Source organism: Trifolium pratense, linkage group LG4 (assembly GCF_020283565.1).
Source record: "Trifolium pratense cultivar HEN17-A07 linkage group LG4, ARS_RC_1.1, whole genome shotgun sequence".
Lineage (NCBI taxonomy): Eukaryota > Viridiplantae > Streptophyta > Magnoliopsida > Fabales > Fabaceae > Trifolium > Trifolium pratense.
Window position 1 is genome coordinate 9,740,051 of NC_060062.1, and position 72,089 is coordinate 9,812,139.

Consider the following 72,089-nt stretch of genomic DNA (forward strand, 5'->3'; position numbering starts at 1 on the left):
TTGTTTTGTTTCTGGTGCAGGGTAGTTTCAGTTTTGGTGTTAAGACAGGGTTCTCATGTATTGGTTTTTGTTGTTACGCGTTGGGGATTGTTGTTTGTTTTTCTTCTGTTCTGGTTTTGCGGTTATCCGTTGGATTTTAGGCTCTATTAGTGCTGGTTTAGGTTGGTTACTACTGTAGTTTTGTTTAGCAGGTGGTGTTGTCTTGTTGAGCCTTTTTAGGCTTTTCTAATTGACTCAAAAGTTACCAAGCCACAATCAATATGAAACAATGAACTATGTATACTATATATTAGATATACCCCTTATTTCAAAGTCAATGGGAGTAAGAATAAAGATAACTTATTTTCTTGTAGTGTCAATTTTAAGTTCTCCTTTTCTTTATTTTAATGACATCAATAGTTATATTTTAACTTTTTTTTTTTTGGTCAAGAGTTATATTTTAACTTTAAATATAGAACACTTGATACTCACTATGCCTCAGATGAAATAACTTAGTTACTTTCACATGTTCAGCTTCTCAATACTAGCATTGTTCTAGTACTCAAGAAGAGTTGAAGCACTTGATTTGCTCATTACTTGTTTGATGGGATGCTCTTTAGTTACTAATTGATTACCACAAAAATGTAAGTTGTAATTGTTATGGATGAAAAATACTTTATAAAATTGACACTATTTTATGATTCTAGACTTTTGTTGAAGTTAGGAGGCTCATGTTGGATACTTGTTGCACTGAATTTTTTTTTCTGGTGGTGTCAATTATAGTTAGAAATTTAGTCTGGTGCAGTGTATTTATATTGTAACATTGTATTCCTGCATACTGTTGTCATTGTTGTGGATGAGAAGTACTTTATTAAATTGACATTACTTTATGATGTTAGGTTTTTGTCAAGGTTAGGATGCTCATATTGGATAGAACTCCCTGTTCAAGTCAATCAAAGCTTTAAAGCTCTATCAATGTCAATATGTTCCAGCTGTAAAACAAGGTAGTCACATCAAGTGAGAAGTTTGATAGGCTGGCTTCTGGGAAAATACATCTGCTGCTTCAAATGATATAAAGGTATTAAATGCCTTATTTATCTCAATATATTTGTTGTTTTTTTGTCTACTCTTAGGTCTTCTGTCCAGCTATTTTTAGAGCAATTTTGTTGCATTTTATGTGTATATCCTGGGTTTAATGCTTAGAGGTGGATCATGTTCTTAGTTGATAATGTTAGGCGATTACAAGTGGTAGTCTGTACACCTTGTGGATGTTATATGGTATTGTGGCACTTGCAGGCTTGTTTTGTTTTGGATATATCCCTGCTAGTGCAGTGTAAATACCCCTCTTAACTATTAAGTTTTTGTGATTTTCTTATAAGCTCTTAGTCATAATACTTTTTATTCTTTTGAACTCCTATATTATGCTCAAGTTATATCATAGTGATACTTGATTCAATGCAGATTTTTGCCACGAGCGCTTTTCCTTGTCCATATCTACACAATCCTTCGGATACCTATTTCAGGATCATAAACAGGGTTGAAATGCTAAGGAAACTTTGAATTTGGCTAATGTTTATTTGGTAGATTATCTTTCTAATTAAGAAACTGCAGTGGAAAACTTGAAAATATTTGAGGATTATCGTCTAGCTTTAGGTGCTTCCTATGTTTGTAGCAATCAGAACATGGCTATCTTTAGTTTCTTCTTTCCCCTTTTAATTCTTTGCTATTTAATATACAGGTTAAACCGAAAGTGATGTAAAAGATACATAAAGGAATTAGAGCTTATAAAGACACTTCACAGAGATCAATCTAGAGATGACATAGACTATGTAAGTCATGAGCTAGAAACTTTATATGTTGGATTAAGCTTCTACTAGCTAGGTAAGTTAAGTCTTGCAATTGGTTTGGATATTATGTTGTAGTTGATACTTTGTATAATGCCATTTGTTTTTGCATTTGTGACCCACATAGGCATGCTTTGTACCTCTAGTTTACAAGTTTGCCAAAATAAGATAACTTATATTTTTATCTTGCAGCACTGAGACTTAACTTGAATATAATTTATGATACATAGTTGTGGTTAGATTAGACTAAAAATAAAATAGCTTGTTTTTAGTTGATGACATCTATTAAGTTGAATTTATAACTTATATATGTTTTTTTCGATAGGTTCAAGACCAAACAAATTATCCAAGTCCACACATTGATGAAGATGGAAGAGATGAAGATTAGAAGCTAATTATATTTCGACGAATTAGCTTTAGTTACTTTTCGTTATGTATTTTTGATATTATGTAGTGCCACAGTGGTGCATTTGATACTTTGTAAGAACGACAAATTTTTATGTTAATGTTACAAATTTGGTGTTGATCAAAATTTGATTTTTTCACATTCTAGAATTATATGAATTATATATAGTAAATAAAAATTAATATTTAAAAAATTGTATAAGCATTTAATTGCTAAATAGACAAAAAAATAATAATTTATTACGGATGGTAATAATAACTAATTAGAGACCGAAAATATTTGTCTCTATGGAGACAGAATTTTTTGAATTTAGAGACGGACAATTCTGTCTCCAATAGAGACGGATTTATTGTGTTTTGAATTCAATGTTTAGAGACGGATATTTATTTGTTAGTGACGGATAGATTCGGTCTCCAATCAGAGACGGAATATAAAATCCGTCTCTGATAGTTTAGAGACGAGGAAATTAATGACAGAAACAAATCTGTCTCTAATTCTGTCTCTAACATGCTTAGTGACGGAATATTTGTATTTTAGAGACAGATTTCTCCCGTCGGTATTTAAGATTTTTCTAGTAGTGTTGGTATGGATTGATCCAAAAATTAGGGGTGAATATGGTAAAATTAGTAAAAGGGTCAAAATTGTTATGGGTTGATCATGATTTAGAAAGCTAGTTATAAGTATTTTATGATGAATGATTATTTCGGATGCATATCCTATTATATCAATTGTAAGTTTATTATAGACATTAAGCCGATTTATGTTATTAACTTTGATGCGGTGAGGAATAATAATATTACAATAGGTAAATAGGTAATTTTTTAAAGTTGGCATGAACTAGGACTCCCTTTGGTTCTTCAATTTTCGATTTTGGTCAAAATAAGCCTAAAAAAGTTTGTCCACATACAACTCTAACTAAAACAATTTTATTTTATTTTTTTGACAAAAACTAAAACAGTTTTATTAATCGTAGTTAGATAGGTTAAGATATAATAAATAAGGACATGTGGATAATAGAAATAAGGACATTCTCCCATTTTAGTCCTTTCGATATATAGATTTTTTTTTTATAAAAACAAACTTAACTCGTTTCATTTATCAATTGATTTTCAATACAAGGAGAAATCGAATAAAAAACATAGCGGCTAGCCCAAGAATTGGCCGCCCTAGCTAACTTATGAGCAACCGAAGTCGCTTGATGCTTTACAAACATCACCTCAAAGTTTGAATTTAAAAGCAACAAATTCGTAATAATATAGATAAGAGTAATAAACATCGATACCCCTACATGCTTTGCGTGAACAACTCCCGCAATTACCACATGTGCATCACTTTAAAAAATAATGTTATCCAAGTTCATGTTATAAGTTGTCAGCATGGCCTCCAAGAGAGCTAAAGCCTCTGCCTCTGGAACTGATAATTCTCCTCTCATCCAGCTTGTTCCCGCACAGATAATTTTTGAAAGCGACAGATCTTAAATGACATGTCATATGATTTGATGATGCAGAATGATCAAGACATATGAAAATTGAACCAAAATCCAACTTCAAAAATTATTAATTTTTATAATATAATTTTTTTTTGACAATTTTATAATTTTATTAATAAAATATAAATAAATAATTCATCTGGATGATTCTATAAGTGAGTAAAAATAGAAAACTAAAAATTGCAATTAAGCTAACAAAAATAATCATTAAACAAACATAAATTCTTTGTAAAAGAGGAAAAAGAAATAAATGTCTTAATTTTTTTTTTTTTTATAAGCAAAATAAATGTCTTAATTGATAAGAAGATCGTCTTTGTCTCTTGTCAAGAATGAAAATGTTAAAGTTGGGAAAAAGGTGTCATGTGGGATGTGGGGGGATAGGATGATACCTCGGAATCTAGTTGGAATCGCCAAAGAAAATGGAAAATGTGTGCATTCATTTAGTTAAGAGTATTAATAAAGCAATAATAATATCTAGACTTTGTCAATTCTGGAAAATACCAAATGGGAATATGTGGATTTTGAGCTACAAGGCATTTGAAAAATAAAACACTTTTTATATTCTTGTAGTAGGTCATGACTCATGACCATGGCGGCATGACCCATGAGAATGAGACAAATATGGTTTCATATTGCATGGGATCAAGAAATCCCTAGCTAGTTTTATTTTTCTTCTTCTTTTTTGACTAAATATCCAACTACTCACATTTTTACTTGATGATATTTTGTTTATGTTATTTTACATAATTAACATCCAAGATATTCGATTTTGGTTTGATAGTGTGGATTTTATTTATGAGGTTAAATTTATCTTCCTATTTCAAAATAAATACATGATTTTATTTGACGGTGTAAAACTTATTAGCATTTACACTTTTGTGAAGTGGAGAAAATCTCGATCAACTCAATGTGTGATAACGTAATTGTGAGTAGTTTAGACTCTCATATTTGATAAGTCGAAATAACTCCACTTACAAGTCAAATTCATAGAATGAGTTAGGTTAAATCCAAATTTCTACAAAAATTGTCTAAAAGAAAAACTAAAAAAAAAAAATCCAGAAGTAGAACATACTGGTATTAATTACTTTTATTGAATATTTTTTATTAGATAAAATTTTAGATTCATTTTAGAAATCGTATTAAATGAAGGGTCTCATTATAGTCTTACGAATTTTTTTTGTTGTTGTTAGAATTTCGCAATTTAAGGTAAATAAGTGGGAGTATCGAGATTCGAACATCAGTCCCTGTATATTACATACAGTATCTCTACCAACTGAGTTATACTCACAGTAACTAGTCTACAAACTTAAGACGAAGTTAGAAATTACTAGTAAAATCTTAAGAATGTGAGTAATTTGAAATAAATTAAGGAAATGAAATTCAGTGCTCATTTTATTTAATTCATAGAATTTGAACAAATACTAGTAAAGAAAAATGGAAAGTAATAAGGATGTAAAGAACAAGACAAACCAAGGTATTTTCATAAAGACTATTTTCAGTGGTAAAGTAGCTTATTCTTAGGAATAATTCCAAGGGATATATCTTGGTATATTCCTTAGTGTAAAATGATACTTACACGACTATTATTGCGTTTCTTTTTCTGGTAAACAATATTACTGTGTAATTATGTTTTCTAATAATGTACTTAGACACACATATGAGTAGCTAGTAGGTGAGAAAATTATCACTACTAAACCAACAAATACAGTGGTTTGGTTTGTGTTTTGGATGATTGATTTGGAATCGAACCGTGATCCTTCCTATTAAATTCAGCGTCAATTATCACTGAATCAACTAACGGTTGATTGAATGATCGATTTTGAATAACATGAAACTAATATTTGAATTAATAAAAAATTTGATTTGCTTGATTCGGTTTGAATCCAAACATGGAAACGAAAAAAACATTTAATTGGTTTGAATTGCTGTAAAAAAATTAATTGGTTTAAATTAAATTCATATATTATTATTAGTTTTGTTCATACTCTCCAAATAAGGAGACACTCTTTCCTCACTGTGACTTTTTTCAACTAATTAGTTTCTTCTTAAATAAAGTTATTGTGCCCGTTTGTATCGAATTATTTTTGAGTTTATGTAAAATAATTTATGTAAATAATAAAAAATTTATGCATTAATATAAATTTTTCAATGTAGTTATGAGCAAACAACTTCTAAGAATATAATTTTTGTTAGTGAAAACTTATAAATTAACATAAAACTTTATTTACTCCAAACGTGCCCTTAATGATTATGTGCCCTTAATGATTAAAGGAGAGTGTTGTTAATATAGAAGATAAATGTTCAGAGTTACATAAAAGAGATACTACAAGACGCTTATCCAATCAATAATGAATTAATTCAAGTGGTAAAGAATTTGAACTCTTAAACAAGGGTCCCAGATTCAATCCATCAGTTTTGCGTAAAGAAAAAAATTCGATTGAGAAACAAAAATTCATCTTATACTAGACCCTTACCCGTGCGATGCACGGGTGTCATGCGATTGTTTTTATTTTACAATTGCATAAAACTGAAACATTAAATATTATCAAAATAATAATAATAAAATAGAGAACCCGAGACTCAAAAGATTTATTTTCTAAGGAGAAGTGATGTGGCATTGTAAGTGACTGATGTGGTTAAATGAAGAAATATTATTGGTTTAAGAATTATGGTTTACTTTACATGAGTAACAGAATAACTATCTAAAATTTATATAGGGGTTTTCTAACTTAGACCCTAGTTAGGTCTAAGTTAGCAAGGTGCACCTTTTGAGTTGGACAAAAATACCCATTTTTTTTTTTTGAAACAATAGAGCAACTGGGGCATGTATGTAATTTGCATCATAAAAATACCCTTTTTTTTTTTGAAACAATAGAACAACTATTACATTTTTTAAATTTCTTCCAAATTTCGACCTCATTTTACGTGCGAATCGAACGCCGATTTCAAAAACTAATACCGGAAACCTTTGTAAAATTGAAAAACGATCAAAATCCATATAAGGAACGTCGAGTTTCGTTGAGTATTGAGGGAGATCGAACCGGGTCAAAAACCGGGTCGCACGACCCGTTTCTGCATAAAACGGGTGGGAGGGACGATGAACAGTACGCGTCGCCCACGCCCACTCTCACCGGCGGCGCGTGGGGGCGCGTGCGGCCTCAGGGAGGCTCTATGTTTTTTTTTATTTTTTCATAATAAAATAGTAGATAATATTCTGGAAATTTTGGTATATTGTATGAAATTTTTGGAGACCCGAAACTATTTTTAGTTAATTAAATGAGTAAAAAGGTAATTAAAAATATTATAATTCCATAAAAAATTTCCAAAATTTTATGTAAAGTACTATGAATTATTTAGAACCCTCTTGTGTACCTCACTCTCCCTAGTTCAAGTCATGAAATTATTTTCACAAATTCCGCTGATTATTTAAAACCATTTAACAAATAATAATAATAATTTCCTAGATTTGTACTCTGAAACCAATTGTTTTTTTATTTGTTTCTAATAAAATATTAGATAATATTCTGGAACTTTTGGTATATTTTATGAAATTTTTTGAGACCTGAAACTATTTTTCGTTAATTAAATGAGATAAAACGGTAATTAAAAACTATTGTTTGCTTCTGAAACCATTTAGCTGGAAGAATGGTTTCAGAGAGTTATACTGTGAAACCATTCTGGCAGTAAAATAGTTTCAGAAGCAAACAATTAAAAATCAACTCCCCTGAAACCATTCTATCAGTGAAATATAGAATGGTTTCAAAGTACAACGCTCTGAAACCATTGTACCAGCTAAATGGTTTCAGAATGGTTTCAGAAGCAAACAATTAAGAAATTACTCACTGAAACCATTCTACCAGTAAAATGGTTTCAGAGAGTTATACTGTGAAATCATTCTACTAGCTAAATGGTTTCACAGTATTATATAAAGATAATTAAAGGTAGTGAAAAATTGAGTTTTTTTTTTTGTGTCCAAATCAAACGAACCAAGTCTCTATTTGTAGACAAAAAAAAATTATGAATTTTGGTATAAAAATAAAAAAATAAAAAATTAATTTACAACGAAATAATTGAGTTTAAAGTATTAAATGAAAAAAAAACACGCCAACCACCCAGCAGTTGACACGTGTCCTGCTTTTTTAAAATGAAATTTTCTCTCTCCAGACGCAGATCTAGTGTGGTGCACGCGCTGGCTTATCATGGAGATGGATGATCTGGACTGTCTGATTGATCCGACAGCCATGATGAGATCATCTCTTGGCCGTCTGATGGAAATCAACGGTCTGTAACGGTGGTCCTGCGGTAGGCGCGCGACACTGGATCAGCGCCAATATGTTTTTTTTTTTTTTTTTTTTAAAAAAGAAAGGGTATTTTTGTCCAACTCAAAAGGTGCACATTGCTAACTTAGACCCAACTGGGTCTAAGTTAGCAGCCCCCATTTATATATATATATATAGGAGTAATATGATATATCTCTGCACAACATATAAATCTATTTCAAAACACACAAATGATTGGATGAAAAGATATGTGTGCAATATCTAAGTCACACAATTGGCATATAAATAGTGACAGAATTAGAAAAACTCAAATAAAACAAATAAAATTAAAGGGTACATACCTTTTAAAAATATTCCAAAGGAACATATGTGAAGAGCATCAACCTCATAGTTCAGTTCTTTTGAGTAAAAGATGATGACCCAAAGCCTAAAATCAAAAATTATAAAAATGAGTATATCAATAAAAAAAATGAACAAATAAAAAAGTAAAGGAAAATAAAACAACTATTACATAATTCAATTAAAAATAAAGTATATATTATTTAATTTGTATCATAATAGAATATGAATACACATATATAGTAGCACTTAACTAAACCTATAAATGATGTGCAACACAAAAGTTGAATGTATGATCTGCAACAAACAAAAAATGTCAAATTCTCTTAATTTTATTTGTTATGCAAAAAGTTAATTTTTGCAAAAAATAAAATAACTACAACAAATCATGGTTTTAGAAAATAACATAAGTATTTATACTTGATGCACAAAAGATGAAGAGGCAAGATAATGGAGAGAGAAATTGCACATATAAGATATGAAAAAATTTATTCTCACATTCAACCGAAAAAACAAATGGTATAATCTTGTTAAGCACATGATTGAGCATCAGGGGATGAAAATATTTGTTTCTAACATTCGTAATGGTTAGTTAGGAAAATATGAATATGATACAAATTAAAACAATTGTAACCTATATATTAAAATATTGGTAGAAGAGTCCAACAGATGAAAATTGAATGGTAACTTAAGAAATGAAAAATATATTACCGGGAGTTACAAAATTAATTAGTGTGTATTTTTGTATTCTCCTTATTATAATATAGTAAGCAAAAGTTATTATATTCGCAAAAAAAAGTAAAGGCTAAGTAAAGACTTGAGTGAGTGTATATTAAAACGTCATAAATATATAAATGTAGAATATGAAAAATATAGAGATGACAATAATAATAATAATAATAATAATAATAATAATAATAATAATAATAATAATAATAATAATAATAATAATAATAATAATAATAATATAAGTAGAAATGATGTGGCATTGTAAAGTGATTTAATTGGATTTAAATGGATGATGTGGCTAAATGAAACAATTTGATTGGTCTAAGTGGATTAGGGTTAGGAGAACTATTTAAGAATTATATATATAGATACTCAACACATTATTTTTCAGAACCAGGATTGTCTGCTGTAATTATAGCACACGGTTTCAATTCATAGCCATTGATCAATGATCCGATGGTCCAAATTGATGCAGCTATAAAATTGTTATAATCAATCTCAGTCACACGTTTTAGATCAGACGGTTCTGATGTAAAACTATGTGTTTTTAATATCATGGTACCCAAAAAAAAAAACACTTATTTGTTTAAAGGTTCAAGTACAATATTACGAGTCTTTATTATGACAGGTGGCATGTATCTTTCTTTTTCTCCATGCAAATTTCAGTCAATTACCCTATATGACGTGAAGTCATTTTGACACGTGTCACATATGCGGTTAACATCCACATCATCACTATTGATGGAGTAAACAAAGGGATGAGGTAATTTCACATTCGGTAACAACAATGAATGAGTCCGAGTGGTATGAGTCTTGATCTCTTTAAGCATGTGGGTTAAATGTTCGATTCATGAGTCATGCCTATCGAAAAAATTTGGTTAGGAGAAGAACTCATCTTGTATGTTCCACAGATCCCCGACAAAAATTAATCATAACGTGAAAACTTCATATCAATATAATTAATGATAACAAAAAATACAATATCTGACTATTCAATAAAAAAAAATACTACTAATTTGCAAGGAAAAAAAAAATACTACTATTGCAAAAAAATAAATTAAAAAAATGATGAAATGTTGTCGTTTCTGACAAAAGCAACACCCGTTGCACATGGTGTCCTTTTTCCGTTCCCTCTCTTCCCCGACCATACACGACAACATAATAATACTCAGAAAAACCAACAAAAAAATCAACCTTTGTTTTCTCAAACTTCATCATCATCATCATGATCCTTCTTGTTCCCTCCTGAAACCTTAAAATCAAACTCCAAAGCAAATTCCAAACCAAATTCCAAACCTATTATCTCTCATGGCTCACCGTCAACTTATGGACTCACTCACTTCTCACATCTCCCTTTACCATTCCCAATCCCCAAACCCTAACCCTAACCCTAACCCTAACCCTAGATCCTCCATTCTCAAATGGTTCTCTTCTCTCTCAATTCACCATCGTCTCTCTCATCTCACAATCCTCGATTCCAATTTCGTCCAAATCCTCCTTCAAATGCTGTCTAAGCTCCAATCCAACAATAACCACGGTTGTTTCATCCTCCTCCCCGATCTTCCCTCTCGCGATCCGCCGTTCTTACCGACTCTCTGCTTCAAGAAATCACATGGTCTCATTGCTCGAATTGCGGATTCGGACACTGCTGGAAAATTTATCTTTGATTCGGTTCGGGTTTTTGCTTCCCGGGAAGGGGAGGATGCCGCGAAATGTTCGTGTGATGCTAGGTGTCTTGACACGGTGACATTTTGTGAAGGGATTGTGGAGGATGTGGATAGATTTGTGGAGGTGATGGATAAGATTTCTGGTGGTGGGTTTCTTAGAGGGGAAGAAAATGAGATTGGTGAGGATTGGGTTGAATTGAATTGGTTGAAATCGAAAGGGTATTATGGGATTGAGGCTTTTATTGCGAATAGGGTTGAGGTTTCGATTAGGTTGGCTTGGTTGAATAGTTGTGGTGGGAAGAAAAGAGGTGTGAAATTGAAGGAGAAGTTGAATGTAGCTGGTGTTGCTGCTAATGTGTATTGGAGGAAGAAGGGTTGTGTTGATTGGTGGGGGAATTTGGATTCGGTTACAAGGAAGAAGGTGTTCAACACGATTATCATGAAATCGGCTAAATCTTTGGTATGCTTTAAATTTTTGGGAATTCTTACAAACTTATGATTTGTTAATGATATATATAAGATTGACATTTTTTCATTTTGGCAAAACGGAAAGAGTTTAGTTTTGATACACCGTCAATAAATCACAACCAATCATATGTTTGACTTTGGAAGTAATTATGATTAAAGTCAAATGTTTTTAATGATCTAATGATTACGATGAAAATCAATAGATGTTAATTTGAGACTGCATTGGTGGGATAGGCAAGAGAAAATTGATTTTAGATATTGATGGGATGTTTCATAGTGTAGAAGTTAGTGTCCAGTACTAGTATCATTATGTTGCAACATAGATTTTGGGGACTAATTATGTCTTTGCTTATAAGTATTAACTTTAGTAGGTTTACGAATCCGTCTCCTTTAAAGTGTGAGTAATTCACTTTAGAGTGTGAAGTGAGTAATATCAACCATTAATTAACAAATCAAAGGTAGATATTGTAGGTACATCATAATAAATCGTTTTGTTAAAATAACAACCCTTGATTTCATCGCTTTACACTTTAGTCACTTTAGATAATCCAAATCCTAGATCGCTATATCCGTATATAAGTATCAGTGTTGTCAAATATCGACCATGGCGGATATTGGTGGTGGATTTTTGGAAATCCGATATGGCCATTTTGTGAAGGATGGCGTCGCCATGATGCGGATGTTAAAATTGTGGTTTATTCGAATTCCACTACGCTGCAGTGTTAACTTATAGCGCCGCTATAGCGGCTATTTAACAGCACATTATACTAAATAGCTTATTGCAGAACAATAGCGATTTGATTACATTTCAGTACGCTATAATGCTACAGCGGCGCTATAGCTGCTATTTCACAACACTGCATGGCGCCATACTCGGATATGCCAGTGCCATATGTTGGCCGGTATTTCTACCATGGTCCGCCATCGATAACTTTGACCAGTATATTGGAATGATAGTGTTTGTGTGAGGGAGTCTAAATTTATCATCTGTGCAGTTTAAGTAAAAGTTAAACTAAAAAGTGAAGCATCATTAGAATTAGTATGCCATTGCATTCTTTGACAGTTGTATAACTTGTAGAAAGCAATTATGATTTAACCAGATTTTCTCAGTGCTTAAAGTGGAATTTTTGCATTGTTATGGTTAAGAAAGAATTAAATATAAAACTGACATTCTGCAGCAAACTTAGATATTTGAACACATGGTTATGGGAAAGTAAGTACATTTCCTTTCCCTTGGTTCTAAGCTTAACCGACGTGTGAACATTTGTGGAAGATACTGATCGTGTGTTAGTGGCAGTGATAACGTCAATTATGAAATATATTGTAAATTTAACTTAATTGTCACTTTTTGCTAAATTGAAGTAGGATTTTGGGGGTGGAGGAAAGCGAAATGAAAATGTAATGGAGTCAAAAAAAGACCTACTTAATGATTATGTATGATTATATATGCCTTTTATATTTGAAATAGGACATGTGTCATACTTTGACTACATATTGTAGTACTTTGATTTGGTTGATAGCCTAATACGATTAAAGATATATCAAAAAGGAGATGATTAAGATATTCCAAGATCAATAAACTAATCTCTAAGTGATGTATTTGATGTTTCAAATCCTCTGCACATTGGGTAAAACTTGGTCCTACCAATTTAGTGAGATCACCATATCAGTTTATATATTCATATACATGTTGAAATTTAGATTATTATATTTTATAGGCCTGCTCTAAGTACTAAACTGACTTTTGATCCATAAGTTTTCAGACGTACGAGGTTTTGAAAGTGGCAAGCAGTGCTTCCGAAGATGAGGTTTGGCTATACAGTAGGGGAGTGGGAGTTGATAAACTACTTGACTATAATTGTACTGGATCTGCTCAAAGGACCACCCGAGCATTTTGCGATGATACAGAGTTTGGCAGAATTATTACACCTGTTGTTTGTAAAAAGCCTGCAGCTTTAGCTAGAGCCTTTAATTCCCTATCCGTGCTTCATGACATTAACATAATGTTGACATCAAGTATTAATAGTGAATATGATATAGGAACTCTTTTCTTTAGTTCGTTGGTTTCTGTCTCTACAATATCTGATTGTATATTAAGAAAATTGAGAGGTTTTCTGATGGTTATTTCACTTGACTGCACAAAACATGAGCTACTAGAGGAGGAACATGACAAATCCTCATCGGGTAAACCTAAGGAAAAACTTGGTCCTTCTAACCGTAAAAAGAAGGGACGGACCCGCAATAATAAAAGGCAAAATCCTGCCCCAAAGACACCTGTGAGCGGTATTTCATGCGAAAATCTTCATAAGGTAATAAATAAATAAATAGTCTATATTTAACAGATGGCTCGGATAGTTTTATTGCATAAATGCTAGCATTTACAATTCCGGTTTGTTCCATATGATATTCCAGGACATTGATTGTGTATTGGAAGATAAAAAGAAGACTGATTTAACAAAACCCAGGGAACTTCCTCAAGTTCCTCTGGGAAAAAACAATATTTCTATGGGGAGCTCCTCACCACCTGTAAAAATTGTAGTAAGTCATTTATTTTTTATTTAATCTGGATCATGTTTCTTGCTAAATATTTAATTTGTTTATAATAAGCCACTTGATGTCAGGATTATACTCGAGAATCGAATGTTGGCAAACCTCGAACCACTCCAAGAAAAAGTAGAAAAGAGAAAAATAAAAATAAAAATAAAAGCATCCTTGTTGACGGTACAGTTGTAGATTCTCACAAGTCAGTTACGCATGCTGCCTCTACCACTGTTATTTCTAATGGTGAGGTGGAAATATGCGATAGGTCTTTTGATAGTTCTACCATTCAGAATGTCAAATGCAAAGATTCTATTGGTAATGACATCCTTGTCTCAAATTCAAGCCCTTGTTCTCTTAATGGACCTGCTAAGGAGAACAACTCTACCGGGAAAGTTGAAGGAAAGAACATTGATGATCTTCCTGATAGTTGCAATAGTTCAGGTCCTCAGTTTTGTTTATTGCCAAATGAAAGGAAAATGTTGCCTTGTGAATTAGATACTCGTGTTGTAGAATGTAAAGCTATAACACAACCTGTTCCTGCATTGAAGCACAATAATTTCTCCAGCAATGAAGATACATGTTCTTTGAACACAACAGGTGCTGCCAAAGCTGATGTGAAGCCAACTATTTATGACAAACCAATTAGAGAGGCTAATGTAAAAGAATTTGGCATGTTGAAGGAGAGAGATAGATGTCTATTTGAAAGTAGAAATTCTGCTTTCTCAAAATGCAGTCCGTATGAATGGCCTGGTATACCTTCTATCTATTTTCCATCTTTTAACTCGCATCTCCCTCCTGCAACAGATAGATTGCATCTGGATGTTGGACGCAATTGGCATAATCACTTCTGCCACCCATTTGTCCCCACATTACCGCAAGCAAGAAATACACCAATTGAAGGTAGATGTAACCAAATTATGTCTCGTCAAATTCCTATGAGTTTTGACTGGCCCCCAGTTTTTCGTGGTGGCGTGACCCCATCACCAAATTGTAAATATGACTCCGGGTTTATGTCTAGGAGACAATGTAAATTTTCAAAAGGGTTGGCTGTTCATAGCATGCATCTTGATGTAACAACTTCTGATGATGAAAGGAAGTACTCTGGGGATACATTGGATTTACCTGACCTGATAAATACACAGTTCACAGATGAATATGACAACCTCTATGTATCAGAGGAAGAGTATGATTTCCATGCTGTTTCTGGTATAGATTATAATCAATATTTTGGTGGCGGTGTAATGTACTGGAACCCTTCCGAACATTCAGGAAAAGGTTTTTCTCGGCCTCCCTCTCTCAGCTCTGATGACAGTTTATGGGCTTTGCGTGAAGCTGACATGAATCAGACAGTGGATGATATGGTTGCTTTCTCTTCTTCGTATAGTACAAATGGTTTAGCATCACCAACTACTGCGACATTTTGCTCTCCCTTTGATCCTGTAGGGACTGGGCCCCCGACTGTTGGTTATGTAATGTCTGGTAATGATGTACCTGGGAAAGTGATGCATTCTTCGTCAGTTACTGATGCTGCAGTGGATGATGATACTTCTGGTTCTTTAGGTAATAACTTACCTGGAGAAATTGAAGGGAAGGCTGGTGATTCGCATCCATATCCCATTCTACGGCCAATAATTATTCCTAACTTGTCAAGGGAAAGGTCTATATGTGTTGATCATAAAAGCCCTTGTGTTCCTCCTACCAGGCGGGAGCAGCCTCGCATAAAGCGGCCACCATCACCTGTGGTGCTTTGTGTACCACGTGCACCACGTCCTCCCCCACCCTCCCCTGTGAGTGACTCTAGGAAACAAAGGGGTTTTCCGACTGTTAGGTCTGGTAGTTCCAGCCCAAGACACTGGGGAATGAGAGGTTGGTATCATGATGGAAGTAATTTAGAGGATACTTGTTTGAGAATGGATGGTGCTGAAGTTGTGTGGCCTTCTTGGAGAAGTAAAAACCTTGCAGTGCAACCTCTGATCCAACCTTTACCTGCTGCCTTGCTGCAGGACCGCCTGATTGCAATGTCACAGATAGCACGCGACCAGGAACATGTAAGAAAGATTGTTGCTTAAGTCCTACTATATACATATATGTTGGTGTTCATTGTGGGTGCTTAATTATACAGCCGGATGTCACCTTACCTCTGCAACCTCCCGAGTTACGAAGCTCTTCTGCAACGAGTGCATCTTTATCTTCAATGCATGGAATGCTCCATGACGAGATTGACTCTTTCTGTAAACAGGTATAGAGTATATTTTATGTGTGATGCTAGTAACACACACTTGCACGCCTCGCATAATCTTTTGCAAAGCCAGTGTAAAACACCATGTTCCATTGTTACTTATTCCCTAATGATCCCAACTTTGGACATTCTTTCATATATTTATCCTTATTTAGTCATCATTGTTTCCTTATTTAAAATCTTCCCTTCCCTATCAGAATTATTATTGAATATGTAGAGGCTTTGTCTTTCTTAATATTGTCACTGGAAAACAAAAATTCTAATGTTACCTGTAATTATGATGGAATCCAAGGTTGCGGCCGAAAACATGGCAAGGAGGCCTTACATTAATTGGGCTTTCAAGAGAGTTACCCGATCTCTGCAGGTTTTATGGCCCAGATCCAGGACAAATATATTTGGTTCCAATGCCACTGGTATGGCTCTTCCAACAAGTGATGTTGACCTTGTGGTTTCTCTCCCTCCAGTGAGGAATCTGGTAAAGTTTTTGTTTAGTCTCTTGTGTTTCTCAGTGTCGGTAGACTGTTACCTTACCTTGTTGTACTAAAATTTTGTTAAAATGTTCAGGAACCCATTAAAGAAGCTGGAATATTGGAAGGTCGTAATGGTATTAAAGAAACATGTCTTCAGGTATATTGACAATAAATCAGTACCTACACTTTGTACTCTCCATGTACTTGTATCAGGTGTGCACATCTAGGCTATGCAGGATTTTTATAGAACTTGTGACACCTACCATGATCATATATGAAGTGCACTACTTAAAACAATCTGAGGTTTGGTGACTGAGGGGAGACGGTCTCGTTCTCCTACAAGGTTAACGAACTGATCGTTGTTTTTTGAAACAATAGGAAAATATCATATGGTGAGACAATTGACAATAAAAGATATTGATATGGTGTTAATTGTTCGTGGATCTATATGCTTCAGTTAGAGTTGTCCTAAACACAACTTTCCTGAAAAGGGAGACATTAGGATTTGTTTTTCTTTACCACTTAATCACCCTACAAGGTGTATGTGTTATGGATCTTATTAATTGATCGTATCAATTCTGTTTGAATGAGGTTTGATTTGATTGACATTTAAAAGTGATTTATCGTTTTGGTCTAATTTATTCATTTTTTGCAAGATTATATTTAATATGTGTGTTGATATTTAATATTATTAATATTATTGTAAATATATTCTAGAGTATTCTTAGCATAGCATATTCCATAGTAAATATTCCTTTGTAATTAATGCTTTTAATATTATATAATGGAATGTCCGTGATGCTCTAACACACACGGTTTTCACCACATGCCTCTTGTTGTGTTCTCTATTAATTAATGCTCTACTTTATAAATATTTTTACAATTACAATAATAATCACAATAACAACAAAATTTTCAGTATGTCAGACAATTGACACAACTGTGTTTACGTGCCAGCATGCAGCTAGGTATCTTGCCAATCAGGAATGGGTAAAAAATGATTCTCTGAAGACAGTGGAAAATACTGCTGTAATACCTCTAATCTTGATTGTTAATTGTTTTTATCAAGTGGAAAATTGTTTTTAGCATGTAGTATACACCACTCATTTCTAATAAAAATATCTGTATCTTTCTATTAGATACCTATTATTATGCTCGTGGTGGAAGTACCCGAGGATGTTATCACTTCATCAGCTCCTACGTTACATTCATTAAAAGAAAAGTCACATTGTACAACTGGTGAACATGGTAATGACAATCATTCTGATATGATCCAGCTAGAAGATTCAGCTTTGCTGAAAAGCTCTCAAACTAATATTTATGCTTTGAAAGATTCCAAATCAGTTCGGGTTGACATCAGCTTTAAGTCCCCATCACATACAGGACTCCAAACTACAGGAATGGTAATTTCTCATGACAAGAGGTCCAGGGCTTTCAATTTTCCATTGCAACAATTTTCCATCTTTTAGTCAAAAGGACATATGTACATACATACAAAGCTTCTAGTATAATGCCTGGTATTTATATGTTGGTTATAGATGTTTTTTGAACAAATATGTTGGTTATAGATTAAAAATAATTTTATCTTATCTTTGTTCGGACCTTATTGAATTGTGTTATTTCTTAGATTTATGTTTTCATCCCAAGAGGAAACTAGGGGTTGGTCACCTGTGAAGCGGTGCACTTGTTTTTTCTTCTTTAATGAAAGAACTATTAAACAAGACAGCCCAATGTTATATTTATACATTACATGATTTTAAGTTGGATAATGCATGTTATGATTCTGTCACACACCCTTGATACATTTCCCAATAATTCAACCACAGGCTTCCCTAGTTTATAGTAAATATAACCTGAGAAATTGGATTAAACCAGCAGAACACCATTGTTTTATTGTGATTTTACCCCATACAAAATTGAATAAAAAGCAGCAAAATCCTTTGAGTCCATTTTTGTTCTCCAATCTATTTGTTACAATGGTGAATATTGAGTTTGAAAGTATCATTTGCTTCTAAATTTTATTGCTCGACAATGAAAATTATGACGCTGCTTCCTGTAGGTTAAGGAGTTAACAGAACAATTTCCTGCTGCAACTCCTCTTGCTTTGGTGCTAAAACAGTTTTTGGCAGATCGGAGCCTTGACCAGTCCTACTCCGGTGGCTTAAGTTCCTACTGTTTGGTATGTATTTTATTTCTTTTACATACAATTTTCGTTTCTTAATGAATTCTCCGGAACTCCTTTGTGCTGGAGTAGCATATTGCTGCGGCTTCTGAAATTGTCAATAATGTAATGTCATTATTCATTGTTACTTGACCAGTAACTAAATTGTACATCTGTAGTGGTTTTATTTTCTTAATAGGACATGGTTACCAACAGTGACGGAGCCAGAAATTTTTGGTAGTGGGGGCAATATATATAAAAATCTATAGAATTAAATATATAACTAACATTTAAATTTGGGAAATATATTTTTAGTCTCTACATTTTGCCCTACAGTCAAGAATAGTCCCTACATTTTTTTTATGGTGAAATAAAATTCTATAATTTTTTCGGTTATCAAAATTGACTCCTCCCGTCTGTTTTATGCACAGCCAACAAACAGAATGGTGATGTGCATAAAATAAACAGGAGGAACCAATTTTGATAAAGAAAAAAATTGTAGGATTTTTTCACCATAAAAAAAAATGTAGGGACTATACTTGACTATAAAGCAAAATGTAGGGACTAACAACATATATAACCCTTTTAATTTTGAAGCATAAATATACATCATAAATTATTCTCTACTTTTATATTCTCAAAAAGCTTGAATAATTTTCTCATTATCAATATCAATAAAAATATTTCTCTTTAACAATGGCGTTTCCACTATTGTTAACACAAATTCACATTCAACAAAATATATAATAACATGTCTTTACTTTTTTCATTTCTTCTGTAGACGAACTGACAAACACCACAAAAAACTTCACACACAAATAATATCAGTATTACCAGTTGAACTAGAACTAATAATAGATGTGTTCACTCTCACTGCAATAATAAAAACAAGTTTAAATGCATTTATGTATCCTTTAAGTTTTACGTTTGTAACAGTTAGATCTTTGAGTTTTTATGTAACAAATAAGTCCTTTACGTTGCTAACTTATTGCACCGTTACCCTTCCAGTTAACCTCTGTTACCTTGTTGCATTATGGCCGTTAATATTGACTTCCACTATGGTGGATATTTTGATGAAAAAAGCACACATGTTGGAGGATATTAACCGGAAGGGTCACGATGCAACAAGTTTTTATAACGGAAAGATAACTGGAAGAGTAAAAATGCAACAAATTAGAAACTTAAAGGACCTATTTGTTACCTTAAAAAGTTAAAGAATCTAACTGTTACAAACGTGAAACTTAAAAGACCCTTAAATACATTTGGCCTAAAAACAAATACTAAATTTGTAAGATGAAAAAAAATTACAATAAGAGAAACATAGGCTATTTTAGTGTGTAGTTGTGTTTCTTTGAGTAGTCTTGATGACATTTAGTCTAAGGACATGTATAGTACTAAATGTTTCTCCAAACTTTAGTGAAGGCACTTAGGCACATGCCCCCACAAGCTACAAGGTTGCTACGTCCCTGGTTACCAATAATTTATTCATATGATCCAACTGCAAATATAAGGATATCTGTTTCATACTATGAGATACTTGGTCATCTAGTGACGATGGTGTGAAAAAAGGAAATAATTTGTGTTGTCAGTTACTTTTGGCATTTTTGCTTTATATATGGGTTTGTCATCCTTATTATGCTCTTTATCAATTGCAGTTGTCATATCTCATCAGTTGAATAATAAATTTTCTTTTCTGTCTGCCACTATGTTTCTCAAGAGATATTCTTTCAGGATTCTTTGTTATGATTCCTTAAACTCTGGATTTCCTCACTTGAGGAAAGGGTAGTCTGTATCTGCTAAACTTGTCATTGGTTTTTATTTTGTGTGTAGGTATTATTAATTATACGTTTTCTTCAGCATGAGCACCATCTTGGCCGGCCAATCAACCAAGTAAACATCGAGCTTTTCTCTTATTCAAGTCTATATCTGTCGATAGCCACCCTGTACTAATCATATTTTCTATCATTTTTATGTTTTTATGCTCAAATCAAGGTTATAAATTTAATGAACCAAGTAAAAAGGAACAAGAATCGAGATTTTGCTGTTTTTTTAATCAATGACGAGTTGGCTGAAAATGACCTTAGCTGGGTTTTGGAGTGTAGTTCTTACTTTCTCGGTTCATTTTTATTTTTAGATAAACTACTGCCCCTAAATGAATTCTCTTCCATTTTCTTGCAGAATTATGGAAGTCTTCTGGTGGATTTTCTTTACTTTTTTGGGTGAGAGAATTATTTATAATTCTATATTTTCTTGTTGCTATCAGCGTGGAGTAGACATTTCATAATCATGAAAGATTTTGTTAGAAATAATTACAATTATTTTTCTTTTAGGAATGTGTTTGATCCTCGTCAAATGCGGATATCGGTGCAGGGAAGTGGACTTTATATAAAGAGAGAAAGAGGTTGTAGGTAATAGATAAACCAAACATTCTATGAACATGGTGTGACATCCTTTTAATTCCCTTTTTCTCCAACTAATTGTAAATGACCATATTTGCAGCATTGATCCAATTCACATCGATGATCCTCTTTTTCCAACTAATAATGTGGGAAGGAATTGCTTCCGAATACATCAATGTATTAAGGTGATAATGCAGACATTAGTTACAAATTTTCCTTTGCTAAGTCTTACTTCCAAAAAGAAACATGTGATTTAAATTATCATTCTGCAGTTATGCTTAATCTGTCTTGTGGATGTTGCCGAGAATGATAATTTTTAGGTGACCGTGGAATTAAAACTTTCTCGTGTTACCTGATATGAAATTTTTTCTGTTGTCAAGTATTTGTGCATTCTTCTATTTTTTAGTTTATATGTGTATGATATAAAGGGCTTGTATTGTTGTCCATTTTTGCGGGTCCGCCGCTAGTTTTTTGAGGGTCGGACGCTATGCTACGCTATTTGCTGCCGACCACATAGCACTAAAGCAAGATTCTTGCAGTTATTTATGATTGTATTGATTTCCAATTCATCTTCTGCCTGTGCAGTACTTATTGTAAGAGTTATTCCTTGATGAACTTTTCTTTACTGATAGTGTTGCTCATAAGTTATTACATTGGTGCAGGCATTTTCAGAAGCTTATTCTGTTCTTGAAAATGAACTCACATTCCTAAATGGTGATGGTGAGTCGTGCTCAAGGCCATCTTACAGACTACTTCCAAAAATTATCCCAAGTCTTGATGTATCATAAAGATTCTTGGTAGATGAAGAATGAAAAGTTATTTTGTCTGAAGAAAGGTAAAATTCAAGTCACCTATAATTTGGTAACAATTATCAAGATGTTTCAACTTTGATTTTGCTTCATTTCTCATGATAAAAAATGTTCAATTTTGAGTTTGAGTATTGTTTTATGTCAGAATAGATACTAGAGGTGTATGACAGTCTGTCACTTTTTTAATTTGAAATTGAAGATACTAGTCTTTTGCTGAGGATCTAGCCCAATATTAACTGAGCATGAGCCGAATTGATTATCACCGTTCTCACGATTCATGGGGTGCATTGAGATCTCACATCAACTAGAAATATGTCTCGAGTGTGACCAAATTAGTCTTTACTCCCTCCGTAACGGTTTATAAGCAAAAAAATTCAAACTTAGTTGTTACAAAATATAAGCAAATTTGACTTTTTTCCTCATATAAAAGCATAGAATGCCAAAAATACCCTTATTAAATGTGAGTATAGTTTTTCACATTGCTCCAAATTCACAATTAATGAATATGAGGAGTCCCAAGTTCTATTGCATATACCAAGAAAGAAAAGCAGTGCTGCATGCGTATGGTTGTTTGGCTTGGCTATTAAACTTTTTATTTTTTTTTATTTTTTTATTGAAAGCTATTAAACTTTCACGAAAATGAGTTTTATAAATCCAGTTTGCATTGAAAAGACACTGAAGGGTTTTTTGCATTGAAATATTAAAGATAGGTGTAGTCTCATTAATGAAAAGAAACTGATATTTTCGGCTAATTATAATTACTCCTACTAAGGTGTTTTCTTTTTACAGTAAACTAGGTGTAATAATTAATGTAACTAAACACTTTTTATAAGGGTAAAATTGACTAATTACTAATGTAATAAGGGTAAATTGGGTACTGCAGTTGACAATAAATAAAGCTGACCATATTTCTTAAACTGTGTGAATTGCCGGCTTTTGCTTATAAACCGTCATGGAGGGAGTATAAGGCTTGTACAATCCTCACAGTTTGAACTGGAGTTTGGGGTTTAGTTAGGCCTAAAGCCTAAAATTTAAGACAGAACAATGACTGCTAGTCGCTACCCCTGTTTGTATTATCTTTAATGAATTGGGATACGACTCATTGTTATTAAGCAATCGATGCACGCCCACAATTTCATGCTTGTTTTATTCCTTTATTTTGGCCTTCGGTAGCACTTATTGTATGGTTAACAAGCTAGTAATCTATTACTAGCCTGATGTTACAACCTAAATTTGTTAACCTGTTTGAAACGGTTTTTGAAATTTTGGGTGTGCATATAGTAACAAAGCAATATTGGGCCAGTTATGCAATTTATACATTTATCATGGCCGTTGCCGCAATATGGGAACATGCTTAGAAAACTCAATTACAAGGGGAGTCCCTGTTGGATGTCTAGTAATCACTAGCAGGCTAAATCAAGCTGTTTCTGAAATCAGAGTGTATTATTAAATGATTCTATCTTCTTAGTCTCTATAAGGAATGCCCATGATTTATCATAATGTTTCCGCATGTCAACTTACTCTCTGTACTGCAACATGTTAGTAAGATTAGCACACGGTCTACATTGGTATATATGATATGCATTGTAGATTGTCATCACTGTACTTGGTATGTATGTTGGCTCACATTTTAGTCAGCAGTGTACTTTGAAACAGAATTTATTGATTCCCTTCTGAGTCTCTAGCTTTCAAGCTTAATATATTTATTTAAATAAATTCCGTAACTTAGTTTGAATGGTTATATTCAATTTTCTGTTGGGCAGGTTCTTGAGTTTATGCGAAGTTATGAATGTCAAAATGTTGGTCTGTTACTCTAGTGATGCAGAGTACATGGAATGATGGAAACTAAATCACTAGTTGAAGGCTTGCATTCCAAGTGGTTGGTCAGAAATTGAACAATTCAAGTGGTTGGTCTGTTACTCTTGGTGGTTTAAACTAATTACTTTCTGGTATGGTGGATCATCTTGGAGGTTTAAACTAATTACTGCTCGATCACCGGTTCTATTCCCTCTGCCGGTGAGCTCTTTATTACCTAATGAATTGCATCAGTGGAATTTTTCAGAACATAAGATATTATTGCTGATGCCACCCAATTGTATGCACACAGCACACTTCTTATTATGGAAGTTGGAAGCAGTTTCTGTATCATTTACTTTTAACTTTTCTAATCTTGAGTTTTTTTTAAACATTTTCTTCTCAATTGATGAGAAGAGGCAAAGATGGTAATCTTTGGACAAATAAATGCAATGTCTGGGAGGTGTTTCTTTGTCCCTTGAACTACAGGAACTTGTTTATTTTTGTTTGATCACCATTGATTGAATTTAACAATTTTGTTTTCTGATGTAAACATCCAAAATGAAATCTGCTTCCACACTTAAGCTCTTTGTATTTATATAATTTCAGGATTTGAAGAGCGGCAGGTGGAAGGAAATCTTCTGATATGCATCTAAGCACTGCCACTCATGAAATCCTTCCTTAAAAAAGTTGGCCGACAAGGGCAAAGTATCAAGCCACACTTATGTTTGGATGGACGGTGAGTTTAGTAAAATCACAGTGACACCGTGATTTTTTTGAAGCTCCACAGTGTAGCTTTTGTCAAAATTGCAGTGGCTCACCTTGATTCTGCCAATCCAAACATGCGCCAAGTACTCTCCATCGAGCAGCCCAGGTTACTCGATGTGGGACATAGACACCCCCTACTCAAATTTCTATCATGGCACACCTCTGAGAGCCGCCGACATTTTGTGGCTGCATTCTACAACGCTTAACTCGACCTTTTTCAAGTCATCTCCTCTGTAGATAGCCCTTTTTTAAACACCAGTAATCAGCTCTGATACCGTATGTTAAACATCCAAGTGCTTGGGATTCCTACCCTTAAAAGCTAGCTAGCTAATTGTCACTGGAAAGAATCAAACCACTTAAGTAATACTCTATCAAGTGCCCTGTACTACACAATGTTGGACTTACGCACCCCATAATATTCAAGTCCCAACCATCTTTTTCTCTAGATATTTTATCTTCCAATTTGTAATTATTTTCACAATAAGCACTTTTTGGATACATAAGAAACAAAACTGTTGTTATTGCTAATGCTTACAAATTCACTGATATTAAGATTGTCAGCATCTTTCAACTGATTGGAGAAATGATCTTATTGTTGTCTGAAACTTAGTTATGAAAATGGTATCATCATGTTTCTTTCCTGTTGACATTTGAAATTTAGAGGCTGAGCTTTGGTGCAATTGAGATGTCATTGCAAATAAGGGGATTGCAGGTTCTATGTGATCCTCTCGAAACTTCAAATGGGGGTAAGTTTTTTGCTCTGGATCTCCCTTTCTTGTATTTGACACTTGCTGAAAATGCTATGTATGAAATATCCACTTAATAGATAGTGAATTAATAAAAATAAGAGAAAATAAATATATATCTCCTATTGAGGTTGTTATTGATTTGTGTTTCCTTTTTATTTGTAGTTAATATATATTACTAAGGACTACAAAAGAAACCTTCATTTTACATGATTTTGTGAAATAAATGCTGAAAACATAAAATACAATGAAAAATAGTTCTGTGTTTTAATTATTTAATTTTAATGCACTTTTGGTCCCTTATTTTTTTTCATTCACAATTTTGGTTCGGTAATTTTTCAAATTATGTTATTTTGGTCTCTCTTGCAATTTGACATATGGAAAGGCAAATATGGCCGATGAGTGGTGGTTGAGACTGGCATGATGCCATAATAGAGGACTGTTAGTGCAGAAATAGAAAAAACAGGGCAAGAGAATAAGTTGGTGCTGAAACAGGGTAATGGAAGAAATGAAGGGAAACAAGAACGAGCGAAGAAGTGACAAGAGAGAACAAGGAATGAGCGTAGAGAAGAGGGGAAAGGGAGAAATAAAATCAGTCTCAAGTAAAAAAATGAAAATAACCTAAACTGTTAATGAATGAGGGCAATTTCAACATTTTGCATAAAAAATGCATCATCTCTGCAATTGCTACTGCTGCAACGCTAGAATGTGATGCAATGCTGTATGCGCCACCGCGATTGATTAGAGGTAAGAACATATAAACGAAAAATGAAAACAGAAACCAAACAATCCTTAAATTTCAAATTGAATTGATGATGTGGTAGCTTATTTCAGGTTTACCACTGCCTTGCTTCAAGACAAATTCTGGTTGAAACGTGAAAGAAAATTAAGGACAAAGTTGGATGGAGTTGATACCTTGAGGAATTATGGCATGATAAAATGTCTCAATTTGCACCATATATTTGGTTTAATGTTCATAACTAGATGATGTTAAAGGATGAATTTTAATCTCAAAACGTCAAGTACTGTTGTAGATGTGATTCAAAGTGCCATGTTTCCTAGATTAGTAGAAGTATCTTTGTTATCCATTGCACGATTAGTTGCTTATATTTGAGTGAGTAGTTGACAAGAGGATTTAATGTTAAGCACAGTTACTCCTAGAATCAACTCAGGCTAAAAAAATTTAGTGCATTTAATTTTGCTTGGTATCGAAAATGTGGATTTTGAAAACTCATCGATGAATTGAAAAACTGATGTATCGTTCAACTAAAAATGAGCAAAATTGAGGTATATTTCAACATGCAAATATAATCTAATCTCATTAGAGGATAATTGAGGTAGAAATGCAGGGAAAAAAAAAACCTTCAGAAATTCACTTTGTTGATTGGAAGTTACTCAGTTGAACTAATCAAATCAACTAAGATATCTTTACAGTCACAAACAGTCTATTAAAATTGTCAACAAAAGACACAAAAACTTCCCATTAAGACAAGTTCAAAACTTCAAATGTTGATTTTGCAATAACCTACCCTAACAATATCTACCATTTCTACTATTGCATAAAAAAATGTTAACTCACCTTTTGACACATTGTTTTCCATATAATTTTCTCTTTTTATTTTGAGTGTGGTGCCAGCATACATACATCCTATAATTTGAAGTTGTAACGGATATCCAAACATCGTTATGTTGATTACCGATTGTTGGAATATTTCTCCCTTTTCTCGCAACTTACTTGCGCGTACTTGAAATTAGTAAACGTGAATGATGGAATGGTACAAACTCCTTCTTCTGTGATTAATCTTCATCAGGGAAAAAATCATCATCATCAGAGAAAAAATCTTCATCTTTGGGAGGACCCTTTCTAAGTTTTCCTTGTAGTTCAAGATTCTTGGGCACAACAAGTTCAGTTTTCTGACCTGATGTGGAGAAATATCTCTCAAGTAGCATCTAGTTAAAAAAACAAACAAAAATTATAATTATGCCATAATTTCCTTTTCTTATTGGCACATCAAAGCGGAAAAAACACGAAAATAGATATCCCAAAAACGATAACTACCTCGGTGTCTCTTAGCTTATAACTTGTTTTTTGTATAAACAATATCTACTTACCGTGGCAGCATAGGCATCAAGTTTGTTCTGCCTTGCAGACTTACTCAAGCCCCTGTAAGAGTTTTAAGTGTATCAATTCCACAATCAAGTAATATTCCATTCAAAATGGTGCTTCAAATCTTTCAAAAGAAAACTTATGTATAAAATAAAAGAAATCTTCGTTTGACTTTCACAGTAGTTATAATGGTAAATGTAAATATTTCCTTTGAGACTAGTGACCCTTAGCCTGTGAAGCATTGAAACAAACATGGACACTGACAATGACATGTACGCACTGATAATAATTTTAAAAAATAGAAATGTTGAATATAACCACGAGTCGGTGTCTAACACCAACACGTGTAAGACACCAGACACTTGTTTAATATGAAGTATCAGTGTTAGCTCAACATTGTACCATAAGTAGTGATAGGGTCAGTAAAATAAATTTATTAAATATTTCTCTTAAAGACACTTTTAGAAAAGTATCCAATTAGAGGGTAACAATACACTTAACAAATGAGGTTAGAAGCAATTACATGTCGATCATTCGATCCATGGCGGTTGTTGTCGTCCCATATTCATCCTGTAGATATACTCTCCAACCCCTGAAATTAGAGTTGAGATATAAATTAGAAATAAAATTGTGATACACAATAATTACATAAATTCACCAACCTCTATTAGGTTTCGGTTGGAAAAAATATTCAAATTGATTACCAAATATTGCGTAAGCATGAGAATTCATACTTGCTTTCTCCTTTTGGTAACTAAGCATTTCCAACGGTGTTTTTAAGTTGGTACTTATTTTAAGAACCAGTTCTTCCAAGGTACACCATGTGTAAGCTGACGTGTATGCGAGCTGTAAGAGCGTTGATTCTATATGACATGTTCTTATCGGTAGAACATTATTTTAGGATGTGGAGTAATTTGTGGACCTATTTAGAGTTCTTATATGGTTTTCACCGTTAGAGTATAATGATGGTAGAGTTCTTAAATCAAATGCGGTATGTTAGGGACCACAAAGAATGAGATAAGAGCATCTAAGGTGTTTCACTATTGGAGATGCTCTAAGTCAACATTAGAACGAAATATAGACATTAAAGAATGGCACGATGAATTGTTAGTATAGAAATGCATGATTTGTATGAGTTATAGGCAAGATCGATCCGAAATCGTAAAATCAGACAATTTCATGATTAAAATTATGACACCTGCAATTCTACCGAAAAGTGATTTTGCATATGACATGATTCGTCCCGGACATTGTAAAATCGTGCAATTTTATGATTAAAAACATGATTTTGATAACATTGCATATAAGAATAAAGCCATTCTGTATGCTTGCCGATTATTAGACGTATTCCCATAATCATATAACTCAGGGTTCTGGTCATTTAGCAGGATTTAAAATGAATAGCATTGACACAGAAGAATGTACTTGTGAATTGTGATCAGAATATAATGAACATTAACAATTCATTTGTTATTTTGGAATCTGCTGTATATATAAATATAGAAGAATTTAAAATGTCAACACTACTTTAGAATGTATTACCTCTCAGCAGCTCGAACAGCAAGCCTTCCGGCAATACTACGGATTATTTTTGACTGTGTTGTTTCCTTTCCATCAGAAGATTTTGGAAGTCCAATTATAAACTCATCAGCTTCCTATAATTTAGAAACTGTGTTATGGTATCTATAACGATAGAAAATATATCTCTATCGATCAAATTTTATATACTGCACAGGACAAAAGATGAATCAGACCTCTTGTTCGGCAATGTTCATAATCCGGAGTTCAAGTTTTTGTCCTCGAAGTTCCAAAACCTAAAGCAAATACAAGATTATAAGGATGAATGCTGATAATGAAATACAAATAAGAATATCCATAAATGCACTTCAATGTAACAAATACATGTCATCTAGTCATGGCCAGCGCCCAGCGGCAATAATATGCTCGAAACCTAAAATACTAAGCACGCAATTTTATCATACAAAACTTAAAGAAAACCTAACATCAATAGTAAGCAGTTAGGAGCCCAATAATTGAATTGAAAAGAATTAAAGGAAGAACACCTTTGCTGAGAAAGAATAGGAGACAAATCTCTTCTCCAAAGGTTTCTCCCCTTCACAATAGAGTTGCTACACTCTATTCACAATGTTTACAGTACTCACTAATTCAAAGATGCTCCCCTCTATCAATTGAGGGCTATTTAAAGACATGGTAATAGGCTCGTTTTTTTTAAGACTCGGTATCTCTCCGAAGGATCGACAATTCCAAGAGACACCAATCCCGCTGTCCACTAGCAGGGCGGGGGGCATTTTAAGCCAGAGTTTCGCTCTGTATGGACTGACCCAACATAGGAAGTGACACCGAGAGGATTCAAACCTAGGACCTTGAGCAACACTCCAAGGTCCCAAACCTTCACCACCAGCCACCGGGTCAATCCATGTGGGTTAACATGCTGCTAATAGGTCGAACAACCACAAAACAAACCAACCTACTGAACAACCACATGACAAGCTAACTAACTAATTGCTCTAACAATCTTAACTATTATAATTCCCCTTAAATCTATATCCTAATATAAGCACAAAATTTCGTTTGAAAAACAAACACATGGTTTTAAATACGCTCACACTACGAGCAGTTTCCATAAGCTATATTGGAGAACGTATGAAAATAAGCTAAAAAAAAACTTATGAAAATTGTCATAATCTTGTTTTGACAAAGTTCTCCCAAACAATGTCACAAAACTTATGTCGGTAGATAAGTTCAAATAAGCTAATCCAAATAAGCTCATAATCACATGGGTCGAATGTAATCCTATATACAACATTAACATGTGTAGGACATCAAACACACCTTCAATATGATGTGTCTGTGCTAAATTGCTAATCCAAACATTTTACAATTGTATCTACAAAATGGACAAACAAACCAAAACATAGTACTAAGCCACTAGGTTTCGTCTAGTGGTGAGGATCCTGAGTTCGATCCCCAGCTCATCGTAAACAAAAAAAAAAAAAAACATAGTACCAAATTACATGATACATGCTAAATTCATTCATTCAAATTTCCAACAAGAAACTAAAGAGCAACAAAACATACATAATAACAATAGATTCTGTAAAAGCAAAAGAAAGTGGAATTGTTATTACTGTTAAAGGGCGAACAGAGAAGCCTTTGCTGAGAGCAAGACCAGTACGAGCCATTCCCAAGTCGATACCAAGGGAGAACCCACATATCCAGTCTGCTTCTTTCTCCATTTGAAGCGCGTTTGGAGGAAGCTCTTCCAAAGTTATTTTTGTTGAGTTCACAGTTCCATTGTGATTTTTTGTGTTATGGGTCGAATTCAATTTTACAAAAGATGGAAATTTTGTAAGATTTGAAGGTGAATAAGAGTTGAAGAAGAGATTGTGGGGCGGCAGTGGTTGTAGCAGTTGATGAGTCCACATTAGGGAGGGAGAGCGAGAGAATGGATAATGAAAAGTGCTGTTTTTTTCTTTCTTTCTTTCAGGATAAGTGCTTATTTTTCTTTTTTGAAGAAGTCTGCACTTTTCTTTCTGCTTACTTTTTTTTTAACCATAGTATGAAATTTCCAGCGCCGTCAATGATTAATTTTCAGAGAACTTGTGGGATACACGAGGAGGTGGATTTTCTCCTCCAAACCAAATTTTCTTCATACGCATCAGCCATAAATTGAACTTCTAACCACATACTTAAGGGGACCAAAATACTTGCCACTTGGACCAATTCATGTTGGTGCTTACTCTTTTTTTTATAGTTAAGAAATGTGAAAAACAAAATCAAACTTATTTATTTCATTAATAACAAATTAAAGTTTTTTTATGGTTACAACTATTAAAAATAAAAATTACACCAAACATTTTTTTTTTTAATTTTTACAAAACACCATTTTTTTTGGCAAAACACCAAATATTTGTTACATAGTAGTAAAAAGACTAGTTTCTCAGCTTAGACCGCTCAGAGTACTTCATTAATCAACTTTGACTCTTTGGATTAACCAATCCAAATTTATCCAGAATGACTATCCAAACTATTATAAGAAGTCTGACATCTTATACTAAACTTTAAAGCAAAAAAAGACATCAAACTTTTAAGTCTACTTTAGAATCTTATATAAGTAATAGAAAAAACTCTAGAAAATTAAATCACATTCTCAAAATACTTTGATTTTCTTTTAAATGTACTTTTGCATAGAAATATTTCGATTCAAAAAGTTATAATTGATTGTGTAAACTATAATCAATAATGACAAACATCATTATCGTCACCCGAGGGCGTGCGCACACACATTTAATAACTCAATTTTCTTCTGTCTTCTAAAATGGTAAAAAGCATCACAAGCACAAGACATGCAACAATCTAAAGGATTTGTCTAACATCCATGTGAGCAATTGATAGTGTTCATATCTCTTTGGTACGAAAAATCCCCGCCGGAAATATAATAAACAATAATCCGAAAAAAAGTAAAAGAAATTGCGAAAGAGAATGATTGTTCTACTTTGGTCCTACTATGATTAGAGAGCTTCACATTATGAAGGTATTCATTTGAAGCACCTGAATTGTCTCTGCCTGTCATTAGCACCTATTTAGTTTCCGAACTTCCACCTTCATTTTGGGTGCCAACATTTGAACCTTCATGTGCATTTGATTCCAGTGGAACAGATAAAATCTCATTTTTTGATTCTTCAGGAAGATTTCCCACCCCAGCATGCGCTGTGACTTCCGAGACTTGAGTCTGCACCAACTGGGGATCATAACCTGAACCGGCCCCAGCTATGGGTGTTGGTGTCTGAGCAGCCAAGGAGCCATTCACGGGTGCTGCTGTTGATCCTTGTGCTTGAGATAGTGCATTCACCAGGAGCTGAGCCAGAAGTACCTGTGGATCATTATCACCTTGTTGGACTTGAGCATTAATTGCATTGGCTAGAGCATTGATGTCAGGTGGGTAAAGTGTTTGAAGCCCTACAACTCCAGCCAAAGCTTGGGAACCTACTTCAGACGAAGCTTGGGGACCTACTCTGGCCAAAGCTTGGTTACCTACTGCTTGGGGACCATAGGCACGCTTCATGTGCTTTTTCCCACTAATATGAGCCTGGTATACGCGTTGGGTGTCACATTTAACATTGCACAACTCACATGTAATAGCTACAGCTTGTTCAGGATTTGAACCATCAGCAGTCCTCGCCTGTTTACGTCCTTTTCCTCCTCTTAACTTACGCTTCAATCCACGGCCTCTTGCACCAGAGTTTTCTATACTTAACCCATCAGGCTCTTCAGCTTGAACATCAGAAGTCTCTCCTACATTGTTATTATCAGCTGCAATTTCAGAGCTCATGTTTTTGGTGGGGTTCTCAGACTCCTGAGCTATCATAGGTTGCTCTGTTGAGTTCAATTGAGAGGTAGGAATCTGACTACTCTCTGATCCGTTGATAGCACCGTGTCTCTGTTTTGCTTCATGTAATCTTATATTCTTCAGATGCTTTTTTCCTTTCAGATGCACCTGCATGACTTCTGAGGTATTGCACTCAATCTTACAAATTTCACAAAATACCCCATGTGGTGGCGCTTGCACTGGTGCAGTTTGCACTTGAGCTGAGACTGATGATGAACCTGGTACTGCATAAGTGGCTCCAGCAGACGCACCAGGTACATCAGAAATAGCAACACCAGAAGAATGAGACGGAAAGTGTCTCCCACTACCCACTCCACGTCCTCTTCCACGATTGAACTGACCTCGACCACGACCACCCCGCCTGAATGATCTACCACCCCCACCTCTGTATTGAGATGATGACCCGATCTGAAAATAAAAGGTCACGTTCAAAGTCAAGCATATATTTATATGGTCACAAATATTCATGTACAAATAAATTGGAGATTTGAGAGGAAAGGATTAGAATAAAAGATTTGCACAGAATTGACAAAATAGCACAAGAAAAAACTGTCAATGCCGTGCAAGTCAATTTATGAAGGAACTCTATACTCCAAGTATGCAAATATTGGAGAAGAGTTAATAACAAAGAAAAAACTGATTAAGAAAAGGAATATCTGGTTTATCAAGGTGATAACCAAGGAAATATTTATAACAGAGTAGTTTTAAGTCACCACTAACATTAACAAATGGGACAGACTGTGATGGCCTTAAAACTGCTTCCAAGGCATCCTCGATTTCAAAAATCATTCCAATTCTTACATACAGTAAATCTAAGTATCTCAATTTTGTATATGAAACAAAATTCTTAAAATGATCTTAATGATCACTTTAATATAATGTAAATGCTTCACATGCTTGACAATGATCATTTTAACAGAAAAAGAACTCGACCATTTGATTAACCATTATGCCTTGAATCTTGGCAATTTTAATTTGCCTTCCAAAATTCAAATCAGTGGTGTGTAACTCATGCACCAACTATTCATGTCCAATAGATCTCCAAAGTCCAAACAAACATGGATTTTCCTCATTAGGATTGATATAATCTTATGGCATATCAACCAGTGTACCAATCAATTGACCAGGGAGTTGGCCAATTCGTGTACATCAACAACTTTATCAGCCTCAAGATACTGTTGATCAGGCAACCCTTGAGAAGTGGTCAATTTAATTCCTGAAAACATGCTCAATGCTCCCCTAAATGTGAAACTGAAAACGAAACACCCTCTGACAAAAGAAGAAATAAGCATATCAAACAAAGATTATATCCATTGAATAACCAAAAGAACGGAGTTCCTTTTCCCAAACTGTAAGGCACTGCAAAATTATGGCCAGACAGTTAAGAAGAGAAACACGATGATCTTATGCCCACATCAGCTCTAAAGCAACCAGCAAAGACCCACCACCATGCGAGCATTATTGTGGCACTTAAGGTAAGAGTCACAATTGCTTATTAGCTTAGATTATGCAACTACTGTCTTTATCTGGTCACTCTAGGGTGTTGTGGCCAAGGTTGCAGAATTCTCAACATCTTCTGAATGTTTTATATGAAAAGCCGGGGATATAATACCTATTCCAGTATCATCCTTTTGTCCAAAGAATTCTGAAAACAGCCTGAGGAAGCACAGCAAGATATTCTCTCTAAAAGCATAAAAAAAATATTTGAAAAGTCAAAGATCCGCAAAATCTTCAATCAGCCTTTTCTGTTCACTCCTTCAAATTTTGGTAATAAATCAAGAAACTAGCATGTTAGAGTAGAAGCAAATTTGGTGAACTGATTCGAGGAGGAATAAACCATATCAATCAATGGCTTAATTGTGACTCGATTTATCTTAAGTCATCTTCTTTCAGTTTCAGCAACGTCAACGGTAGGTACTTGCCGAAGCTAATTAAAAGCCAATGCTGATTGGCATACAATGAATACACATCGTTTCAATGATCTCACTATAGCAATATTAAGTAAAGAGCCTCTACAAACTACCCTATGAGAGATTCTTTTCTTGGAACAAAGATGGGGTAAATTGATAAGATGATTCTACTAATCCTGTTTAGTGTCAGAGACACAAGTAAAAGAAGCTGCTGGGGCATTTTCTATGCCTCAGCTGTGGCGGTCTTCGAGAAACATTAGTAGAATAAGAACTGTGCAAACTTAACAACAACAACAACAACCAAACCTTAAGGCAAAATTCATAGTAACAATGGTCCTAATTCTATCAACTGATCCATGTAGGCAATCTGCCAATCAGATAAGGGTTGATATGGTTGTTGTTGATGGTCAAATTTTTATAAAGAAAGTAGTTTGATGCAGGCCATAACAAATCACAGAAGTTTTTGCGCTAGTTTGGTAAGTTATCATAGTTAGACAAAGCCATAAAACGAATAGAACTACTATCAGGTTGGTCCTGCTCTATGCTACAAGCAGCAATCAGATGGATAAAGAATAACAACCTCACCCCGCCCAAAACAGACAGAAAATATTACGGTGAAAGACTATAAAAGAGATATAGAGAAAAGTACAATAGTAACATTTGTTGGGAATAACAACATTGAAATAAGGTTTATCTTATCCCATGTAACACAGATACAAATGCACTAGGGTCCAACAACAACATAGTTTGAGCATAAACTTTCAAAGGACCAAAAACAAGAATTCAATAACATCAATATTACTGAAGAGACACAAAGCCACTTCTAGATATACCATGATCACAGTAAAAAATTGATCATCAGTGTTCGCCTTGCAGATACTGAAGCACACAATTAAATCCACTATTTAACTAGGTCAAACTCAAATCCATTTCCTTGCAGACATTAATTAATCAACACACACAAAAGTGAAAAAAAAAAAAAAAAAAAAAACCTTCCTTCATACAACAGAACTGATTGGAGAACCCAATTTCAAGCACATGACAAATTCATCAGAATCCCATAGAATTCTAATTTAATTCAACACTCTATCAAAAAAATCGAACTCAAAAATACAATTGAATCCAAAATTTAACTAGGTAAAACTCAAACCATTTCATTGCACACATTATTAAATCAACAAAACACACAAATCCCCTCTTACAGACAATAAAACCAATTAAAAAACTAAATTTTAAGCACATTAATCACAAATTAATCAGAATCACAGAGAACCCAAATTTAATTGATCCCTCTAACAAAAATCAAACTCAAATCCATTTCCTTGCACACATTGATGAATCAACACACACAAAAAACCCTTCTTCCATACAATAAAACTGATTGAAGATCCCAATTTCAAGCACATTCATGACCAATTAATCAGAATCACAAAAAACCCTAACTCTAACAAAATCAAACTAAAAAACACACAAATCAAATCCACGATTAAACTAGGTCAAAATAAAACAGAAAAATTCTCCTCTAGGTTAAAAAATTCAACAAATAACAAACAATGAGGATTGAATAAATGAAATTACCGGAATATTATTAAGCTGAACCGGTTCAGGGTTAACACCAGGAGGATGAACCGGAGCGGGTTCAGATTGTTGATAATAATTAATCGGTTGTTGTTGTTGTTGAAGCTGTGATGTTGTTGAATCAGTTGGATAATAAGAAGCATATGTTTGATTATAAGCAGCGTAATATGAAGATTGATATGCTGCAGCAGCAGTAGCATAAGATTGATCGTAGGGTTGAAGTTGAATCTGAGATGGATCGTATTCGTAATACGATTGTTGTTGTTGAGGTTGAGGTTGGTTAGGGTTGTAGCCTGAATAATCCATGGCGATGAAGAAGAAGATGAAGATTGAAGATGAAAGAGGGAAAATCTATTGGATAGAGGGTGGTGGTGGTGTTTGTTGCTGCAGTGATTAAAACGCAAATTTGTGTCGTCGTTTTAATGTGAGGGTAATATGGGTAAATACTTATGAGTTTTTTTGTTTTTTTTTATAAAAAAATAGGTAAACACCATGGAGGAATTTGACGAATTTTGAAATTTCGTATATGACATTTCACTCAAATATTTATCCACTCGGTTTGGGAATGTCAACGGGGCGAGGAATGAATGGAGATTACTTTACCCCCTAACTTTCCACCATTTTAAATGATCCTCATTTTTATTCCTCGTTTCGGAGAGTATTTTTCCTCCATCTTCATTCTCATGGAAAAGGCTAAAATTGGCAAGCCAATCAGTACAACGATTTTCCTCCCTCCAAGTGTGACGAATTTGGATATGTCAATTAAAAGTCAACACATTGCGAAGCATCCCATTAAACTTGTTATCCATCATCATATCAATCAGAATCTTTGAGTCACTCTCCATTATGAGATGAGAAATACGCTCTTTCCACGCAAGATCTAAGTCGATGTACATACCCCACATTCTAACATGAAGGGCATCATAAGCTCCAATCTTTTTTATGTAACCTTTAATTCACCTCCCGTTAGAGTTGCGGAATAGGCCACCGCAAGTATCCCCACCTCCTCTGCGGGCTCCATCACTATTGAGCTGTATTCACCCATACATTTCATTTATAATTAAAACAAAGTTCTAATGAATTTAAAATGCTCTTTTATATTTAATAATTAATGATATTATTCAATCTGCATCTGTATCCATTAACTAGCGGGTGGTTAAAATATCCATTTATTTTATCTGCGGATATCCACTAAACAACTCGCTCCATACCTGTGGTGGATTTTATCCGCAGATCATCGCGAATACCAATATTTTTGTCATCTTTAAGTAAATATTACCTTCATGTTACATAAAATGTCTCTGCATCAGAATAATGTTGACCACCGTTAGGGTGAGTCCATCATCATTAAATAAAAATTCATTATAATAAAATTCATGTTATCATTGAAAAGTAAGAAGTAGTCGAAATTCGAATCTCCATCATAAAAAATCCACATCAATATATTAAAGGAAATGAAAAGTTCACATCAATAAAGAATCCACATAAATTAATATATTAAATAATCCACATAAATCAAATGAAAAGTTCACATCATTCTTTTTACCATGATATATGTACGAAGTTTCCACCGCTGTTATAGTGATGACTAGTCTTAGTCGGAGAACTTGTGGGACACACAAGATGAATTCTCTCATTCCAACCGAACTCTTTCTATACGTAGAAGTCATGAATCAATCCCTTGACTATCTGTTTAAGGAGTCCAAAATTTTTACCACTTAGACCAATTTATTGTTGGTCCCAGTGTAAAAACTTTAACTCTTTTGTTCATTACAATGAATCGTATATGAGATTTTAGAAATGGTTAAGATGAAATTCAAATGATCCGATAATTGTGATTAATTGATGATGAATTTTTTTTACCGTGTTGGTGCATACAAATTAAAATTACAAAAACATATTATTTTTTTACATTTTGACTGAATTTGAGGGGAGAATCTTGGAAATCAAAAGATGAGATCCTTGGGAAACACCTTGGGCACTTTAATTCAAGAACTCATCATAAAAATCTTGAGCTTATTGGAGTTCCTCATCATCCATGCTCACCAATAAATCAAGGTCTTCTCTCCATCCACAAACCCCACATCAATATTATCTAATCACTCCACAAACCTAATTGTAAACTTCATCAATTCACTAAACTCAAATAATTACAACACAAGCACAGCTAGTTACACTCACACACAGAAAACAAATAACAATAGAAGCATATTGAAATGATATATAATCCATATAAATTCAATCCAAATACTAAAACAATAAAGCAACTACACAAGTTAGTTTCATGGTAATTCGATATATAGTGTATATGACATTTTCACATTTTAGGGTTTTCAGTTTCCATTTAAAATTGTTCATACTTTTTTTTGTTAAGTAGTCTAGTGGCTAGAAAATCCACCTTAAAGGTGAATAAGTGGAGTGTCCCAGGTTCGAACCCAAACTCCTACACATATAGTACGACGTCCCTACCAACTGATTACGGGGATAAAATTGTTCATATTTAATAAATTCTAAAGATTAAAAATGCACAAAACAAAATCTAAAGACTAAAAATGCCTTATGAGCAGAGAGAGCATGAACAAATTAATAGGCATGGTGTGAAACGGACAATGGAAGGTTGATGGCAAAAAGAAAGACATTCACGGACAACTAGTTTTGTTAGTAGGGTTTGGCCTGTTTAAGCATGATCTGATCTGTTTATTAAAAATGTTAGGCTTAGATTTTGAAAAGAGCCTATTTACATAAATAGGTCAGGCTCAGACTTTTAAAAAAGCCTACAAAGCCTGATAGGGCGGCCTGTTTATATTTAATAATTATTATTTATATAATATTATTATTTATATATTAATTGTATTATGACATACTTAATAGACTTTGTTGTAATTGTATTTGTTATTTTATTAGCTTTTAATTCATGTGCTAATCATTTTATTAGTTTTTTCTTAATGTTTTAGAAATTATAAAAATTTAAATGTGAAATAGGCTTTAAGGCATGTTTAGCCTATTTAAAAAAACTATATAGAGGTCTTTATGTAACACGACTTTTAAATAGACTACAAGGTCAAACCAAACTTTAAAAAGGCTTAGGCCATGCCAAAAAAATAGCATTTGATAGGTCGTAGCCAAGTTTAGGCTTGAAGAAAAACCGTAGGCCAGGCTCAGGCCTGTCAAAGCATGACCTGACCTGGCCTATTCCCAACCTACTTGTTAGGAACAAACATTGGACAATGTGGATATAGTGCCTCATAGAAAACTCTATATCAATAATTGGATGTACTTTATAGGCACGAGAGAGAAGATCGGATGGAAAGAATAAAAGAGAGCGACTGAGTGAGGGACAATGCTTTATAGACGTGAGAGTAATTGAGCAAGTGAGTGTTGTTTGTAATTGTCGAACCTATTCAGTACTATGATGTTTTACTAGATGCTTAAGCATCTTAGTTGTTATCTGTTGCAGTTGTAAGGCAGTTAGGCAGTTAGTGAGTCAGTTAGACAGTTACACATTCAGTTAGTTAGTTACTTAGAGAGTAAGTTACACTGTATAGTCTATAAATACAGTTGTAATCTCACATTTGTTTTTCACCCCTTATCACTTCATTGTAATCACAATTATTCTCTAATTGAATAAAGATTTACTTTCCTCTCTTCTCCTTCATCTCTCTCAAATCACAAAGTGTGTGTGTGTCTGGTTTATGCTTCAACATTTGTTCCAACGGTGAGGGATGACTATACTATATATAAGGGTGGGGGATGGCAACTTAATTAGCCTGTGAACGATTACACTATAGGAGCTCGGACGTAATAAAGAAGAAAGAGAGTGAAGAATTGCCTTTTATAAATAGGAATTTTGATTCTTGAATGGTTGGTTGAATAATTCATTTAAAAAATATTTTTGAAATCGGTTGATTTATACGACAGATATAAAAAAATATTTTTAAAATTTATTATGTCACCAACCTATTAAAATAGTCGTGATAATTTCAAAATTACTACTGCATTATTTTTTTAATTGAACTTTTAATCAATGTAAAAACTTATCAGGTCCTTCGGAGCTTATTTCAATTGGTAGGAATATCGAATTTTATATGTAGAAGTTGGAGTTCAAACTCCAACACTCCACACTTATTCACCTTAAAAAAGTGAAATTTCAGTCACTAAACTCTTTGATAAATTAAACTTATCGGGAAACAAAATATAGTTTGTACTAGAGATTTTGCCTAATATTTGGTGCCTTTGTTAGTAGTGGACAAGGGACGGGACCATATTTGTGTATTTATAAACATTAGTATTAAGCATCTTTTAATGGAAACACTCACATGTGATAGTGTAATAGTATCAAAGTGAGATTTTGACGACTTAGTAGTGCAAAGCTTTTGAGTGTGCATGACTTTAGTAAGAGGGGCATGGAATCATGGTGTTTGTGATGTGAACTTAAGGCAACCCTTTAACATTTTGTGCATAATAAGAGTGACACAAAGTAGTTAAGCAAAGTAAAAGAGTTGAAAAGAAGGAAGAGGGAATGAAGCAATAAAATTTGTGTGGAAGGATTCAATTTCAAGTCCAATTATTAGGACAGCCTTGTCTTGGCATTTTGAAGATACTCTTTATTTTTTATTTTTTTGTAGGTGACTCACAAGTTAAGGATTTTCAAGTTGGCACAAACACACTAATGTTATGTTAGATTTGGTGAGAAAATATAGTAAAAGAAGAGAAACACTTAAAGGTTCTCTTCTATAAATTATTGACAAGTAATTGAGCATCCTATTCTTGCTTTATAGTGAATATTTCACTATTTTCACACATGGGTTGCTACACATAGTTATCATAAATTGTGTGTGGTGGAGTTACTCTTTGTTAGGCAATACTAATATGCCAAGCAATGAGTTTTCATCTTTAATAAATAACTTTTGTTATATATTAAAATTGGTTTTGTTAGGTTGTAATCAACATTGTGAAGAAAATATGGAGGAGTAATAGGGTCATAATTTGTGTTTGACTTTCTAGTATAGCAATTGTCAATGGTTAAAAATGAAGTCAAGCTTACTACATTGGAAAGAAATTGTGGATGCGGTTCATTTGCTAAAAAATAAGGGACTGAACATGACAATTTATTTGATTTTAAAATTGTTATTGGAATTGAACAAACTTGGGGTAAGAGACTGGACAAAAACTAAAATTCTTATCTCTCACTGAATCACGAGACAACTTTTTGTCCTATGCAAAAATGTCTAAAATACCAAAATAATCATTTATGCACCAAATATCGTACAAAACACAATTTGTTCAAAACTTTAAATATTTATCTTGCGTTGTTCTACCATGTAGAGCTGTCAAAGGGGTCGGCCCGGTCCAGCCCGACCCGGCCCGAGGGGGCCCGTTCATATAAAAGGGCTGGCCCGGCCTGGCCCGTTAACTTCGTGGCCCAGCCCGCCTAGCCCGGCCCAATAAGTAAAAAGCCTATATGGCCCGATGGACCGGCCCACTAATTTTCAGTTTTTTTTTTTTGAAAAAAAAAACAGATTCTAGTACTAAATTTATTTTATATCTAAATATCCCTATATTTTCTCACATAATCTCCCAAACAATAATATCATCCTCTTTATCCTCATCAAACAAACAAACAAATCTCTAACAAATAATCTCATCATAATCCAAAAAGTTTTTTGTCATATTATTATTATTATTATTATTATTAGCGGCCAGTGTCAGTTTGTGTGATCCACATTTTCTATTTTGCCTTATGTTTTGGTGAGTTTGTTAATAAAAGATTTTTACAGCTAAAAAAAAAGACGCGTCTTATGTTATGGTGAGTTTGTTAATAAAAATTTTTTGCTGCCCAAAAAAAAAATTAAGGGTATTGTTGTTATTATGAAAAGTTCACACCAAATTTTTTTGTATCCTCTTTATACATAGGTATAGATTTCCACCTCGTATCTCAGTATTTATATCTACTTCTAATATAATCAAATTAATTACTACCAAAGTTACTAATTTATCCTTAGTAGTTTTAACTATATTCCAAGTTTTATATCCTTCATTGTAATTTCACAACAAAAAAATATAGAAAGAATATAAGATAAATACAATAAAAACATGATATGCTTAGAAATATGAATAAAACAGATTATAGATAGGAACAAAACACAAATAATAACAATAAAACGATAATTTGTTTTAAAAAAAATAATAAAACGACAAACTAATAAAAAAGATTATATATAATTTATGCGTAAAAATAGGATCAAAATATAACAATAAAAAAATTATAGAATTTTTTAAAATATTTTTTAATTTTTTTAACGGGCCGGCCCAGAAGCCCGTGGGCCGGCCCATGACGGCCCATGAAAAAGCCTGGCCCGATAAGGTCTGGCCCGATAAGGCCCGGCCCGCTAAAGTCTGGCCCGATAAGGTCTGGCCCTATCGGCCTAATAGGCCGGCCCAATAGCCCGACCCATTTTGACAGCTCTACTACCATGTACACTTATATCAAATACTTACATTTTGCATATCAAGCATACTTTATAGAACAAATCTATAAAACAAATGTAGTACAGTTCGATCGACATGTCCCGACTTAATTTGTGGTGAACAATGGAAGTCAACACAACTTGTATGGTGACTTTGAATGAGTTAAATTATATTTTTACTTTTACCCAAAACCTTAAGACATTAAATTTATGAGTCCTCTCACAAGTGTTCAGCCTCCGCTTTTCTAAGCAATGTGAAACTTAACTCACTTGCCATAACATCAACTCCATCTACAACATACCTAGATGCAGCAACAACAACAACAAAATTTTCCCCGTTGAGAACGCAATTTATGGAAAAAAGGTTATGTTAAACATAAATATAATTTATGTAGGATTTAGAGTGGGTATGTCAATACTCCCTCCGTCCCAAAATATAAGCAAAAGTGGGTCAAAGAAACTTGATGTATTAGGTTAAAAATTTGGACCAAATACATCCACTTTTGTTGACCACCTTTTGCTTATATTTTGGGACAGAGTAGTATGTGCTAAGCAAGAGCTTAGTCACTTCAAATTGGATTCATGTAGCAATTAACACATTAATAGTCCTAAAAGTTTGGCAATTGCCTAACCATATTCACATGGCTAAATTGAGTTAAACCTAGCCCATGCCTCCCGGGTACGTTGCTTGACTTGTAAAACAAGTTTGGCTATCCTTTCTACCTATATAAATGGAAGTTAGTCCTCAATTCAACTTGAGAAGATTTTTAAATGAGGTTCCTATTCCTGAGTAAAAAAGTCATATGATCAATAGAGAAAAAAAATTTACATCATTGCTTAATTTACATTAGCGATCAATTATATATGTGTCTTATTTTTCCTAAAAAGGTTAACGGTAAAACTCACTTGTACTTAATATTGAGAAGTGAAGAATTGCAAATTCGTACCTAAATCATTGCATGTCAATAAATTTTTGAATTATGTACGTACGTGATATTATATATCTTATTTTGGTTTTTTAATTTTATTTTTTTATGGATGTACCGGGCGTGATGCCTGTGTATAATTGGTCTAGGCCCAATACCACCCAAATGGGCCACTCGCCCGCTATAGATAGGCCCATTAGAAACGGTCAAAACGATTCACCCACTAGGCAACCACCTTTCCCTAACCCTGAAGAGGTGAGGCCGGATTAATAGCACACATAAGATAATTACCCTTAAAGTAATGGAGATAGTGGCTTCACGATAAGGGTGAGTGTATTTTATCTATGCGCTTACTCCTACGCGCATATATATAAGCCCCCTCCACTTCAAAGAAGACATTATAATAATCTACATATTTACCTACTAAAACACTTAGGCCTAGAACATCAGTCAAGTGCATACCCCCATAAATCCTTGCAAGAACAATATATATCTTATTTTAGTTGGTAATGCATATATGTAGATATTCATAGACTTCTTTCTCAAAGTTTCATTATAGGATGTTTGATAAATAAATAAATAAGTAAATGTGTACAACACAACTCTAATGGATGTTTTTTGTGTGTCTAATTTTTCATCTTTTTCTTTACTTGCAAGTTTGGACAAAAAGCATGAGAGAATCCAAATTTCTATGAAAGTTGTTGGGGGCACTCCTATAATAAAACGAACTAAAGTTTAAATGTTAACTGAAAGAGGTGTTCACATTTTATTCTTGACGGTGATTCAAATGAAATTAGATCAAGGATTTTATCCATAGAAAAAAGTGGCTAAGGGAACGAAATTTGATGATTTGAAACACTTCTTGGAAAAGAGACTTTGAATTATGGTAATGATGATGATGTAGTATTGGTTAGACCTTTGACAAAGAAAACGAAAGGCAACGGAAAAAGTTCAGCTTGTTGACTATGTTCTTTTTTAAGCCTTTTTAAGTCATATCCCTAAGAATTATAATAGCAAATAACCCCACCACTACTCCGGATAGTAGGAGTATCTCTCCATTATTTTATTTTATTATTAATTTTTTTAAATATTTTGAAGTGTATAAAAAAGATATGGACTCATTTAATGTTATATTTTTATATTTATATTTTTAAAACTATAAAGTAATGGAGAAAATCAAAAGAATAAAAAATTGAGAGAATCCCAACTCACCACTAGCTACTACAACTAAAATAATCTTTTTTTTAATGATAACTAGAAATTATAGAAGATTGTAATTTTAGTTAATTTAAAATTTTCAATTTAAATATTTTTTATTTTAATAAATAATAAAAAAAATTGGACTATAGTTTAATAAAATTTAAAAATTTTGCGATAAAATTATAAATACTATATTATAAAACTTAATTTTAAAAGAGTTTGGTCAAATTTTCAAAAGTTGAAAACAATTTCAAAATAAAAAATATTCTTATAACCACTTACTTAAATCAATGATCCAAAAATTTTACCGTTTAAATTAATTTATTGGTGATCAACACAAATTGTTTTTTTTTCTTCTTGTTAAGTAGTTTAGTTACTAGAAAATTCACCTTAAAGGTAAATAAATTGAATGTTTGGAGTTTGAACCCTAACTCCTATATATATATATATATATAATGTGATGTCACTATCAACTAAGTTAAGCTCACGGAAGAATACAAATTGTCTTTAGTCTTGCTTGTATATATATTTTGCAATATTCTTCATTTTTTCAGTTTTCTCCTAATATTTATGGCTGTTACTGATTATATCAACCGAAAGGCAAAGCAAAGCACCATAAATAGTGAAACAAGATTAATATTGTTATGATTTTGTGTGTTTCCTTGTACAATTTTGTGTTCTTTTAAAGGGGCGGTTTTTGATAAGCCTATCCTTCCCTTTGAAAATATTGGAAAAGAGAAAGATAAGACAAAGATGGGTGGTTTGATGACGGGATTCCTTTTAGTCAGCACAAATTTGAAGTCATATATAGTCAGATATATGTAGGTTTTTTCTATTGATCAAAATTTGGTTTTTTCTATTGTAATTGACCGAAATGCTACAACTCTAGTCCGCAGACACTTCAAACTCAAAAAAACCTAACACTATAATATTTAGTTCAAATTTGGCGAGATCATCAACAACTTGATTAACTTCACGATCAATATAATTCAAAGAGTAGCTCTCAAAATGCTGATGAGTGTCCTTAACTTGATTTACCAAGGAATAACATGGATGAAGAAAACTACACCCATTCAAAATAAGTGATACCACAACCAAAAAATTTGATTCAACAACTCTCTTAAAACCATGCTCCTTCAATAATATATATAATTCCATGCAAAATAGCCCAAAGTTCAACATTGAGTACAAGTTCATTTCTAGAATGTCGAATTCCATTTGGTCTTTCAATTATTTAATTAATATAATAAATAGTTCATAAACTATATAAAATTTGTCAATTTAATCATTTTTTAGAAGTTAGAGATTAAATTGTTGAATTTTCATATACTTTAAAATTAAATTAACGGATTTTATATAATTTAAGAATTATTATTATATTTATACAGTTCAGAGGCGAAATTGAAAAGATAATGTATTTTAGAAACAAGCTTATTTATAAGATAATTGCATAAACTAAAAAAGTGAGATAGTATTTATTACTCAAAGAAATAACATGATAGAGATAGCTAAATAGCTAGTATCCTACTTTGTAATTTGTAAAGGCCATTTACTAAGTGTGCAGTTCAATCTTTTCTAATTTTGGTTTAGTTGTTAACTAGTCAGAGTATTTCAAGTGAAATATCGACATTCTAGTATCTACAATTCAAATTCATAACAATAGGATGCCCACGGGTGCGGGTTTGACACTTACCAAACCCACACCCGAAATCATCACCCAAACCCAAACCCAAAAGCTGTTCGGGTGGCAAAACAACACCCATGCCCACACCCATTGGGTTCGGGTTTTTTCCACCCAAACCCAAACCCGTAGTACATTTGAAAATAATTTGCAAATTTAAGAAATTAAATTCCAACATAGGCTTTGAATTAAATTACAACTAAAATTAAGGTCTTCCAAGGAAATTCAAACATAGACTTTCAAGAAATTACAACATAGATTTTCAAGAAATTAAATTACAACTAAAATTTAAGGTCTTCCAAGGAAATTGAGGGAGACTATGGGGTAATTAAGGTAATTATAAAATATTTCGGGTGAGTGTATGAGTTTCGGGTGTGGGTTTGACTGATACCAAACCCACACCCATATTATCGGGTGTCACCCGAACCCAAACCCAAACTCAGTCAAATCGAGTTTCGCCCGTTGACTTGGGTTTGAGTTCGGGTGGGTCTCTCGGGTTTGGGTTTTTTTTGCCATCCCTACATAACAATGCCATTTGGTCCACATATATATTAAAGAACCAATTTTTTTTGTTTACAATGAGCTGGGGATTGAACCTAGGACTTGTAAACATACTACTCAAATCTCTCACCACTAGACCAAATCTAATAGCTTATATTAATGAACCAATTCCTTGCTTATTAAACAAAAAACAAAATATAGTGAAATGAGAATAAAAAGTTTAATTGTACTTTTTATCTCTTATTTTCACCCGCTCATCATGAAATCGGTGTCCTTTTTATTGAAATCCAGTTTTTGCTCCTCATTCAAGTTTTAGGACCTAAAAGTGGTAACATGTCACTTTTTTTTTTATAAAATAAAATCAAGGTGAGAGGATGATATTTCAGTTTAATTAAGGCGGTAAATACCTTATAGCTGTTAGGGCTAAATAAAAATTTACAAAAATATTTACATGTATCCCTCCAAAGACACCAACGAAGTTTGAATCCGGTGACATGTTTAATTTTTTTATTAATGTGACATAAAACATGGTGATATGACACACTAATAAATAAAGAAATTCCACACCACTTTTAGATTTTAGAAAGTGAACATAAAACAAAATTTAAAAATTAAGGGATCATTTTATGAGCGAGTAAAAATATCGGTGTGTATGGATAAACATTTATTGAAAGAGATTAACCCCTTAAATGGATCTCAGTTACCTCGAGGGGATTAATCTTTGCAGTTGCGCGAATGATACCTTCGATTTACCAAAAAAATAGAAAATAAGTAAAAAACAAGTGAATTCCATGAGATGAATCATATATATATATATATATATATATATATGTCATTTCTTACAAATTTAATAAGCATGATAGAAAGTTTTCCATAAAGAACTAAAAGACCTGCCTCAGTTAGATATCCTTAAGTCACGCCTAACTAAGCCAAATTAATCTATAAGCATTGAGTACAATAAGGGATCTCTTGCTTGCTTTCAATCTTTTTCATAATATCATCATCACTTTTTATAGATTTTCCTATAATGGTAAAGAATTTTTTTTTGAAAATCTGATTCAATCAAGGGGCTGCTGTAGCTATATTAAATTATCATCATGTGTCACATATATAATAATCTCTACTAGTTATGAAATCTGTGTGAAATGATGGAGATAGCCTCAAACAGAAAGAGAGGGAGGAAAGTTAATAGAGACATAGAAATTTTCTTTTTGCCAAAAGGGAATAAAGAGTAAAGGAGAAAATAAGTGAAACAATGGATTCCTTTTTGAGAAAGTTGTAGTATTTAATTTTAAAGACTAAAATTGATTTTGACATATTTAAGAATTCTCGTAACTATTTATGCGGTGATTAAAAATAATTTTAGATAAAAGTGAGTTGAAAGTAAATCAATTTATATTTGAACCAGGGCCGACCTAACATAATATGGGGCCTAAAGCGGACATTAATAGGAGGCCTAATAAAAAATATGTACTTTTTAGTAAAAAACATTGTAAGAAAAAAAAACGTCAACTTTATATTTACAAAAAATTAAATATGATTTTTTTTAAGAAAGCTAAAAATATATCAATTATATTTGTAATAAAATTAAAAAACTTATCACTTATAGGAAATAAAATATACCATTAAAAAATACTTATATATGATTTTTATATTATTGTATAGACCAATAATTTTTGTTTAAAATAAATAATGTTCTCTAAACAATTAGAACATTATAAAAAGTAAGGAAAAAATAGTGAAAGGAAAAATCTGTTGGAACATTATAAAGAGTGAGGAAAAATCCAGTCAAAAGAAAAAAAAAAACTGGAAAAAAAAATGTCCTGAAGGGGAAACGAACCTAGATACTGCCTTTAACAAGCGATGCACGGAACCAATTGGACAAGGAGACCTATGTTGTTTTAAATTGGAGGCCTAAGTATATATAAATATGCATCGATAATTTTTATTTGGGGCTTAAACCCTCCATAAAAAAAACTATTTTTTGGGCTAAAGCTAAGGCTTGAACCGCTTTACCCTTGAGCAGGTCCTGATTTGAACACACTCAATTAAAAGTGAGGGAAATAATAAACTTGAGACTATAAGTCATTTTCAAAGGCAAAGCTTCAACTCTCAATTTTTTGTAGAATTAATTCTAATAGGAAAAATGATTTTATTCAAAAACTCTTGCACATTGGAATTGTGGATGAGTTGTTGATTCTCGCATCATGTGAAAAATCCTACAACAGCAAACTTGTAGCCCTAAATCTCAACTTTCTATTAAAATCAATTCTAGAGGCAAAAATAATTTAATTAAAGATAAACGATTGAAATTGCAGTTTGACAATTGATTTTTATATTCAATAAATAAGTTACAACTATCATCTTTTATTTATTTAGTAGATAGTTAAAATGTTAACACATTGAAAACCCACACACAAAGAGAAGTCAGAAATAAGACGTCCAACCTAACAATTTCAACATTCCTTTCAGTTGAGTTATAATTTATTGACTACAACTAAAATCTCCAAAATTAATTTTATGTTTATAAAATCACTTTTGTATCTCATAAACTGTTAAAAGCAATCAAACGTTGACATCATGATATTAAATGCATTGAATCCAACTACAGTTATATAAAGAAATGAAAGAAGCATGAAACAAACATATTTGTCTTCATGAACTGAACAATGCCGGTGGTCATAAGTGGAAGTTAATAAAATAAGCACTTTTTTTATCAACTTCCCATGAGAATGTGACTTTGTTATTTACTATTTAATTTAATTAATTTAAAATCCACAACACAAACAATGAATGGTAGAAACTGTTACTTGGAAGCTGAAACAGAGCCCACTAAAACAAGCATGCTTACCAATTCTTCTGCATAACTCCAAATCACACAATTTGGATTCCATAAAGTTGAAAAATTCATAGTAAAGCAATATGGTCCATCATATGCTAATATTCCAACTTACCATTTTCCATCTTATATATTAAAAATCAAAATGTGAACCATCAAATCTTAATCTAACTACCAACTTTATGTTGGTCCCGCCGGAGCTAGACTCCGATCTCTTAAATAAGATTTTCAGTTTGAGTCGGAAAAATTAAAAATACGCAATTGAATAAGTTCACTAAAAGAGATTTAGTAAATTTTTTGACAAAAATTAGTCTTCTAAATAGTATGATAGTGACAAATGTGTCATGGCCAATATGAATCTTTCAAATCACATAAAAGAGCAAAAGCAAAAAAAAAAAAAAAACTACCAATTACTAAGAAATTTTGTCCTTTGAGAAAACAAGCTCAAACTATATAAAAAACAGAATAAGCATTAAAAAATTAACTCCCCCACCATCAATGGATACTCTAACTCTAAGGAAGTAACATCTTAACCGAGAGTTGAAGTAATTCCTCCGGCCAACCTCAGTTTAGAGATTTCATCAAGGAATAAACTAATAAAACATAACAATAATCCCAACAAAACTGAACTACCGTTAGAGTCTAAGAATAATTGTTATTATAATATAAAATTATTATTAAAACAAAAAAGTATGAACTATGGAGTAAAGTAAAGTAACAATATAACCCAATTTGCTGAGCAATTAGAAAATCTAAAATTGTTTTGAGAATAAAACAATGACAGGACCAAAATTTTGTACCTTTGGATTCATCAAACTAAATAAAAAAAAATGAATTCTTCATTTCCTTTTCCAACTTTAAGGTTTGACAAATTCAGCATCGGAAACAGCAGAGCCTTCAATTTGGCTAACATCATCACCATCATCATCTTCATCCATATCAGCAGGAAGATTTAGATCTATCAAATTATCTCCGAAATTCGCGGTACTTCTTCGAACAACCTCAACATTTACTGTTGAGGTTGTTGGAACATTTGTTGTTGTAACCGCCGTCGCTGTTGTTGCTACTGCTGGTGGTGCCGGTGCTGGTGCTGGTGCTGGTGCTGATGATCCAATTCCATTTCCAATTCCAATACCATGTGTTCTCTTATGTCCACCAAGTGCTTGACCAGAGGAAAATTCTCTAAAACAAATTGGACACTCATGAATTCTCTTTTCAACATTGTTATGATTAACAATAACATTGTTGTTTTCAATTTTATTTTTGTGGTCATGGTGGTTTGAAATTGAATCACCACCATTTTCTGCAAGTAATTTCATATTCTTCTTGTGACTCGCTCTATGCCCACCAAGTGCTTGATATGAACGAAACACTTTGTTACACGTGTCACATTTGTATCTTCCTCGTACCTTCTTCAACGGTTTCAGTTCTTCTTCTTCTTCCTCAGATTCAGCTTCACTTTCTTCTTCTTCTTCTTCCTCGACATCTTCGTCTTCTTCTTCATCTTCTTCGAGATATTGGTTGAATTGTTGTTCTTCTTCTTCCTCCTCTTCTTGATATTGATGATAATGATGATTTTGTTGTTCTTGATATTGATGATTTTGATGTTGTGTTTTCCAATTGTTGTTGTTGTTGTTATTGTGGCGAGACAACATCATGAGACAAAAAGCTATGTCTTCTTCGGTAGTTATATCCGATGAAGAACTCAGTACAGACTCGTTATTCTGTATTGAGGTCTTCATCGGATCAATTTTCTTAACACGTTTGGATCGTCGACCGGTTGGATTTTTCGACGACTCAATTTCGCTATCTCCATCTTCTTGGAGAATTATCGAGCCACCGTCGATGATTTGATTGGGATCTGTGAATCGGAAGCTTCGCTTCGGATTCTCTCTTAGACCATAAAATGAAGAGGATGATGGTGATGAACCCGAATCGGCTTCGAAACTTAGTTGAATCATCGGCGGCGGTGGTGGTGGTGAATTGTTTTGTTTTGGTGGAATTGGTAGGTTCATCATGTGTGATCTCATGTGTCCACCTAAAGCTTTTCCATTAGAGAAACTTCTGAAACAAAGTTTGCACTTATGTTTCTCCATCACTCATAAAAGAAAAATTGAAAATGTAATTATAATAATAATAATATAAACACACACTCACTCCTACAACAATTTTTGTGATATGTTTGTAATATGTGAAACCATAAAATGAGTAGGAGTAGGTGTAGGTGTGACTTGGGATATATACAAGGTCACGTAAATGAATTCCTATTTATTAATATAAGACATAATAGAAATAATATTAATGAAAAGTCAAATTTTATTTATTTATCTCTTTTTGAAAAAATAAAATAAAATCTCTTTTTGAAAATGGATTTTCTACCTAGCTACATTAAATGGCAGTCAAAATTCTTGACCATTGGATTAAAATTGTATGGTACTAGTTTATGTTTTTCCTAAAAATGAAAAATTGTGTGGTTTGAATTATATATTTAAAAAATTCTTTAGAAAATAAATCTTTTTTTAATACAAATTTAGAAAAAAAGAATCTTATCTCCATAGAATTAACAATTATAATAGACTAAAAAAAAATGTGCAAATGCATTGTACCAACAAAAAAAGAAAAAGAGAAAGGAGTGAAAATGCAAACATTTTAGATTTGACTATAGTTCAAAGGTAACTAGATATCCAATTTGATGAGTGGTGAAAACTTTGTACCAATATTATGATATAAAAAAAAAAATCAGTTTTATATTATAATGAGTCAAAATTAATAAAGAGACAAATTTGTCCCAAGGTTTAAAATATCAAAGACTAATTTTTTTTATTATTTGTTGTTAGACAATGAATTTGATCATAAACAAATTGTGAGAGATCTCAAGTGATGTCTTAATTTAGTCTTTAAAATTAGTATTTAGTAAAAATCAAAAGCTTAATATTTCAATCACCAAGGATTTGTTATACATTTTGTTTATTTTAAAAGAGTTGAATGTAATATTTTTAAAGTAATTTAGTGGCTGAAATTTTACTTTTTAAAACGGAGAAGTGAGAATACCAGAGTTCGAATAGTTGAGATAATTAAACTCCCATTGTAAAAACAAAAAAGGAATTAAACTCTTTTTTGGAAGTAATTTCATTCAATTGCCTTCTGGCTAAAACGCTAAGATGAATTGAAGATTTATTTTAGCTTTAATGTAAACATAGTAACATGTGAGACTTGCCCGTTTTCTATCCTTCCTTTGTTATGCCTTTTTCTTTTCATTTTGAAATTTCCATTAATGCCCTTTAGTTTGATTTTGAGATATGGATGCTTTTATCAAAAAAGAAAAATTTAAGAATTGGATTTTGAAGATGTGATATCATTTTTTTAGGAAAAAGATGGGATATTTTGCTATCTATAAATAACCTTTGAATACTTTTATCACATATTTGTTGAAAAGTTAAATGATAAGGTTTTTGGTAGAAAAAAATAAAAGAAAGGGTATAAATAGAAATTTGCATGTGGTTTTGCGGTTGAAACTATTTGCTTGCTGGTCCAAGTCAAGGGAAATTAAATTAAAACTGTTGGGGTTTAATGTAACGATAAAACTTGGTACTATCTTCGTTCTAAAATATACTCGAATCACTATTATAAGATGAAACTTTTATTGAAGCAATTATAAGATGAAACTTAACCTATATATTTTTTATCGTTAAATTAAATAAATTTACATGTGGTCAGGGGCGGCCATGTGGATGTACAAGGTGAGCCAATGTGCAGGACCTCAAATATTTAGGGACCTTTAATCGTTTATATCGGTCTATTAAAAAATTTATATATGTAAAAAAAATTAATGACTTTATTACTACTAAAAATATTTTATTATTAAAAAAATAATTTAATAGACAAACTCTTAATTTTACAAATAACTTATAATTAATTGTAAAAAAAAGCAACATTACAAAAAACTAGTGCGCGCCTTGCAACCAGAACCAGCAAGCCACATTTTACTTCTTGAACCAGTTTTTTGTCGTGGATTTTGTTAATGCCGATACTCATAATTATCCAAAAGTTATTAGGAGAATGTTAACTTGTGCCCTTAAGGGCACATGTTAAGAATATAAATGTGAAAAAAATTTATTGAACTTGTGGTGTATACAATTATTTAAACATTAAATTCTTTGTATCATTAAATGCTATATTTCTATTTTTAGATAGCTTAACATGTGCCCTTAGGGCACAACATGACCCAAGTTATTATTACAAAATATAAAATTATCCATGTGTCAAAAGAAAAAAATTATCCAAACAAATGCTACTGCTTAGCACCCATTCTCTGACCAATCGGGTAACAATGTCAATAACGAAAAATTATCACTTAAGCAGCTTGATGGCAAAAACGAAAAAAAATTCTGGAAGGGTTTCTTGGAGGACAAGTCTTAGACGTCTGAGAATCTGAAATTTGATAAACTCCACTACGTTCCTAAGTAGCGAACATGTGTATTTTAATAAATTCGTAGGACGCATGAGAAAACATGTAAGACGGTTAAAAAAACTCTCAACATTTTATTGTTTTATTAGGTCCATCATTCAAACGATATGTTATTTGTACCGAAATTTAATATCAAACAGTAATATGTTGAGTTCATTGTCAGTGTGGTAAGTATATACTGGGACGTCAACAAAGTAATTTGTTTAAAAAATTATTCCACTCAAAAATTGAATTTGAGATAGTTAGAAAGATTATTTTTTAGTAAAACTCATTAACCATATAAATTTATTATCTTACCGGAAATATTTTGTGCACAACAAAATCATACACACCAAGCCACTAGGTTTGGTTTAGTGGTAATGAGTTTGAGTAATATGTTATATGTCCTGAGTTCGATTCTCAGCTCATTATAAAAAAAAAATCATACACACCACAACATACCATATGGTAGTATAACTTTTTGCCAATTTTTAATATTATTTAATGGGTCATGCTAAACAGTGTATGTACGGTGTATGTACTAGTTAAGCATACTAATTTGATCCCAATTTGCGTTCAACCATTCAAGCTTCATGTATACGGTGTATGTACGGTGTAGCTAATACATATATTCCCATAGGAAGCCTCTTGTCTTAATCTTAATCTTAATAGTTACAGTAATTGTCACTTTAGGGCAAGCATAGGGATTAGGGAGTAGGGACGTCCCATGATACCATGGCCAGCTCTAGTGAACAACAGTACAAGATACTAATTCATCATTCAAAACCTTAAAATGACAATAACACACGTTGTGAGTATGACTCCTCCAATAATTCAACACTTGACCTCGTAAGTGTTACAACTATAATATAGTAGTTATCATACAACGTAATTGTCTAATTTTATTTTATTTTATTTTTATTAAAATACAATTGTCTAAATTTATAATCTAAAATCACGTCCAAAAATTGAACATGTGGGGCATACAAGGTCCGTTCTCGCCTCTCAACCGAATTTTCTCTATACGTATTGAACCTCTGACCACATATTTAAGAGAACTAAGACTCTTACCCATTGAGCCAATTCATTTTTGGTTAAATTGGGTTAATCTAATATAGGATAATAATGGTTTTTATCAAAAAGAAAAGAAAATGAAAGAAGATAATCATGGTTTTCTTTTCCCCTTTAAATTTGGATCTTGGTTGGCAATATGTGATGGGAATGCAGTGTAGGGAAATGAATAGGAAATTAACTAACTGCCCTACATTTGAGAATGGAGGAGTATATTGTTTGATGTATGAGTAAATGCCGTTTTGTTAGGGTTTGGTAGACCAAGTCATGATTCATATTACTTCTAAGTTCATTTCCTCAAGTCAAAAAACGTTCATTTTCCTAGTGCCTCCCCACACTAAAATATCGCACTCACAAAAACACATTTTTTTTAGCTTCACCATTACGACTTGTTTTTTTGGTTTTCACCACCAGTTTAATCTGGTTCGGGGGTCAGTTCTGACATCAAGTGGTTCCAGCCCCCTCCTGATCGCAGTTGCGGGGATCGAACCGTGGTTCTCCTTACCAAGTTTAGCGCTAATCACCACTGAATCAACTAACGATTGGTTACCATTACGACTTGTTTTGTTATCTACCTTTGTTATCTATTTATTTATACTATATATATAAAGAAAATACAAACTTTTAGCATAATTTTTCTCTTTCCAATTTTACTTTTTATATAAACAATTTTATTTTTTATTTATTTTGACTTTCACCACCAATTTAATCTGGTTCGGGGTCAGTTTTGACATCAAGTGGTTACAGTCCTCTCCCGATCACAGTTGCGGGGATCGAACCGTGGTCCTCCCTACCAAGATCAGCGTCAATCACCACTAAACCAACTAACGATTAGTTTATATAAACAATTTTATCTACAATCTAATCATACTTTTTATGTAAAGGAAATTAAATTACTGAATCAATAGGGCAAAACAACACCCTTGTAAGGCTTGTATCGTCTAACAAAATTAAATGATGAGAAGGACAAGCAAAAATTGAAATAACTTCATCAAAGGAAGATGAGTGTTATATAGATATTTAATATTTTCCATCCATAATCTTATTTGTGTTAATTGATGTTTTTAATTTATGTTGTTATTTTTATTAATTTTTATGTTTGTGTACTTTTTTTTTTAGTGATAAACCTGTATATATAAATATAAAAATAAAAATACACAAATGTCCACATTAAGCACCTTCAAAACAAAAGAAAAATAGAACAAGAGTATAAACCACTCCTAAAAGAAAAACAACACCTAAGCCATCCCCAAGGAAAAAGAATCACCAATCAACACAAAGGATAAGAGGCAAAAATAAGGCCCACGTTGCAACCAGATCACCAAGGCTTAAGCGCACCTCCACAACACACCAAACTACCGGCTCCAACACAAAATAGGTCGAGCCTCCCATTCGATCATAAAAGGAGTAGGGAGTATCAGATTTTTTGGCCAAAAACCATTTCCAAGAGAAAATTTCACCCTATCCACCAGGTTTACAACAAAAAAAAATTCTCCTAAAAAAGATTAAGTCATTCCGGACATTCACGATCGACCAAATAACAACATGACAAATTAGAACCCACCCCATGTAAGCCCTCCTACCCACTGTCATCCCTAAGAAAAGCTCGAACAATCCTACATTTCGCACTAGGCAAAACAAAACAAAAATCACCCCTAGCCACCTAACGTTAGAGTACTAAATCGAAGAAGACCACCCGTAGTTTAAGAACAAATGTTCAGCCGACTCAGCTAAATCCCCACAGATAGGGATGGCAATGGGCGCCCACGGGTGCGGGTTTGAGTGATACCAAACCCACACCCAAAATCAACACCCAAACCCAAACCCAAATCTGTTCGGGTGGCAAAACCACACCCACGCCCACACCCATTGGGTTCGGGTTTTTTACACCCAAACCCAAACCCACAACACATTTTGTACTACTTTGCAAATTTAAGCAAAACAAGGTAAATTTAAGCAAAAACAATGGAATTTAAACATATTGTCAATCACTTAGCAAAAACATAGGTTTAAAATTACAAGGGAATTTAAAATTACAAAATATTCTTTCAAGAAATTAAATTACAACTAAATCAAAATTAAGTTCTTCTAACTTTCAAGCAAAATTCAAACACAATTTTGGTTTGTGGTTTGTGAAAAACCTAATTTTACTTTTACACTTATATATATATATATATATATATATATATATATATATATATATATATATATATATATATATATATATATATGTGGGGGTATTTAGGTAATTTTAACATGTTTCGGGTGGGTGTATGGGTTTCGGGTGTGGGTTTGAGTGATACCAAACCCACACCCATATTTTCGGGTGTCACCCAAACCCAAACCCAAACCCAGTCAATTCGGGTTTCGCCCGTTGACTTGGGTTTGGGTTCGGGTGGGTCTCACGGGTTTGGGTTTTTCTGCCATCCCTACCCACAGAAAATTAATGCACCTGTTTATACTAAGATCCCTAATCACCTTGCGTCTTAAGAGGAAGAGAAGACAATCACTTTATAAGGCGCCCAAGTCTTTCACACTTTTGCCAAGACTTGATCGGACACCACAATAGTTGAGAGTTGAGACATCAACTCCTAAAGTACGCATCAGCAAAGAGTAAACTGATTTAACGGTGAATTTCCCGGTGGTATCATAGATCCAAATCAAACTATCCTGAATGTTAGAGATTTGGTAAGCATTTAAGACCCCTAGCAGGTCATCCACAAAACCTACCTCCCAAACAAAATGATCCATCCGCCACGCAAAATTCCACATCCAATTTTCTATCTCCCCTACAATACAATTGCGTTGTAGAAAAATTTGAAAAAGTCTTGGGTACTGTAATAGATAAATATAAGTTGTTCCTATATTTATGCCTTGCAAACTACCATCCCTATTATTATGTACATGAGTTGTTATTGTTTAGAATCAGCTGATACGCTCCCTTAATGCTAGGAATCAGTTTCACAGAGCTTGTATCATTTGTATCTATAAATAGCCAGCATTCTTGGCCAGTATAATATATTGAATTATCATTCTCTTTATGGTATTCAGAGCACAATAGCTTAAAAGCATTTTTTTTCTCACGATCCTTACTATGTCTTCACTACCTGAAGCTGTGTCATCAGTTGACAAACTGATCATATTGAATGCTGGTTCTCAACTCTGCATCAAGCTAGATGGAGATAATTACCCTGCTTGGAGAATTCAGTTCATGGCTCTTTTAACAGGCTATGATCTTATGGGTTATGTTGATGGAACTAAGCCTTGTCCATCAAAACACCTATCAAACAATACCACGACTGTCAATCCGGCCTTCACTCATTGGGTTCGACAAGATCAACTCATTTTACATGGTATTGTTTCTTCTGTGGCTGCAACAGTGGTCACACACTTAGGAACTGTAAAAAATTCCAATCAAGCATGGGAGATTCTAAAAACCATGTATGCTGGCCGCTCAAGAGTGCGTGTTATGGCGCTCAAACAACGGATTTCGAATTTCAGAAAAGGAAACCAATCCATGGCCACATATCTTCAAGGAATAAAGGCCATTTCAGATGAACTTGCAATCATTGATCAGCCACTTGATGAAACTGATCTTGTTATTCACACTCTCAATGGTTTAAGTGTTGAGTATCGTGAAATTTCCGCTGCACTTCGAAGCAGAGAAAGTCCTGTTATCTTTGCTGAACTCCATGAGAAACTAATGGATTTTGAAACAATTCATCACCAAGCCGATCCACCTGCAGTCGACAATGTGATTGCAACGGCCAATACTGTCACAAGAAATAGAAGCTACCAACACAAAAATAACAGCAACCGCAGCATGTCGCCAACACAGCAGAACGAAGAAAATAAGGTGGTCTGTCAGTTCTGTGACAAGGACGGTCACACTGCTAAAATTTGCTATCGAATTAAGGGATTTCCAAAATGCAATCGCCCTAAACCAACAGCAAATTTTGCTCACAATCGGGCTGCATCACAACATGGAAATTGGATCATGGATACTGGAGCATCACATCATATCTCTCAAGACCTGCAGCAACTCACTCTAGCAAATTCCTATCCGGGAGCAGATCGGGTGATTGTTGGTGATGGAACAGGTTTGAACATTACTCACACTGGTAACTCTATTATTCATACTTCTGCTAAACCACTTCATCTAAAACAAGTCTTATGTGTTCCTAAAATTCAATCTAACCTTTTGTCAGTTTCCAAGTTATGTCAAACTAATGGTTGTTCTGTTGAATTTTTTCCGAATCATTTTGTTGTCAAGGACTTGAACTCGGGTCAAGCACTGCTCCAAGGTCCACTTAAACAAGATTTGTATCATCTATCCACTGCATTCAGTCCATCCACACCACCTCAAGCATTGCATACAAGCATCCATTCTACATCTACATGACATCATAAATTAGGACATCCTTCTTTCAAAATAATAAAGCATCTGACTGACAGCCATCATTTGCCAATAAAGCTCCCAACATCTCATGATTGTAGTTCCTGTCATTGTGCTAAAAGCCACAAGCTTCCTTTTTCAAATCATCATCTTACAAGTAGCAAACCATTGGAACTATTGTACTCTGATGTTTGGGGCCCAGCTCCTGTTAGATCATTAGATGGTTATTTGTACTATTTAATCATTGTTGATCATTTTTCCAAATATGTATGGTTGTATCCGATGAAACATAAATCAGATGTATTCTCTATTTTTGTTCAATTCAAGTCCATTGTTGAAAAATATTTTAATTTGCCTATTATTTCTCTTTTCACTGATAACGGTGGAGAATTTATCAAGTTAAAATCATTTCTTGCCAATAATGGTATTTCTCATTTAACCACACCACCTCACACACCCGAGGCAAATGGCACGGCCGAGCGGCGACACCGACATATTGTTGAAACCGGTCGTGCTCTCTTGCATCATTCTAATCTACCCTCTCAGCTATGGTCCTTTGCTTTCACTACTGCTGTGTACCTCATTAACAGAATGCCTAAGCCAATCATTAATATGATTTCTCCACTTGAAGTTTTGTTTAAAAGAAAACCAGATTATAATAAACTTCATTCTTTTGGATGCTTGTGCTTTCCTTGGTTAAAACCATATATGAAAAATAAGCTTCAACCTAGGTCTAAACCTTGTATATTCCTAGGATATTCTATGTCTCAACATGCATACTTATGTCTAGAGCCAGTGTCAAATAGGATATATGTATCCAGACATGTCAACTTTGTTGAAAATTCATTCCCATATCAATCCATAATTAATTCACCATCTACTTGTCCTTCAATTCCATCACAAGACTCTGCTGTACATAGTGTTATTCATGTCAACCAAGATCAAAATTTCATACATGAGTCATTCAATTCAGGTCTTGTACCGAGTCAGTCCCTAGCACATGAGCCATCTGTTGTACCTGAACCGAGACAAGAATCAGCTTCTATGTCATCCGTGCAACCCTTACCTATATCGAGTCCGGAACCAGTTCATATCTTGAGTCAATCACTTGTAACCGAGTCACCCGAGTCATCTATGATACCTGTTTCGACCCCTACATCAGTCCCCGAGTCAAGGTTACCTGTATCAGCAGAGATACCAGTGGCAGGAGATGATTTAACATGTTCCACAACCAACACTGTATCTGATTTGGTTCCAACTTCAAATAATCCAATTCAGCGTGATCGCATAGTCACAAGATCACAACATAACATTTTCAAACCGAAGAAAATATTTACTGCCACTAAACATGATTTGCAAGAAAATCTTGAACCATCTACTATTAATCAAGCATTTAAAATACCACATTGGAGAGATGCTTGTTCTGCAGAATTTGATGCACTGATGAACAATGGAACTTGGACATTAGTACCGCGCCAAGCTAATACTAATCTAGTTGGTTGTAAATGGTTGTTTCGCATCAAAAGAAATCCTGATGGAAGTGTGGCACGTTATAAAGCACGGTTGGTTGCAAAAGGATTTACTCAAACACCTGGTCTTGACTTTAAGGAAACATTTGCTCCAGTTGTGAAACCTCAAACCATTAAAGTGGTTCTCACTTTAGCACTTGCTCAAGGGTGGTCTTTACATCAAATGGATGTTAACAATGCCTTCTTGCAGGGAAAATTAACTGAAGATGTTTATATGCAACAACCACCTGGATTTATTCACGCTGAATTTCCTCAACATGTATGCAAACTTAAGAAGGCTATCTATGGTTTGAGACAAGCACCGCGTGCATGGCATGACTCTCTCAAGGCTTTTGTTCTTTCTGTTGGGTTTTGCACAAGCCTAAGTGATCCATCTCTGTTTGTTTACACCAAACAAGGTGTACAAGCTTTCTTGCTAGTATATGTAGATGATTTACTTCTGACAGGCAATGATACTACCTTTTTACAACATTTCATGACAGAACTTTCTACAAAATTTTCTCTCAAACAGCTTGGCTTCCCTCATTATTTTCTTGGAATTGAACTAATTCCAACCAAGGATGGTCTTCTATTATCTCAACATGGTTATATTAGAGAACTCTTGAATAAGTTCAATATGGCTGGAGCAAAGTCAGTCCACACACCATTATGTATGAGTACTCCACTTAAATTAAATGATGGATCTGCCCCGGCTGACTCAAAGTTGTTTCGTAGTATCATCGGTGCATTGCAATACATCACTTTAACAAGACCAGACCTTTCCTTTGCAATTAATAAATTGTCACAATTCATGCATCAGCCGACTCAAGTGCATTTTCAGCAACTCAAGCGAGTATTACGGTATCTGAAACTTACTATTAATCATGGTTTGAAGCTAGCAAAACCACTTCACCTTAAATTACAAGCCTTTACTGATGCTGATTGGGGAGGTAATTATGATGACAAAACATCTACTTCAGCCTACATAATTTACTTTGGTGGAAATCCTGTTTCATGGTTATCAAAAAGGCAAAAAACGGTTGCAAGATCATCCACAGAGGCAGAATATCGGTCTGCTGCCAATACTACAGCTGAGATCATGTGGTTGTTAAATTTATTGAGTGAACTTGGAGTACCATCTCAACTGCCTACTCTTTTTTGCGACAATATTGGCACAACTTACTTATGCTCCAATCCAGTGTTCCACTCTAGAATGAAACACATTGCACTTGATTACCATTTTGTGAGGCAAATGGTTCAACTTGGAAAAATAAGAGTCTCTCATATCTCCACAAAAGATCAACCTGCAGATATTCTCACAAAGCCCCTACATGGAACCAGATTTTCACTTCTCCGAGACAAAATTTGTGTCATTGATGGTGACCCAATTTTGAGGGGGCATAATAGATAAATATAAGTTGTTCCTATATTTATGCCTTGCAAACTACCATCCCTATTATTATGTACATGAGTTGTTATTGTTTAGAATCAGCTGATACGCTCCCTTAATGCTAGGAATCAGTTTCACAGAGCTTGTATCATTTGTATCTATAAATAGCCAGCATTCTTGGCCAGTATAATATATTGAATTATCATTCTCTTTATACTGCACCCTCAGAGTGGGTGTTCCATCCAAACTTTATGATTGTGTACTATGTGTTTATGTTATGTTGTTTGTTATTAATCTTTACGTCATGGTTTCTCCCGTAGAAAGCTCAAAAACAATATTTTGAGTTCTAGAACTCGAGCGAAATATTTCTTAGTTTTTAGAGGGGTGCAAGGAGAAATTGGAACATATACATTTAATTTAGTTCATGTTACTCAAGCTAGTATTTGGGAGATGATGATGGCTTGGCTACTGATGATCAGCCCAATTGTGTGACTTTATAGTTTCCCTTCGATAATTTACACCTCCCCTTAAGTTATCTAATAGTGAATTTTAGAGTTAACATAGAGGCCTGTTTGTTATAGATTTTTTGAAAATAGATTCTTATAGTGTTAAATAATTTTGTGTAAAATTTTTTTACAAAGAATTTTTTTATAAAAGCTTTAAATGAAAATTTGGTTTTAATAGTTATTCTTAAAATGTTATTTTAGGTATTTGATCATTTTATTGAAACTTTTTTTGGATATCAAAATTTCAAAATATCATTTAATTTTGAAGCTATTTCAATTAGATTTTCATAAAAATCATTTTTAAAATAAAACATTTTGAAAAAATTGTGATTTTGACTATGTTTTGATCTTCAATAATGTGTGTTTATGTTATATGATGTCAAAATTAATGTTTAAATTTAGAAAAAACGAATATAAAAAAACTTGTAATATTTTAAAAAACAGTTTTAGAAAATCTATTTTCAAAAATACAAAGAAAAAATCTATTTTCTTAAATCTAAAACAAACAGGCCCTTATACTCCTTCCTTTTTTTAAGTGTCCTATTTAGAATAGTAACACTAATTTAACAAAGTGTATTTTTGCACTTTATCTTCTTATTATACCCTTATTTTAATATTCCTAATTATTTGCACATACTTTCTCTTCCCAATAAATTTAATATATCACGTAAAAAAACAAAAATTTATTATGTTATGTACAAAAAAAAAAAGCAAAAATTAGTTTTATTAAAAAAGATAAGAGTAATTGACAATGAGTATAATTGACAAATCATACCCTTAAAATATCAAAAACAGTTAAATAAAAACGCTAAATCCGACATTAAAAGACACTTAAAAAAACGGAGGGAGTACTATTTACCGGTGAAAAGACGGGAATTGACGTGCCCTTTTATCAACATTACATCGTATTTTTTTTATGGATATACTTCATTTATTTATTTATTTATTTTTACAAAATGGATATACTTCGTTGTATATATATTTTGTATAAAAAGTAAAAACTAAAACAGGAAGTTAGTTTTTAAATTTGTTCAGGTCCTTTTTTTTTTTTTTTTTTCTTTTATAACAAACTAAGATCTGAACATAGGTCAACATTAATCAACAAATTTAATTTTTTTTTTTTGACTAAACAAGAAATTAAAAATTAGAATTAGTTTAGATAGACTAGAATATTATCCATTATATAATTAAGATCATAGTTTTAGTTGTACAAGGAGTGTGAAGCATGATAAAGATAGAGCATCAGTTCAAATAAACAAACTTCTCATATCTATATATACTTCCACATAATTTTTGTTTTATATATATATATATTTCTCTTATTTTCTGTCCATCTTGATCGATAGCAAAGTTTCTATGGCAATAACCATGAAAACAAGGGCTTGTGAGGGAGCATCAATTTTAATGTGTTTTATTATCATGGTGTTAATAGTATCAACACTATTTATAGTTAACAATGCACAAGAGAGTGACATTTATGATGAAGATGATGAAGAAAGAATGTACAATTTATTGGATACACTACCATGTGAGGAATTTTACATTGTTAAAAAAGGAGAAACTTTGTATAGTATAATGGAAAAGTGCGATGATCCGTTTATTTTGGACTCAAATCCAGAATTCCTTGGTCCAGAAGATATCCTTCCCGGTGACATACTTCGTATAAATCCTCAGTATGATGATTAAAAATTCAAGATCTTACTAAACTCTGAAGAAGCTCAAGAAAAAGATTCACTCCAAGACGATTTAAATGATTTGTTCGTTTTATGTGATTTTAGCTTAGTGCTTCTTCGGTGTAGCATTGTTTCTTTATCTAGGAGTCTTCCACTTTTTTTTTTCTCTTTGTGGAATAGGTCTTTTCTTAGTAGGTGTTTTACGGGTTTATTTTCTTGTTATTGTAGACTCTTTGTTTCTCTTATCGGCTATCCTTTTGAATAGCTTATTCAATAAATCTCTAATTATCGAGAAAAAAATAATATTGTCTTTCCAACTAGATTTGGCTTATTCTTTTAGTAATGGTTTTAGTTTTCCACCTTTGAGTGTAGGGTTTTACTCTAATGATTTTAATTTTATGGTGAATTACATTAAGTGTGGTTTAACCTTCGTTTGCAATTTATAATGAGAATTTATTTTTTTCCCAGTTTTTCTAGTGTGGTTTCTCCTTTAACTTTTATATTCACAACTTACTAGCGGGCCAGGTAGGTGCGGCCCGTGTCTAACTTATGGAAAAAAAAGACATATCTTATGTTATGGTGAGTTTGTTAATAAAAGATTTTTTTTCTATTAAAAAAAATTAAAAGTATTGTTAATATTATGAAAAGTCCACACAAAAACTCATGTATTCTCTTTATATATAGTATAGATATAGATATACATACATATATGTTTGATATTAAAAAAATGAGATGACTTTTTTTATTTTAAATTTATTGTTTTCTCTTTAAAAATAAAATAATTCTCGGAGGGTCCGAGTTGAAAGGAAGAAAATTTATAAACGAACTTAGAGCTGTCAAAATGGGTCGGGCTATCGGGCTGGACTTCAAAAATAGCAGGCCGGGCCTTATTGGGTCGGACCTTATTGGACCAGACTTTTTCATGGGCCGTGCCACAGGCTTTTGGGCCAGCTCCTTAGACCATCTCCAATGGTGTAGTACCTATTAGGTACTCATGGTACTTATTAGGTACTATCATTGGAGCACAAAACATTTTAGTACCTAATAGGTACCACTTCTAATATAAGAACTCTGTCTCTCTTCTTTTTATGGGACCCACTTTATTTAATATATTCAAAAAAAATTAATTTGGCAATATTATTTTAAATTAAATTTCAAATTTTAATGATGTGAAGTTATTGATGGGACCTATTTTAGAACTTTTTAAGAAATGCTCTATTGGAGGGGTTGAGTACCTATTAAGTACTATTATTAAAAAAATAATAAATTGATGATGTGTCTATGTGGGACCATTTAAGTACTCAAAAATGGAGTGCTCCATTATGGATGCTCTTAAAGAATTAAAAAAAAAAACAAAGAAACATTTTGATTTTGAAACAAAAAGATATTTTGGCCTCTTAAGTTTGTTATTATCTATACTTATATATAAAGAGAATATAAAAAAATTTGGTGTGGAATTTTCATAATACCAACAATACCCTTATTTTTTAGCAGCAAAAATCTTTTATTAACAAACTCACCAAAACATAAGACACGTTTCTTTCTTTTTTTGAGCAAAATTTTTTTTTATTAACAAACTCACAATAATATAGGACATTTTTTTTTATATATAAAGTTATATAATAGACACATACAGGCGCAGAACGCGCCATATTTGGCCGCTAGTTAGGATAATTATTTTTAATATTTAAAAGATCGTAAATTTAGGCTCTACGAAGTGACGCTATTTTAGAATATAAATTGGCTATTCAAAACATCAATAATCAACTATATAATTAACAAAATAGCATACATGTACACCCAATGGATCAACTTATACAAGGCAAAATTACTCAATGTTTTTTGTGAAGATGTTCATGAATCTTAAAACATATGTATCATGGAGGAAACAATGGGGAAGATGAATTCAAAGGCAGTCCAAGAATATGTGAGTAATGGCCATGTTATTTCTTTTGGGATAAATAATGGGACCAGTGGCCTCATTTATCGAAAAAGACATTGATTGTTAGTTAATACTTAGGGAAGAAGATCCACAATCCACCACAAGCGGTAGCGGAGCCAAGGGTGGCCAGACAGTGTCTGGCCCATAAAAAAATGGAAATTACTTGATATCCCCTATACATATAGAAAATTACGAAGATATGATAGATATATTTGTGGACGCATTATATTGTAGATAAATGAAGTTGGCCTAGTGGTTGAGGTGAACGTGTGTATTAAGTTGGTGCTAGTTCAATTCTTTTTTGCTACATTTTTTAATTTATCAGTTTTGAAGATTTTTTAGTTTTCTGTTTATTTTCTTTAAAAACCCCAATTTTATTGTGTAAAAATCCACACCAATCTAGATGAAATTAAAGTCTTAAACCACTAAATTGATCACATTTTTGTGTGAATAAAACTTTTTTTTTATTGGAGCAAATTTATGGTATTTCATCTAGAGTGATCAACTTTTTACTCATCACAACTTCCATTGTTATATATAATAATATAACAATCCTGTAAAAAAAATAATAATATAATTTTCTTGTTTAATTTATATGTTATGATTTTTTAGTGGCCCACCCAAAAAAAAATTCCTGCCTCCGCCACTGACTGCAAGGTCTTGAAAAATTATTTGTGGCGAAATTAGTCTAAAGACATATTATCAATATCATATTGCAGATGGTTTCGTTTTCCTTTATTTTCTAAAACGATAAATAAAAAGGAACGGAGGGAGTATTATCTAAAAAAAGATAATAAAATTAATTACTACTAAAGTTACTAATTTATCCTTAATAGGTTTAACCATATTCCAAGTTTATATCCTTCATTGTAATTTAACTAACAAAATATATAAAAAAATATAGAAATAATATAAAATAAATATAACAAAAAGATGATATGCTTAAAATAACAATATTTCAAGTTTTATATTTTAATTTCACTAAAAAAATTTAGAAAGAATATAAGATAAATACAATAAAAAGATGATATGCTTAAAAATTGGAATAAAACTGATTATAGATAGGAACAAAACAGAACAATCTATATGGATAAAAATTTCAATAAAAAAATATAAAATAAAAAAAACAAAAATAATAAAAAAGATTATATATGAATCTATGCATAAAAATATGAACAAAATATAACAATGAAAAGATTATAGAATTTTTTTATATTTTTTTAAATTCTACAAGGGGCCAACCCAAAAGCCGATGGGGCCAGCCCATGACGACCCATGAAAAAGATAGGCCCGGGGACCACCCCGATATAGCCCGATCATTTTTTTTGAAGTCCGGCCCGTGTAAAAATATAGGGCTAATTGGCAGGCCCGATAGCCCGACCCATTTTTACAGCTCTAGGTAAACATATATAATAGTTTCTTATACTTTTGGATTTTGGGAATAAAACACGATCAAGTGAATCATTTTCAATAATCGATAAATGTCTTGCTTGTTTTGATATATTCCGAGTATTTGAGTCTACCATTACAAACTCCTTTTTTACGACATACAATACTAGATCATGTATCAAATCATGCATTTCGAATTCACCATCCCAGAGTCATTAAAATCCTGAAGCAATGATCTTGAATGTAACTTATGTATATATTCTTTAGCAATATCCTCTAGCTTATCACTTCCATTCGTGGATTTAACTAATCCAAGGGCTATCCACATAGTAGTAGTTTCCACAACAGAAAATAAATGATTTTTGGGATATAAGGAAAAATAAGCAAAGCATTGCCTCAAATAGGATGCCATTTCATCATAGCTTATTTTTAATGCAGGTAGAATATCACCTTTCTTCTGTTCTAATTTCATATCTCATGGTCTCTTACGAATATCACCTTTCTTCTATTCTAAATTTTAATGAAGGTAGAATATCACCTTCTTCTATTCTAAAATTTTGTTTTCTAGTGTCCGCTTGAACCCAATCCACTACAAGCACATCCGCCGGTATGTATGATCATGAGATTATAGGTGATAAATTTTATTTGGTATGGAATTGAGTTTGCTGAGTATAGAGTGCTAGAGGGAATTGTTAAATATTGAATGAAATACTTAATTAGATTTTAAAGAGAGGGTGATAGTAATTTCAATGTAATAGGAAGAGTTGAGTTGAAGGATATGTGGATTTTTGTTGTTGTTAGTGGAATATTATTGCTAGGCTATATATTGATTAATCGAGTGTGTGGGTTGGATTAAAACGTAGGATTGAACTAACTTGCATGTACCTTTCATTTTTAATTTTATAAAAGAAAACTAGGAGGATGATATTGTAAATAACGTTCTGGGTCTTTGGAATTTTGATTCCAAATGAGAAATTAAAGGAGAATGTGATTTATTTTGGCGTGTTTGTAATAGTATTTTGGTTTTGATGTTTGTTTGTGATTATATGGAATAATTACATTGTACACCTTGTTGAGTAATTTCATGAATTGTGACTTTCTGTAAATGAAATATTAATGTGAGATATAGATAGGATCATGATAGAACATATATAGGAAATCATCATTTTAAAATTAGTTAAAAAGTTGCTCATAAGGATATATGCGTTGTGCATAATCTTATGATGAATATTATTGAGATGAGTCACCTAACTCATGAGAGGTAAAAATGGTGTTTGGGTAGTACTTTGTTCATGACGAACCTAGCCTCTAAAAGATAAGTATGATATTAATACTTTGGTGATGAGAAGTTGGAGGATGGTATTGGTATATATTTGTTTGCATTTTGTTTTGTCAAGCATGCATTATATAGTGGTTGTAATTGGTTAGGTGGGTGATAGTATTCTATGAATTGAATGATGGAGGTCATGTGGGATTTGTTAGCTGTTAACCCGGTCTTAGGAGTGATTATGATTTTGTGTAAACTCCAATGACTTTTGTTAATCCCTTGATATTGGGGCATACTTATAAAGCTAGTTAGGCAAGGCAACCATTAGTTGTCACCTAATAATTTCTTATTAGTGAGAGTGTGATGTACTAAACTCGAATCTGGATTCACCGCGGTTAATAAATGACAGTTTCACAATGTAATTGATCATAATCGTTGAATTGAGATCGGACGGTTCATATTTAAAATACAATTTTATAAAACAAAACGATCTCAGCCGCCTCAGAGAGGGTGCTATTATTTTTTATTGACCATGTAATCTTAGTCTCCTTTCTAAGTTTGAATTATTGGTACTACATGCCTATGAACATATCTTTTATTATTATATATGTTTACAATTGAAACTGCAATTCTTTCTAAATACATGAATGGTTAATAGTCGAAAACTTTACTTCCATTTGTTAAACTAGAAGCTCACTAGTCACTTTACAAGTTATTACTTGCATCACAAGCAACCCATGTATAGCCTTTAGATCACATGTTTGTGCATAGTTGTTTTGCATCATAGATTAGTGCAGTGTAGTTGTTATAATTGAAGTAATTTTTTGAAATTTTATAATTAAAATGATTTTTTATGATTGGATCCATTCTTTACTACAAGATAGAAAATGAAAAAAAAGTTTAAAGTAAAATTACAAGAAAGAATAATGACTTATATGATAGATGGAGAGTCGAGAGTGCTCATGAGTTTTAATTCTTCCCTTCATGTTACATCCAACTTTCTTCCATGTTCCTTTTATTTCTTTAAAACAAAGGAATGTGTGAATTCAAGAAGAAAAAAAATGGTAATGATGAGATATAGCAAACTATTAAAGCACTCTTACTTATCCATGCATAAGAAGGAAGGAAGCATGATTCTCTAAAATGTAACAAAAAAAAATGTACAAGAAGTTGTGCAAAAAATCCTTTAATTTATTCATAGTATAATTTCATATTGTAAAATGTACAAAAGGAGAAAAAAAAAATTGAGTTATGATGGTAAACACATTGAGAGATATGATCATGTCTGTATACATACTTACATTTTCTTAGTTTAGGGTGTAAAAAAAATACTAAACAAAGATAAAATCCTATAATGTGATCAATCTTTACCTCATAGTGTAGTTTTGTAAAAAAAATAAATAAAAAATAATAATAATTACGTATCATTCCTCACATCAGTTGTTGCACCAATTCCAACTTGCAACCATGGTGAAGAACTTCCACCAATGTTGATGACATCCTTTAACTCACTTAGTTTTGCCAACTTGGCTTTTTTATCATCTTCATTATCAACATTTTGTACCAAAGTATTAAGGTTGTTATTTTTGTTATTATCATTATTATTGTCGTTATTTTGATCGACTAGGTTGTTGTTCTTGTTATTGTTGTTGTTTTGATTTTGTTGATTCATACATTGACTATTATTATCTTCTTTGATGATGTTGTCCTTCGTCGCACTTGCATTAGCGCCCCACGGCGGTTGCAAGTAAATTTGTGCATTGGTAGGAGCCGGAAGATTAAGGTCAAGTTTGAGATCAATTGGCTCAGAAGAGTTATCAAATTTAGGTATTTGTTCAATATGGTCTTGAAATTGTTGAAACCTAGCCAATGTTGATGTGTCCGGAGCATTTGATGTGATCCAATGACATCTTTTGTGTCCACCTAATGCTTGTCCAGAAGAGAAACTCCTATGACAAATTGAGCATTCATGAACTTTGGATTTTCTCTTGGAAGAAGAAGCCATCAATGTAGGAGGGTTATTGGAGGTCCCTTGATCATATGTTGTGTTTGATTTTGAAGGGAAAAATTCTTCATGTGTGATTGCATCATCCTCAACAATATTATCATCAAGGTTTTGATCAAGTCTTGCTGCAAAACATCCCTTAACCTTTTTGTGACTTGCTCTATGACCACCTAATGCTTGATGTGAGTTGAAAACTTTTTTACATGCTTTGCATTCAAATAACCCTTTAGCAACACCTTTGGCTTTGTTGTTATTGTTGTTGTTATTGTTGTTGTTGTTGGTGGTGTTGTTGTTTTCATAGGGGATTCTATAAGCCAATGGTGCAATGAAATTCATAGGGTTTCTTCTTTCTTCATCTTTGCTAGCTGAGGCACATGATTCTTCAGGTTCAACCTCAAGAGGATCAACAATAGCATTGGACAACATCATTAAACAATTTGCTAAGTCTTCTTCTTCGGTTGAAGGACAATTAAAATTGTTATTATAACTACCTACTTTAGTTCGCAACGACCTTTTCCTCTTTGACCATCCGCATCCTCTTCTGCCACCGACACCATCATCATCATCTGCCATGGTGTCGGATTCTGGAGAGGATACAAGAGACTCTTCATCTGCATCATCGGAGTTGCATTTTCCATGTTCGAGAAACGATTTCCAAGAGAAAAATTCTTTTCCACAATGCTCACATACCCTACAACTTTTTAGCTTATTGGGGTTTGTTCTTAGAGAATACATACGTTTGTTACTT

The 72,089-nt window shown here is 33.0% G+C and overlaps 5 protein-coding genes and 1 long non-coding RNA gene across 19 annotated transcripts in view; 2 read left to right on the forward strand and 4 right to left on the reverse strand.

The window, feature by feature from the left end:
- The window catches only part of LOC123924594, a 3,516-nt gene extending 1,161 nt beyond the window's left edge, over positions 1 to 2,355 (forward strand). For 2 of the 7 annotated variants that reach the window (XR_006814763.1, XR_006814766.1), the window contains exons 4-7: positions 514 to 623; positions 879 to 1,057; positions 1,718 to 1,860; positions 2,149 to 2,355. This is a non-coding gene — a long non-coding RNA (uncharacterized LOC123924594). Of the gene's footprint in view, positions 1,861 to 2,148 lie in introns of all 7 variants that reach the window. The other 5 variants (XR_006814762.1, XR_006814768.1, XR_006814767.1 and 2 more) reach the window with 5 other exon arrangements.
- Positions 2,356 to 10,107: 7,752 nt separating this feature from the next.
- LOC123920018 lies at positions 10,108 to 26,273 on the forward strand. 6 transcript variants are annotated; one of them, XM_045972091.1, is made up of 19 exons: positions 10,167 to 11,193; positions 12,965 to 13,510; positions 13,614 to 13,739; positions 13,823 to 15,790; positions 15,865 to 15,981; positions 16,274 to 16,456; positions 16,546 to 16,608; positions 17,409 to 17,480; positions 17,591 to 17,854; positions 18,511 to 18,630; positions 20,443 to 20,502; positions 20,605 to 20,831; positions 20,943 to 21,020; positions 21,112 to 21,196; positions 21,674 to 21,846; positions 23,584 to 23,836; positions 24,224 to 25,128; positions 25,514 to 25,875; positions 25,963 to 26,273. In XM_045972091.1, the coding sequence occupies exons 1-15, from the start codon at positions 10,375 to 10,377 to the stop codon at positions 21,797 to 21,799; spliced, it is 4,854 nt and encodes a 1,617-aa protein (XP_045828047.1). In that variant the 5' UTR covers positions 10,167 to 10,374; the 3' UTR covers positions 21,800 to 21,846; positions 23,584 to 23,836; positions 24,224 to 25,128; positions 25,514 to 25,875; positions 25,963 to 26,273. The 6 variants fall into 6 exon arrangements, with proteins under 6 accessions (XP_045828048.1, XP_045828047.1, XP_045828049.1 ...); XM_045972093.1 differs by having other exon boundaries at positions 25,624 to 25,875; XM_045972095.1 differs by having other exon boundaries at positions 10,169 to 11,193; positions 20,791 to 20,831.
- Positions 26,274 to 26,472: 199 nt separating this feature from the next.
- On the reverse strand, positions 26,473 to 30,786 carry LOC123920019 (putative pre-16S rRNA nuclease). The gene is made up of 6 exons (XM_045972098.1): positions 30,385 to 30,786; positions 28,990 to 29,049; positions 28,778 to 28,890; positions 27,759 to 27,827; positions 27,241 to 27,292; positions 26,473 to 27,078 (listed from the first exon to the last, which is right to left on the reverse strand). Exons 1-6 carry the CDS (start codon positions 30,679 to 30,681, stop codon positions 26,926 to 26,928), a joined length of 744 nt encoding a protein of 247 aa, XP_045828054.1. The 5' UTR covers positions 30,682 to 30,786; the 3' UTR covers positions 26,473 to 26,925.
- An 817-nt stretch (positions 30,787 to 31,603) lies between these two features.
- LOC123921097 (zinc finger protein 346-like) lies at positions 31,604 to 36,729 on the reverse strand. 3 transcript variants are annotated; one of them, XM_045973495.1, is made up of 3 exons: positions 34,258 to 34,329; positions 33,579 to 33,914; positions 31,604 to 33,053 (listed from the first exon to the last, which is right to left on the reverse strand). In XM_045973495.1, exons 2-3 carry the CDS (start codon positions 33,591 to 33,593, stop codon positions 31,836 to 31,838), a joined length of 1,233 nt encoding a protein of 410 aa, XP_045829451.1. In that variant the 5' UTR covers positions 33,594 to 33,914; positions 34,258 to 34,329; the 3' UTR covers positions 31,604 to 31,835. The 3 variants fall into 3 exon arrangements, with proteins under 3 accessions (XP_045829451.1, XP_045829448.1, XP_045829450.1); XM_045973492.1 differs by lacking the exons at positions 33,579 to 33,914; positions 34,258 to 34,329 and adding an exon at positions 36,134 to 36,729; XM_045973494.1 differs by having other exon boundaries at positions 31,604 to 33,914.
- Positions 36,730 to 50,382: 13,653 nt separating this feature from the next.
- On the reverse strand, positions 50,383 to 51,942 carry LOC123923298 (zinc finger protein ZAT9-like). Its single transcript, XM_045975985.1, has one exon. The coding sequence runs from the start codon at positions 51,841 to 51,843 to the stop codon at positions 50,605 to 50,607; it is 1,239 nt and encodes a 412-aa protein (XP_045831941.1). The 5' UTR covers positions 51,844 to 51,942; the 3' UTR covers positions 50,383 to 50,604.
- An 18,779-nt stretch (positions 51,943 to 70,721) lies between these two features.
- Positions 70,722 to 72,089, reverse strand: part of LOC123924599 (zinc finger protein ZAT1-like) — a 1,550-nt gene continuing 182 nt past the window's right edge. The window contains exon 1 of the mRNA XM_045977542.1: positions 70,722 to 72,089. This exon is cut by the window's right edge and continues 182 nt beyond it. Coding sequence (XP_045833498.1) covers positions 70,754 to 72,089 — 1,336 coding nt within the window. The 3' untranslated portion in view covers positions 70,722 to 70,753.

Excerpts from the sequence above, each read along its gene's own strand:
- LOC123921097 (XM_045973492.1), bottom strand. The coding sequence starts at position 36,439 with ATGGATTATTCAGGCTACAACCCTAACCAACCTCAACCTCAACAACAA. Across the intron at positions 33,054-36,133 it reads TTCAGCTTAATAATATTCCG|ATCGGGTCATCATCTCAATA; the intron begins GTAATTTCATTT and ends TTTTATTTTCAG.
- LOC123920019 (XM_045972098.1), bottom strand. The coding sequence starts at position 30,681 with ATGTGGACTCATCAACTGCTACAACCACTGCCGCCCCACAATCTCTTC. Across the intron at positions 29,050-30,384 it reads TCTCTGTTCGCCCTTTAACA|GTTTTGGAACTTCGAGGACA; the intron begins GTAATAACAATT and ends TATTTGCTTTAG. Across the intron at positions 28,891-28,989 it reads TGAACATTGCCGAACAAGAG|GAAGCTGATGAGTTTATAAT; the intron begins GTCTGATTCATC and ends TCTAAATTATAG.
- LOC123920018 (XM_045972092.1), top strand. The coding sequence starts at position 10,375 with ATGGCTCACCGTCAACTTATGGACTCACTCACTTCTCACATCTCCCTT. Across the intron at positions 11,194-12,964 it reads TGAAATCGGCTAAATCTTTG|ACGTACGAGGTTTTGAAAGT; the intron begins GTATGCTTTAAA and ends ATAAGTTTTCAG. Across the intron at positions 20,832-20,942 it reads GATTTTCTTTACTTTTTTGG|GAATGTGTTTGATCCTCGTC; the intron begins GTGAGAGAATTA and ends TTTTTCTTTTAG.
- LOC123923298 (XM_045975985.1), bottom strand. The coding sequence starts at position 51,843 with ATGGAGAAACATAAGTGCAAACTTTGTTTCAGAAGTTTCTCTAATGGA.